This window comes from Euphorbia lathyris, chromosome 4 (genome assembly GCF_963576675.1).
Source record: "Euphorbia lathyris chromosome 4, ddEupLath1.1, whole genome shotgun sequence".
Lineage (NCBI taxonomy): Eukaryota > Viridiplantae > Streptophyta > Magnoliopsida > Malpighiales > Euphorbiaceae > Euphorbia > Euphorbia lathyris.
The window spans coordinates 42440237-42512325 of NC_088913.1; the positions used below are offsets into that span (position 1 = coordinate 42440237).

General features: G+C 38.0%; 2 protein-coding genes across 7 annotated transcripts; one reads left to right on the forward strand and one right to left on the reverse strand.

Annotated features, from left to right (window-relative positions):
• The first annotated feature begins 20160 nt into the window (after window positions 1-20160).
• On the forward strand, window positions 20161-38591 carry LOC136226314 (separase). 5 transcript variants are annotated; one of them, XM_066014718.1, is made up of 28 exons: window positions 20161-20944; window positions 22128-22305; window positions 22391-22498; window positions 23812-23946; window positions 24052-24503; window positions 24992-25097; window positions 25200-25325; window positions 26379-26678; window positions 26754-26870; window positions 27015-27236; window positions 27364-27465; window positions 28145-28270; window positions 28355-28723; window positions 28809-28898; window positions 29848-30111; window positions 30209-30332; window positions 30419-31201; window positions 31554-31791; window positions 32142-32244; window positions 33314-33511; window positions 34316-34371; window positions 34451-34680; window positions 34849-35095; window positions 35608-36010; window positions 37022-37261; window positions 37691-37778; window positions 37866-37979; window positions 38046-38591. In XM_066014718.1, the coding sequence occupies exons 1-28, from the start codon at window positions 20274-20276 to the stop codon at window positions 38381-38383; spliced, it is 6528 nt and encodes a 2175-aa protein (XP_065870790.1). In that variant the 5' UTR covers window positions 20161-20273; the 3' UTR covers window positions 38384-38591. The 5 variants fall into 5 exon arrangements, with proteins under 5 accessions (XP_065870790.1, XP_065870787.1, XP_065870789.1 ...); XM_066014715.1 differs by having other exon boundaries at window positions 37866-38591; XM_066014717.1 differs by having other exon boundaries at window positions 34858-35095; window positions 37866-38591.
• A 25368-nt stretch (window positions 38592-63959) lies between these two features.
• LOC136225538 (uncharacterized) lies at window positions 63960-71932 on the reverse strand. 2 transcript variants are annotated; one of them, XM_066013601.1, is made up of 3 exons: window positions 71703-71932; window positions 71152-71223; window positions 63960-65403 (listed from the first exon to the last, which is right to left on the reverse strand). In XM_066013601.1, the coding sequence occupies exon 3, from the start codon at window positions 65390-65392 to the stop codon at window positions 64334-64336; it is 1059 nt and encodes a 352-aa protein (XP_065869673.1). In that variant the 5' UTR covers window positions 65393-65403; window positions 71152-71223; window positions 71703-71932; the 3' UTR covers window positions 63960-64333. The 2 variants fall into 2 exon arrangements, with proteins under 2 accessions (XP_065869673.1, XP_065869672.1); XM_066013600.1 differs by lacking the exon at window positions 71152-71223 and having other exon boundaries at window positions 71703-71930.
• Window positions 71933-72089: the final 157 nt, after the last annotated feature.

The following is a 72089-nucleotide window of genomic DNA, read 5'->3' on the forward strand; positions in this document are numbered from 1 at the left end:
CGTCAGATGATGAGGAAATGGCTATGTTTACTAGAAAAATGAAAAGATTGTTCCGGAAGAATGATAAATATGGAAAGAAGCCATATCGGAAGTACGACAAGTACAAGACTGAGTACAACGACAACAAAGTCAGAAAGGAGAGCTCAAAACCGATTACTTGCTTTGAATGTCATCAACCTGGCCATATCAAGTCAAGCTGCCCTACTCTCAAGAAGGAGAAGAAAAATGGCAAAAAGGCAATGGTGGCAACCTAGAGTGACAATGATGAGTCATTGTCCTCTGAAGCTGGTGCCACTGAGTCAGCAAATATTTGCTTCATGGCTGATAGGCTTGCTGAGCCCTGTGCCTCTGAGCAGGCTGAACCCTCCTATGCATCAGACAACGATGAACAAGTCACTGAGGTAATATCTCTTCCCATGCTTAGGAGTGAAATGATAAATGCACTGAGTGATCTTTACTCACTGGTTAAAAAGTGTAACAAGAAAGTAAAGGCACTCAGTAGGAGGTGTGATGAGATCGAAAAAGTCAAACTCAGTGACCTTTGACATCTCCTCTGAGACAATACCAGGCAAGATGAAAATCTCAAAATCATGCAAGGTTGTATCAGCTTTTCCTCTGACATAATTTTTAGTCAGTAAGAAGCTTGTTAAGTGTTCATACTAAGCACGTGGTGCTTGTTTCAAGCCATACAGAGCCTTCTTGAGTTTATAAACATGGTTTGGGAACTTTGGATCCTCAAACCCTAAAGGTTGATTAACATATACCTCCTCATTTATAACTCCATTAAAAAAATGCACTTTTGACATCCATTTGGAATAATTTAAAGTTCATGAAACTAGCATATGCACATAATATTATAATTGCCTCTGACCTTGCCACTAGGGCAAAGGTCTCAGCGTAGTCAATACCTTCCTGCTGACTACATCCTTGAGCAACGAGTCTTGCTTTGTTCCTAACAACGTTTCCTTGCTCATCGAGTTTGTTGCGGAAGACCCATCTCAGTCCTATTGTCTTTTGACTTTGAGGATGTGGCACTAAATTCCAAACTTCATTCGTTCTGAATTGGTCAAGCTCTTTTTGCATTGCACCCATCCAGAATTCATCGTTCTCAGCTTTTGAAAAATTCTTTGGTTCCAAAACCGAGACGAAAGCTACGTTGTTGAGGTATCTTCTGAGTTGTTTTCTTGTCATGAGGTGATTCTCAGCAGCATCGAGAATATTGCTTTCAGAATGTCCTCTAAGGATTCTGATCTCTCTCAGTAGTGTAATGTCCTCAGCACTTTGTGTTTCAACAATGTCTGCAGTTGTAGATTGGTCAGTAAAGATGATTTCGGTTTCGTTTTTACCTTTAGTGAGTCCATGTGGGAATGACTCAGTAGGAGTGCTCAGCTCAACGGGTGCTTGGCTGGGATCATCTTCTGTTATCTGATTGACCTTCTCTGCAGGGTTAGTTTCATCGAACTCAATATGATCTGACTCTTCTAAGACTTGAGTTCGTTTGTTGAAAATTCTATATGCTTTGCTGTTTGTTGAGTAGCCTAGGATTTGAAGGAAAATAGACAAGCCTAGGCGTAGCAGAATAATAAAATTTTATCTATTTTATCTATTTCCCTTTTCCAAGATCTGTTAATTGTTATTTCATATAAAGAGGGATAGAGAGTAATACCTTCGGTGAAGAACTATCTACGGTTGCAAACGAAGTGCCAACAACTCTTAATTCGTGTATCACGAACAACAAAAGAAACAACATAGAAAAGAATAACTAATCAGTAATCAACCTTTAAAGTATAACAATCGCAATGATTGCCTCTAATAGAAATCGATACAAGATCAAAGAGGGAGTAAGAAATAAAGTAAATTAGCCGAGATGAAAGACGGAACGATTCCTCTCCTCCTTCTTGTGTTGGGCGAAATATGTAGGCTAGGGAGTCTATTTATAGACTTCTCAAAAGGGGTAATTACCTTAAGATATGCCACGTAGCAAAGGAAGCCGTCTGGCGGATCATCCTAGATCAGCTCTAAGAGGTCCGTCGGCGAATCTCTTAGGCGAATCTCTCCATTTACCTAGATAACGGCTGGCCGCCGTCTCGGCCATAAATGATTATTAAATGAATCATTAAATAGTCTCAAACCGCCAAATTAAGAGTAACTTGTAACCGCCATTAAATGAGCATTAATGGAGGCTTTCTAGTTACCTAGGGGTTACAAATTCCTCAACTATATATAGCCTACCTTTCCATGATATCAAGGTACACTTACTTTTATATTCTCTAAGCTTCGCCAATATAGTTTATTCTCCCTATATTCTACTGACTTTGGCATCAGAGTGTCCCCGGCTGATCCCAACGGCGCCTCACAGGGACGTGATCCGATCAGAAGTTTCTCTTGTGTTATCAATTGGTGCGGTGAACGTGGAATCCTTGATCAAATAAAGGATTTTTTCGTTCACAGTGAAACATCATGACCGATGAAGGACCAAATCCCTCCTCTGGGATTGAATCACCGATAATTACACCATCTAGTGCTGGACGCATAAGCACAACTGCTCCTACAATAAATATTGATGGAAATATGCCCACTGCCTCTTTCGTCGATATGTGTGTTCAGGATATTGAGGCACCATATAGACTTGAGATAGGGAACCGCCTACGGGCATCCATGACTATCCCTCCGCATTGGAGTACAATATCTACGACATCTGTCTCATCCTTACCTCCTTTAAACTTTGGTCTGGGACCGGGTGCCCATGGCTCTTCATTCCTTCAAGCTCATAATATTGATTCCATAATAACCACTACGGCACCAGGTGACGGACGACAGGTTAACAGGGAGTTATTTCCTGGCGAGGGAAGTCGAAGGAATGATACGGTCCCTCCTGGCGGATCGGGGGTTCCAAGGTTTAGTCTCGATGGACCAAATGTACCCAGGTGTCCGCGGACAAATTCGTCTCTTGGCGGATTCAAGGAGCCCATGCGTAAAAAGCATAAAAAGAATAAAAATAAGCGAGCAGGATCCCCACGCCGTGGCAGATCTCCTCCATCTACTGGTCGTAGAAGAAGTAAAAGGCCACAAATAACATCTCATATAGGTGGACCACCACCGCATCCATCTTCGGGAACTGTTGGACACACCTCGTCAGGAGGCCAGCAGGGAGGAAATGGTCCAACTCCACCAGGCAGAGGAGGTAGTGGAGGAGATGGGGGAGGAAGGGGAGGGAACGGACGTGGTAATGCAGGAAGACATTCGCCATCAGATCCATCGTCTGAGTCAAGTTCTTCTTCTTCTTCTTCTCCAAGTAGATCGCCACGAAGGGGTCGCCCCAGGGCGGATCCGAAGAATTTTGATGATAGGGTGAGGGCCCTAGTACTCCAAATGAACGAAGAAAATGCTAGGCATAATCCATTCGCCAATAGGGATTCGCCTTTTGCAGCCTGGATCGAGGCGGAGGAAACCGACAGAGCTTTCAAGATTCCCAACCTTGCGATATACACAGGCAAAGATAATCCGAAGGCTCATATTCGAAAATATCGAATCTTAGCCAGACTCAATAGAGCTACTGAACCCGTGCTTTGCAAAATGTTTGTCACCACACTAGGAGGTCCAGCTTATTTGTGGTTTCAATCTTTACCTCCAGGCTCAATAAACAGCTTTGATCAATTGAGCAGGGAATTTTGTGCAAAATTTGCTGGATGCATCCCTGCAGTGGTGAAATCCGGAAAGCTTTTCGAATTAAAGCAAAAGGCGAATGAGCCCCTCCGAGATTATGTGGACACTTTCAACCAGTTGTGTATACAAATAGTTGATGTCGATATCTCCGTAGCTGTGGAATGTTTCGTGAGAAACACTACATGTAAAAGTTTACAAGAGGACCTCATCCGCAAAAAGCCTACCAGCATGGCAGAGTTGATGGAGCGTTGCAAAGACTTTATAGAGGTTGATGATATTCGCCGAGGTTCTCCATCATCGCCAAAAAAAGACAAAGGCGAATCTCATCCCCGAGATCGGGACAGAGACAAACGTCAAGATTCTTCTTCTCGGAGCAAACGAAGGGATTCTAGGAACAAATCGACGTTTGTCACTTCCTTCACACCTCTCAATGCTTCTAAGAGCGAGGTTCTTATGTGGATCGAGAATAGTCAACACAAACGGAGCATTTCATACCCCGAGCCAAAAGGAGGGGAGTACACCAATAAAGGAAAGAATCCTAAAAATTATTGCAAGTATCACAGGAAAAATGGCCATGATACAGACGCTTGCTGGGAGTTAGCTCGAGAAATTGAGCGACTCATTGAAAGAGGAAAGTTGGATCGGTTCATCCAAACAGAAGGAAAGGAAGATGATAGATCCAAGGAGGACCTAAAGAAGAAAGGAAAGGGTACCATCAATGTCATAGCAGGCGGACCTGGCTATCAGCCAGCATTGAAAAAGGCGAAGACAACCACCCTTGATAGGACATCGCTAAACCGCCCCTTCTCGGATGCGGGTCCTGAGATTTTACCCCATGCGGACGCACTGGTCGTCACTATGACGGTCGAAGGTTGGGAGATGAAGAGGGTAATGATCGATACGGGAAGTTCATGTAATGTCATTACCCGAGGAGCATTCGCCAGACTCCGGATTGATCCCGTCCAGGTGGAGCCAATGGTGGTTGACATTTTGGGAGTGACAGGTCATACCATTCAGACGAAAGGCCAAGTAACTTTGGATTATGAGCTTGCTGATAATGATCAAGTTTGGAGAGGAGATTTGGAGTTCTCGATCTTGGATGGACAATTAGCTTATAACATTATCCTTGGACGACCTTTTATCTCCGAAGTTGCAGCTCTTATCTCTATTCGCCATTTGACACTTTACATTCCCACGGTCAAGGGAGGTGTGATGGTCAAAGGTTGTCAAAAGGTAGCCCAAGAAATATATACGGCATCCTTAACGATTCGCCCTCAATCTAAAGAAGAAGATGAGGAAGAGCGTGTCACAATGGCCCTAGGTGAAACCGAAATGTACTTTGTGGCAGAAGAGAAGCAGGTGCGAATAGCTAAGGGGCTACAGGGCAAGATCCGGGAAGCGATCACCAAAGTACTTTATGAAGCTGAAGATGTCTTTGCATGGAAGGACAAAGTTCTCCCGGGAATCAGCCCAGATGTGATCACCCACAAGCTTAACATCGATAAAGATGCAGTTCCTGTGGCTCAGACGCGGAGAAATCATGGTCCAGAAAGGCAAAAAGCGATAGAAGAAAAAATCGCCAAGCCCCAAAAGGCGGATGCCATTGAGGAAGTACTTTACACTCAGTGGTTGGCGAACGTAGTGCTAGTCAAGAAAGCTGGCGGATCTTACCGCATGTGCATTGACTTTACGGATCTCAATAAAGCTTGCCCTAAGGATAATTATCCTTTGCCATGCATAGACATGCTTGTAGATGGAACGGCTGGTCACGCAATGTATTCATTTACTGACGTAAAGTCAAGTTATCATCAAATCCCGATGGAGCCTTCAGATAGGATCAAGACCTCGTTCGTAACTCATCAAGCGACTTATTGTTTTAAAGTCATGCCCTTCGGGCTCAAAAACGCAGGAGCTACCTATCAGAGGATGATGAACAAGATATTTGCAGATAGTAAGACTGATAATTATTCTGTCTATGTAGATAACATGATCATTAAAAGTACAACTATGGAGAAGCATGTAGAGGATATAAGGGGGGTACTGGACGTACTTCGCCACCACAACATCAAGTTGAATCCAGAGAAATGCACTTTCGGGGCAACATATGGCAAATTTCTAGGGTTCATGATTAGCGAAAGAGGAATTAGCCCAAATCCTGACAAAGTCAAAGCAGTCTTAGAAATGCAACCTCCTAGGAATATCAGAGAAGTACAACACCTCAATGGGCGTATCATAGCCTTGGGCAGGTTTATCTCTTGCTCAGCTCGTAGATGTCAGCCTTTTTTCGAAGTTATCAAGGGACAAAAGGCGTTTAGGTGGAATGAAGATTGCCAAAATGCATTCGAAGGAATCAAGCGGTTCCTTACAGAGCCACCCATGATGAGTCGACCTTTGAAGGGGGAGGATCTATACATGTACGTGTCAGTTATGGATAAAGCCGTATGCACAGTCATGGTGCGAGAAGAAGATGGCTAACAATTCCCCATTTATTACGTGAGTAAGGTTTTGAAAGATGCTGAAACCAGATATTCGAAGTTGGACAAAATGGAAACTGGCTGTCGTAACCACGGCAATTCGCCTTAGGCCATACTTTCAGGCGCACACCGTGATAGTTCGAACCCATATACCGATGAGAAAGGTATTACAGAAGTCGGACACTTCGAGAAGGTTGATGGAATGGGCGATTCGCCTGGGCGAATTCGATGTAAGGTATGAAAGCAGGTCATCTTTGAAAAGTCAGGTCCTGGCGGACTTCGTGAATGAATTCACTGACGAGGGGATATCTCATCCCAAGCCTCCATTAGAAGAGTGGTCGATGTATACCGATGGAGCTTCCTCTGCAGATGGAGCTGGTGTAGGAGTTGTGATCAAAGGTCCCCACTATATAAGATTGCGATACGCAGCAAAGTTAAATTTCCATGCTACTAATAACGGTGCTGAGTACGAGGCTCTAATATTGGGCTTACGCCTACTTCAAGAAATCACCCCGGAACAAATCGTGATATACAGCGATTCTAAACTAATGGTCAACCAGGTGATCAAGAATTACGAGGTGAAGGATGAGGTTCTAGCCAAGTATGTAGCAGAAGTCAAAAAGATTCTAGATAACCTTGAAGCTAAAGAAACTAAGTGGGAATTGGTTCACATACCAAGGGAATCCAATACAGAGGCTGATCAATTGGCCAAAATGGCTTCTTGTGAAGTAAACTGGGCGGATCCAGATTGTCCCTTCGAGGTAAAAATGGCTCCAGCATTCGCTACTAAAGAAGTGTCCGTACTCACAACGGTGGAAGATGATTGGAGGACAGTCATCCGCCAATATCTACTAAATGGAACATTACCTGAAGACAAGGAAGAGGCGAAGAGGATTGTCAGGAGATCAGCTTACTTCTCCTTGATCAATGATGGTCTTTACAGAAAATCCTTTAGTCATCCTTGGCTAAAATGCATTCTACCAGAAGAAGGGCAGCAGATCCTCAAGGAGCTGCATGAAGGATCTTGTGGGTCGCATGAAGCATCCGCCACGATCTTGAGGAAATCCAGGATAGCAGGTTTCTACTGGCCCACAACTGATTTAGATGCCCAAAGTTTGGTGGAATCTTGTCACAGTTGTCAGATTCATGCGAATGAGTCACACACTATCAAGCACATTCAGAGACCAATTATTGAAGGCCGTCCGTTCGCCCTTTGGGGAATAGACATCGTTGGCCCGTTTCCTCCAACTCGTCGGCAAAAGAGGTATGTAATAGTAGCAGTGGACCATTTCACCAAATGGGTAGAAGCCGAGGCCGTTTCCTCTATTACAGCAGAACAGATAGTGGAGTTTGTCAAGGATAACATCGTAGGAAGATATGGCATTCCACATACCATCATCACTGACAACGGGACACAGTTTAACTGTGGCAAATTCAAAGCTTTTTGTGAGGGATTGGGCATCCTGAACAGATTTGCCTCCGTTTATTATCCCCAGTCCAATGGAATGACCGAAGTGACCAATCGAACGATTGTAAAAGGGATAAAAAAGAGGTTGGGTGAACACGACAAAAAATGGGCGGACCAGCTTACAAGTGTTTTGTGGGCCTATCGCACCACCCCAAGAACTGCTACGGGAGAAACGCCATTCGCCCTTTCTCATGGAGTGGAAGCCGTAATCCCCGTTGAAATACAAGTCCCCAGTGATCGAGTGGCCTTTTACTGTGAAAAAGACAACGATAAGCGATTAAGGGAGCGTCTGGATCAGGTTGAGGATCGCAGGAATCAATCCTACGTACGCATGGCAGCATATAAACAGCGGATTGCATCCTATCATGATAAAAATGCCAAACTTGTGGATCTAAAGATAGGAGATCTTGTGCTTCGCAAGGCTGATAAAGTCCAATCTCGAGAAGGCAAGGGCAAGTTGGGGATCAATTGGATAGGTCCATACCAGATAGTGGATAAGGTGGGACCAGCCACATTCAAAATACAAGATACAGAGGGCAACACCTTGCCATGCACCTGGAACCTCCAAAATCTCCGCAAATACTTTGTTAGAAAATAAAGTGTGGTCTTGAGTACTCTTTTTCCTTTAACAAGCTTTTTCCCATGGGGTTTTTCTTGTTAAAGGTTTTGACGAGGCTCATCTATAAAAGACCTGTCCGCTGTAATAAGGTGTTCATCCCATTAATAAATATCATTGGTTTTATTATTCATGTTCTTTTTATAATTTACTGCTGCAATATCAATATTCCAGTCTTAAAAAGAAAGGGGAGGCACCCAACGTTCTCCACATTCGCAATATATCGCTATCTTAAAGCACATAAGAGGATCAATCTTATGGGCGGATCCCAATCTTCAATAAGAGTTAAAACGATCCTTGGACGCAAGGTCTTTACACTCTCTTATCCTTTTCAAAAAGGAATTCACAAGTCCTACGGGCGGCTCACTTCACCTCAAAGATAGGTAGCAAGTTGAACCCCTGGGCAGCTTTACTTCCTCTAAAGAAGGAATAGAACAGCTCCAAACCTTCACAAAGGTTCATATAATGAAGTATGGCTGGCCACCTACTTCAAACAAAAATCCTAAACATACTCACATTAAAAAACACTGTCCTGCGCAAGGATAGAAGTAGCATAATGTTTATACATAGCAATGTTTGGAATTATGCTTGAAAAGTTTTTACAAAAACTTGTTAACTAAATGATAATAGGGGCATCTTCTTTTGTGCTTCCTTCGCCCCCAACGCTCACTTGAGGGTCTTTCTTCTCCACAGTCAGGGATCCGCCTTCAAGAGATACTTCCTTATCCCCTTTTTGTTCAGAATCAGCTTTGGACGGCATCTCCTGGAGATCATCCAGCACAACTGTGGTAGAAGGTTTGACGTCCGGCAGGGTTCCCTTCATCCATTTTCGCACATAGTTGCGAAGGTACTCCTTGGCATTGGGCATCTTCTTGAACCTTGCCACATCTTCCGGTTCGGGGACAGCGAACTCAGGATCTGTGAAATCAACTTCAGGATGGGATAAAGAGAAGTACGCCATAAGCATCTCTCCATAAAAGAAGGCTTGTTCGCCCGCTGTGTATTCCGCTTCCCCAAGAGCATCTTCATGGCTTTTAGCATCAGAAGCTATTTTTGCCTTCAGGTTTTGTATCTCCTCGTCTCGGAGGACTAAAGCAGCGGTAGCGGAGGCTAGGTTTGCGTTGGCAGTGGCAATAGTGGAATTGGCATTTGCTATCTCTTTCTCTAGCTTTTCAATAGTTGCCCTATTCGCCACATTCTGAAGAACTCCATTCTCCAGAGTGCGCAAACGAGCATACATCTGAGAAAAAACAAAAGGATTTAGCCTAAGAACGAAACAAATCATCACATTCTTTTAAAAACTCACCGAAAGAAGCCCAGACTTTCCCTTATGGACGTGGATCGATTCAGGAATTTGGTCATAATCCTTTTGTACTTCTCCCACCTGTCCTAAAGCTTCGTCCAGGTCATTTAAGAGAGATTCATTCTCAAAAGTTCCTTGAACCCCAAACTTGGCGGACCAATATCCGCCGATATCAGGCTTCGCCATCTGCTTAAACAGGAAAAATCATACGCCGCTTTAAAATCAGATGAGCAGGAAACAAAATCAAGAGACTAATTACCTGAGCCACTTTCTCAGTAGGTTTGGCGGATTTAATCGCGTCCGCCATTATCTTGGTACTCCCAACATTATCGGGCCGCCTCTTCTTGAGCGGCGGATCGATAACCATCTCCATAGGGCGTTTGCCCGTATCAGGTTGAGGGTTAGTCGCCTGATTTTTCTTGCGGGCTTGCTCTTCTTGAAACATCCTGCGCGTCTCTGCAAGAGCACGATTTGCCTTAGACACACCCCTGTCAAAGAAGATATCAGAATAATTAAAGCTCCTGAATTATACAAAGTACCTTGATCAAACTGAGTAATTTTTGAATAAATGAATTGATCCTCCACTCGGCGGATCAGAGGAATGTCACTCATCATGAAGGCTAAGGCATCCGCATACGTCCATGCATCCGCCTTAATTTGCTTCATGAGATCCGCCACCTTTTCATCACTGTGTGTTAAGATTCGCATATCGCTCGCCATGTGTAGCGGACGAGAATTCCAGACAGAAGGAAAACCTAACGGGTCATCCTCCTTTATCTTCACGTAGAAAAAACTCTCGTCCCAACTATGAACGTTGGACATTTTGTCGTAAAAGGGCGAATAAACACCAAATTTAGCAAATGTAAGATAAGACTCCGACTTCCTCCTGGAGGGTTTGTGAAAAGCTCTAAAGATTCGGCCATTATACACTACACCTAAATTTGACGCAAGATAACAATCTAACGCCATGTCAAGCCAGCCGTTGGGGTGTAGCTGGCTGACGATGATGTCAAAATACGAGAGGATATCCGCCAACATCTGAGGAAGAGGAAGGCGAAACCCTCTCTCAATATGACTACAAAATACAGTAAAGAAGCCCACCGGCGGATTGGAGGGGCGTTGATGAGAAGCTGGGAGTTGGGTTTCGTAATTTTTGATCCACGGAAAGCGATCCGATAGATTCGCCAAATCCGTGGCACTCATACGAGACGAAGTAGACTCCGCTCGAGGATTCTTTTTTCTAACAGGAACAGAAGAAGAGGCCATTAAACCCAGAAACCGGTTACGGGCACCGGCCGGGGTAAAACTGGAAAAGAAAGATGGGTTTCCGGTGGAACGAGTCTGGTAAGGGTTACGCGCCGAGTTATTGAACTCAGTTGAACCAGAATTAATCTCGCCGACAGAAGATTGGGAGTTTTCCGACGAGGATGTGGTCCAACTAAAATCTAGTTCAATCTTGGGAGAAGGCGTCGAATTAAAGAGCTCGGAAGTTGACCCAGAGGATGAAGATGAACTTCTAAACATTCAGAGTAAAAGAAAAAGCACTTACATAGAAATGTAGAAGCTTGAGTAGGATCTTTGAAGTTTCTGAGGAAAAGCTTCGAAAACGGGAGGAGACGGAAAATGAGAAAGGAAGAGAAACTCTGGAAGATGAAAGATGGTTTTTGAAACGTTCCTAGGGCCGTGTGCTATTACACGTGTCGATCATCAAAGGATGTTGAACAGAGTGCACATTAAATGCGGAAGCATAAGACGGCGCGCAGAAGTCCAAAAGCCCTAAAGGACTTTAAAGGCATTTTGGGGGGGGGGGCTTCTGATAACATTAGGATATTATCATAAGGACCAAAAGGGGTAATTACCTTAAGATATGCCACGTAGCAAAGGAAGCCGTCTGGCGGATCATCCTAGATCAGCTCTAAGAGGTCCGTCGGCGGATCTCTTAGGCGAATCTCTCCATTTACCTAGATAACGGCTGGCCGCCGTCTCGGCCATAAATGATTATTAAATGAATCATTAAATAGTCTCAAACCGCCAAATTAAGAGTAACTTGTAACCGCCATTAAATGAGCATTAATGGAGGCTTTCTAGTTACCTAGGGGTTACAAATTCCTCAACTATATATAGCCTACCTTTCCATGCTATCAAGGTACACTTACTTTTATATTCTCTAAGCTTCGTCAATATAGTTTATTCTCCCTATATTCTACTGACTTTGGCATTGGAGTGTCCCCGGCCGATCCCAACGGCGCCTCACAGGGACGTGATCCGATCAGAAGTTTCTCTTGTGTTATCATATAGCAATCGCAATGATTGCCTCTAATAGAAATCGATACAAGATCAAAGAGGGAGTAAGAAATAAAGTAAATTAGCCGAGACGAAAGACGGAACGATTCCTCTCCTCCTTCTTGTGTTGGGCGAAATATGTAGGCTAGGGAGTCTATTTATAGACTTCTCAAAACCCTAATCCTAGTTGTGTTAGGTAATTAATTAATTAGAATCTTATTTGGAATAGGATTACTAATTAGATAATTAAATAAACACTTTATTATTATCTAAATAATAACTAATTATATCTAGATAATATTATTAATCAAATTAATAATTTAATTATTGTTAGGGATAATTAATTAGAGTTTCAATCACATAAAAACTTATAATTAATATTATCAGATAATACTTTAATTTAATTCATAATCATAATCTAATTATAATTATTAAATAAAATTAATATCCCTATTAAATTAATGAATTTTGGCCCATATATTGTGTCTCACTAATTTACACTTTCGTCCTCCGATTCCAAGTCCCATATGCGACCCATTAGGTTCTTTATTGCCACTAGCCGTATATATCCTTTGAGATTATTAATCACGATTAATTCCAACATATATATAACGGAATACCATCGCGAACTGTTACTAACAGAACCTATGATATTCCCCCAGAGCAATTAAGAAGTCCGGTTGATAACTGACGTTAACCTTTCTGCATTAGGTACAATATAATACGATCCTTCATCAACTATATCCCGTCGGTCAATTCCTTATAACCATGGAACGTGTCAAGGTTACATATAACGAAGAATCCGGTTTTACTTGTACATGTTGAATTCACTCTGAAAGATAAGTTAAGTGAAATGTTCATTTCTACTTTTAACTCTATCACCTTGCAAGGATTTCAGTCAATTCACCACAAGCGGCCATTTGGATATATCTCCCACATATCGGGAGTGACGAATGCTCAATCTGAAATTAACTATTCTGCAATTACTTTGTGTGATACCCAATCCTGCTCTCACACACCCCAGGCTCTCACCTGTTGGATCGTGCTCGCACAGAATCAAAGTATCAGACTCCATAATCCAGAATCACTAATTAACGAATGTTTGAGTCTGAGGATTAATTATACCTACTAATACCAATGAGATGAACAATTGACACTTTTGGATAAATTAATCCATGCTGTTATCTCAAGTCGGGTCCCAATCTTAATGAACTCCTTCACTGGATCCATGTAACTGTCTAGATATCTGAATATCTAAAGCTTGTGAGATCAGGTTTCTGTCTCGACAGAAAACACTGTTACATGCAAGTCTCAACAGTAATATGCCAACCCCTATAACATATTACTTGACTTGGGTTGATTTTAAGTCTATTGGTCTATTGGTCTATTATAAAGTATAGTCTCACTTCATGCTTGTATGAACACTTTATAACTACTTAAATAAACATAGGATTACTTTCTTTATGAAAGATTTATGCCTTTATATATAGTTACATTTTAATGCTGTATATCTGATTAAACAAATGACTAAATAAACAATTTATTCAGTAATATTTATATCCTAAAACAATTGTCTTTAGGACACTAAACTCCAACAGGATTCTCCATTGCCTCTCGTTGTGTTCTATGTGGTAGGGATGCCGAGTCCATTAACCACTTATTCATTAGCTATTCTTTTGCAGATTCTCTTTGGAGGGCCATTGAGATTCATTTTGACTGCTCTTTGCCTCGTCATCTCCAATTCATCCACTTCTTCAGCACTCTTCATAACATTCATTTTGGCTCACAGGTGTCGATGATCTGGCGTGTTGCCGCTGTCACTTGCATTTGGCTAATCTGGCATTGCAGGAATGAAGCAATCTTTAAGGAAGTTTCTCCTTCTGTTCAGCACTCGAACATCACCCTCTTTCGATTGATTCGAGAGTCCTTTGCCACTTCTAATGGTTTTTGCTCTTCGCGGAGAGATGTTGTTATCTTATCCCATCTTCTGGCTTTTCCTAGGCCGCCTCCTGCTCCCAACATTATTCCGGTCCATTGGCTTAAACCTCCTCTGGGCTGGGTTAAAGTCAATGTGGACGGTTATGCTTTTGGCACTCCTGGCGAGGCATGGTCGGGATGTTGGAGTTTAGTGTCCTAAAGACAATTGTTTTAGGATATAAATATTAATGAATAAATTGTTTATTTAGTCATTTGTTTAATCAGATATATAGCATTAAAATGTAACTATATATAAAGGCACTAATCTTTCATAAAGGAAGTAATCCTAAGTTTGTTTAAGTAGTTATAAAGTGTTCATACAAGCGTGAAGTGATATTGTACTTTATAATAAGATCAATAAACTTAAAATCAACCCAAGTCAAGTAATATGTTATAGGGGTTGGCATATTACTATTGAGACTTGAATGTAACAGTGTTTTCTATCGAGACAGAGAGCTGATCTCACAAGCTTTAGTTATAGAGATATCTAGACAGTTACGTGGATCTGGTGAAGGAGTTCATTAGGATTGGGACCCGACTTCAGATAACAGTATGGATTGATTTATCTAATGTGTCAACTATTCATCTCATTAGTATTAGTAGGTATAACTAATCCTCAGACTCAAACATTCATTAATTAGTGATTCTGGATTATGGAGTGTGATACTTTGATTCTGTGCGAGCACGATCCACTACAGGTGAGTGCCTGGGGTGTGTGAGAGCAGGGTTGGGTATCACATAAAGTAATTGCAGAATAGTTAATGTCAGATTGAGCATTCGTCACTCCTGATAAGTGGGAGATATATCCAAATGGCCGTTTGGGGTGAATTAACTGAAATCCTTGCAAGGTGATAGAGTTAAGAGTAGAAATAGAAATTTCACTTAACTTATCTTTCAGGTTGAATTCAACCTGTACAAGTAAAACGGACTCTTCGTTATATGTAACATTGACACGTTCCATGGTTATAAGGAATTGACCAAAAGGATATAATTGATGAATGATCGTATTATACTGTATCTAATGCAGAAAGGTTAACGTCAGTTATCAACATGACTTATTAATTGCTCTGGGGAATATCACAGGTTCTGCTAGTAACAGCTCGCGACGGTATTCCGTTATATATATATATTGGAATTAATCAGGATGAATTAATTTCAAAGGATATATACGGCTAGTGGAAATAAATGACCTAATGGGTCGCATATGGGACTTGGAACTAGAGGACGAAAATGTAATTAGTGTAACACTATATATGGGCCGAAATTTATTAGTTAATAGGGATAAATTAATTTGATTTAATAATTATATTTAGATTATGATTGTAAATTAAATTAAAAGATTATCTAATAATATTAATTAGAGGTTTTAATGTGATTGAAACTCTAATTTTTTTTTTGTATGAACATGAAAAGAAAAGAAAAAAAAACAAAACCAAAAAACCTAGCTTGGGATTAGCCTAAGGAAGCTAACCCCCACCACATCTTCCAAAAGAAGAGAAGAAAGATAATCAGGAGGATAAGAAAAGGTTGTGACGCCCAACATCCTCTCATGCCCAGCAGCCGCCAGACGATCCGCTACCCGATTCTGTTCTCTAAAGATATGGCTGAAGTTTATGAAATCAAAGGAAGAGCAAAACCTTCTAATTCCTTTGATTAGATTTTGGCTATTTTAACAAATAGCATTTTTTTTTATCGGAAATCATTTTGATAGCCTCAAGGTTGTCAGATTCTACAATCAATTTCTTCAAACCCAGACTCTTGGCAAGTTTAAGGCCAGAAAAAATCCCCCAAAGCTCAGCCGAAAAAGACGAACCCAATCCCAGATTCTGAGCAAACCCAGACAACCAGGCACCCCCATCATCTCTCAGAACACCTCTTGCATCAATCTTACCGTCCTTGATTGAAACTCTAATTAATTATCCATAACAATAATTAAATAACTAATTGGATTAGTATTATTATCTAAATATAATTGGTTATTATTTAGATAATAATAAGTGTTTATTTAATTATCTAATTAGTAATTTTATTCCGAATAAAATTCTAATTAATTAATTAATTAATTAACTAATACAACTAGGGTTAGGGTTTTGAGAAGTCTATAAATAGACTCCCTATACCCCAAATTTCGACACGCTCAATACAAGGGCTAGAGGAATCATTCCGAAACTGTCTCGACTAATTTACATAGCCCATAAATCTTGTCAAATATGCTCATATCACCTCCCAACTTGGAAAAGGTGATATGGTCCTCAATATTATGCCTCGTTAGTGTATGGAGAGATCAGAAGACACACGGGGCTAATGTAACCCTAGATTCACCACCAAGTACGAATCACAAATAAGATTTAACCATCCGTTGGGATGGAGTTCGCAAATGGGAACCCCAAAAAACTCTACTACGTCCCTAATGACCTTAGGGACTGGAAAAGTAATGCCCCTCTCCACATGGCTCTGATACAAAGTAAAATAGCCTTTTAGAGGCATAGTGGGTCGACGTGATGGCTCAGGAACCAAATACTCAACCGCCTCCAACCAAGGATACAAAGACTTCAGCGAAACCAATTTGCCAAAGTTTACCTTTGAAGAAGTAACCTCCATCTTGGGGCCTTTCTCCTTCATATTGGGGGTCGAAGAACTAACTTCATCCCCATCACCGGAAACTGGGTTCGACACCACCATCGTGACAACTGGAGTTATCAAAACAGGAGGCACTTTGGTTTTTAAATCTACAGGTTTTGATTGTACAACTTTTGGGATTGTTGAAGTTTCTAGCCTAGGTTCTACTTCTAAATATATAGTTCTCTCAGACGTGCTAGAACTAGAACCTACAATATGAGAACTAGAACCCATACAGATGAAGAACAGCAAGGGACAAAGACGAAGAAAATCAAAATGTAAGGAAGTTAATGGAAAACGGAACTTATATGGACAAATCGGAGACGAGAAAGAATACTGAAACCTTGGATTGCAGAAACTTGCTGAAGAAGATGAAGTGCATAGGAAAATATTAGAAGCAACGGGTAAAGAAACCCGCGAAAGAGAGAAATATGGCTTTTATAGGTCGCGTGACGTCATCACATAGGGGTCTAAGCTTTCAAGAGACACCTGTCACTATTCCTATGGCCTGGATAAGTGGACTTGTCGGAAGCCATCTAATTGATACTTTGGGGGGGGCTTCTGATAACATCCAAATATTATATAGGGGAAAATCTATAAAGATCCTCATAATCAAAGGACCAAAGAGAATTTAAACCTCATCGTTAGCTGAGGTCCGCCGGCTAGATAACGTGTGAATGAAGCCATATGCCTCGAAAAGACCTTAACATACAGATACGTCTCGTAAAAGCCAAATGCCTTTATGAGGTCCACAACCGTAAAAAATGGAAGATCCGCCATCCAGCCTTGATCAGCTTAAGGATGCCAACGCCGATTTCTAAAGGGAATTTGACATCATTAATGACTAGAACAACTCAATAAATGAGCTAACAACCAGACATAAATAATGTAACAATCTTACATTAAAGGAGCATTAAATAAAGGGCTTTCTAGTTACTAATTCGATGGTTCAATAATCCCAGTATAAGTAGCCACACCTCGAGGCATTGAGTTACATTATTCTAAAACTATACTTCGTGCTTATTATTTATTCGCTCTAAGAATACTACTTACTTTGGCATCGGAGTGTCCCCGCCCGATCACAAGGACGCCTCACAAGGACGCTTTCCGACGAAGGAAAATTTGCAAGATATCAATATAAGTAAACAAATTAAAAATATTATTTTCTTAATCTGTAAAAAAGGAGAAAATGACACCTCAGGTCCATTGTTACTATTTTTATAATATGTAAGGTTAATTTAGAAAAAAACCTGTGGTTTCACGTTTACGCAAATCGGTACCTATGAGTTTTTTTGCCCCAAAACAAATCATTTAGTTTACGTCGTTAGCAGAATCAAGGAAAATGTCTTGACACCGTTAAAAGAGTGACATGCCACATAGTATTTTTCACTTTGAAAAGTCAACTTCTTCAAAGAAGAAGAAGAAGAAGAAGTTAGAGTAGGTAAAATGGAGTATATGGTTGGAGATTGTATTACCTTGCTGATTAAAAATCAATTACACCAAATCGAAATGGAAATTCAAGAGAAAAATAAGGAAAAAATTAACAACAAAAAAGAATCAGACATTCTCTGAATTTGTAGATAAGAAAAAAGAAAAAAAAAAAAACGGAGAAGAAAATGGCAGTGAATGGAAAGAGTTTAATTTGATTTGATGAGATTAAAAAGAGTACATGATAAAGAGGGATGCATAGATTTCACGAGAGAGACTATCGATAAGATTCATTGATAGATTTTTTTTAATTAAAAGTATAAAAGAAAATGTAATTAAAAATATTATTTTTTTAATGTGTAAAAGAAGGAGATGTAACATCTTAATTTAATTGTTACTGTTTTATAATATATGTAGATATTAAAAGTAAATGTAATTAAAAAATATTATTTTTAATTTGTAAAAAAAAGAGGAAATGACATTACAACTCCATTATTACGTATATAGTTAAAAACTAGCAGTATACCCGTGCTTTGCACGAAAAGCTTTTTTATTTTATTTTATGGGGGAAGCAAGTATTTACTAAATCAATTATGCAAATTTTTATTTAAAATTTTTGAAAAAAATGTTTGATATAATGGAATATAAAGATAAGAAATTAAATTGAAATCTTACAGGCCATGAAATAGGAAGGAGAAGAGAGAAGCCCATGAGAGAAGTAAACTGAACATAAGAAAGGAGAAAACATCTGTAATATTTAAATTTGTTAAATGTCAGAGTAGCATATGCACATACAAAGGAGGTTAGATAATGCAAAACCACATATAATAAACCGTAAATTGAGTGGAGAGAGAAGTTGGAGAGAGATGAGCAGTAAAAAAAAAACTCAAAGATAATATGATTTCCCTGCATTTGACACATCAGCAAACATATACTTTAGAAGTGACACATGGAAAATCTGTCTACAGATTTAGTATATTGTATAGATCACCCGTCTCAGAAAGAGATTAGAGGAAATTGTAAAAGGGGAATATATTGCAACACATAAGCACAAAAAATAAGCAAAAACATACATACAATTAAAACCCATGTAGAATAGCAAAAGAATAACAAAATTAATTACATATTAATGCAACAAAGCTAAAGATAAGAAATTAAATTGGAATCTTGCAGGCCATGAAATAGGAAGGAGAAGAGAGAAGCCCACGAGAGAAGTAAACTGAACATAAGAAAGGAGAAAGCATCTGCAATATTTAAATTTGTTAAATGTGAGAGTAGCATATGCATATACAAAGGAGGTTAGATAATGCAAAACCATATATAATAAACCGTAAATTGAGTGGAGAGAGATGAGCAATTAAAAAAAACTCAAAGATAATATGATTTCCCTGCATTTGCCATATCCGCAAACATATAAGTGACACATGAAAAATCTGTCTACAAATTTAGTATATTGTATAGATAGATGACATTACTTTGTTAATTGGAAAATAAATACACCAAATTGAAATAGAAATCCAACAGAAAAATAGGAACATGATGAGAAATAATTAATAATAAAAGAAAACCGGACATTCGCTTGAATTAGTAGAGAAGAAAGAAGGGAGAAAACGGAGAAAAAATTGAAGAGAATGAATTAAATTTGATTTAATAAGATTAAGCATACCTCAAAATAAAGGGTTAAAATGTAAAAATACCATAACATTTTGTGTCATGAGTAATTTTATCTTTAACGTTGATAATTTGAGTCAATTTTATCCATATTATAAAACACAGATATTTTAGTTCACTATTCTGCACAAATTGTGTATCAATTCGTTCTAAAAAAAGATTTTATGTTTTTTATATTTTAATAATAGAATTGTAGATTAATATTTATAAATTCGGTGAATTTTTTGATTTTTTTTGTCCAATTCGTACAAAACAATATATTTTTTTTATTTTTTTTACATCTCAACATATGTTTGTAATTTGTTACTGATAAAATGTCGCACGTGTCAAAGTGTAGATGACAAGATTCATGACCGAGAAGACGGTTTGATGAATTATTTCTCAAATTGATTCAATTTATCAATATTAGGGGTAAAATTGCTCTTGGCTTCTAACATTAGGATAAAATTACAACATTTTAGACGTTAGAGGTAAAATTGCTCATAACCCAAAACATTATGGTATTTTTGCACTTTAACCGCAAAATAAATGGAGGACTGAAAAATCTATAAATATATAATATTAAAAAAAAAAAAAAAGAAAATCTCAACTCAACTCCATTGTATTGTTTTGGTGAATTGTTATTGTTGAAAAGTCGATACGTAATTCACTTCACACAGCTTTGAAAAAATCCCTAACCGGGCTTCTTCCCGCCTTAAAGAAAAGAAAGAGCAAACAAACTTCACTCGCTGATTTCCATTTCTCTCTCTCTCTCTCTGATTTTCTTTCATGGCTTCCCTCACTGAACCCGATCTAATTTCTAAACTCGAAACATCCACCTCCACGCCCATCTTCTCCATCTTCTCCGATTACCTAATTCTCTTCGCCGACCTTAGAAATCCCAATAAACCCAAACCCCTAAACCAAACTCAAATACAGACCCTGAAACGGTCTCTGGCTAAACAGTTCCTTCCCTTTCTCAATCGCTCCCTTTCTATCATACCAAAACGCCTATCTGATCTTTCGAAATTACACTGCCATGAAAGCAAGGCAACTCCGACACTTGCTGTACAACTCTTTGATACGTATAGACTCTGTATAGAATGTTTGGAACTGGTAGCTTCAGAGCTCTCCTGTGAACTCTACAAGATGAGTTTGCATAGGTTGAGGTTGATTTATTGCTTGGAGGCTTGGGGATTGTATAAGGAAGCAGAAAATGAGGGGTTTGGGGTTTTGGAGAGGCTCAGGGATTTTGATATGGGAGAAAAGGAGAGAAAGAAAAAAGGGATTTTTGGAGACTTTTTACCGGGCCCACTCAAGATTGGGGATACTGAGTTTGCAAAGTTTTTGGTAGAGGTGGTGGTGGCCATAGTGAAGTGTGTTGCATTGGGGAACAGCAAGGAAGGCAGCGATTATAGGAGAGTTCTTGCGCTGGTAGAGGAGGTTAAACAATGGTTCAGGTGTGTGGAATTCATCTCTCATGTTGCGTGCGGGGACGGGGACGGGGACGGGGACGGGGACAACAAAAATAGGAAAGGGAATTTGATTTCTAAATTATATAATTTTGGGATAGTGAGCAATATAGAACGGCGTGTAGTTCTAACTGCCTGGACTTTGCTATAAGATTTCGTATTCTTTGTGGTTTATAACTGGAAAGTTCGTTAAGCAGACTATTTCTAGGAGTGTAGACTCCCATAGATTCCCTTACTATTCAAATAGGACTAAGCTTCCAGCAACTCTTCCAATTTCAAAAAATACTTCATTCCCACATCATCAAAGCTCTAATCCTGCAAATTCCAGTTAGTTTTTCCATAGCTGCTTTTGTTTTCCTCAAAATACAAAGAAATTTAAAGATCCTAAACCCAAAAAATCTCTTTAAATCGACAGCCGAACTCCCCAATAGGAAATAGAAAATAAAAAATAAAAAATGAGCCTGATACCGTTTTTATTTGTAGGAGTGTAGACTCCCATAGATTCCCTTATTTTGAATTGAAAATGGAAGAAAAACAATGAACTACTGAAACACACAAACATGATACTGACCTGAAATTAAAACGGTATCACGCTTATTTTTTTATTTTTTTTTATTTCCTATTGGGGAGTTCAGCTGTTGATTCAAAAAGATTTTTTGGGTTTGGGATCTTTAAATTTCTTTGCGAACTAACTGAAATTTGCAGGATTAGAGCTTTGATGATGTGGGAATGAAGTATTTTCTGAAATTGGAAGAGTTACTGGAAGCTTAGTCCTATGTGAATGATAAATACAGAAAACAATTCCTTGCTTCAAATAAGAAAACTAAATTGCGGAATTCAAAATCTTAGTACTTCCTTTTCTGAATTTTTCCTTTTCACTTTCCCTTCCACCAAGTATAACATTAGTACTTTAACAAATGCAATGCTTGTTTTGCTCATCGTTTTATTGAAGATTTACTGTTTTAGAAATAAATATAGCAATTGATATTATGTTTTGTGTAATTCTTCTCATTGCACCTCAAAGGTTTTAAAATACCTTCCATGCCTGTTAGATTTTGATTGAATAAATCGATGAACAAATCCACCTTTTTATCTGTATGAGGTTGCATAGTAAGTTGGACTTGGAATATTAAGTTTATTGATAGTATATTTCTTTCTAAATATATTTTAGGGTGTTAGATGCAAATGTGTATGAGAAGTTGCATAGAGTGCTCCTGACATACCTGCGAAAGAGCACTCTATTTTTGGTTGGAGAGCTAATCAATTGCAATGGAGATTTAGTGCATGCTTTCTGTGAGATCTCATTGAAGGAGTATGCCGAGTCATCTTTGAAAGATCAAATGTACAAGGTAATTTCTTTGGGACTTTTAAAGTTAAAGGGCAAGGGTCTTTTTTATTTTTTCAGTCTTTTTTTAATTTGTGCTTTGATTGCAGTTTGCCCACCAGATATGTTCCACTTTGTTCTTGCTTCATGATGGCAGACTTTCATATATTATAGGTATATTAAAATGCGTCTTGGACTTCCTGGCCTCCAAGTGCAAGGTAAATCAACAGATCTATCATGAAGACCCTAGATAATGACTTCTTCTTCCTTATCGTTTGTGAAACTATTGGCTATGAACTGATTAACCTTTGGAGCAATTTGAAAGTGTGTTTCAATTTAACTAATGTTGTAAGAGAAAGTGCATGAACATCTGAAAACTGTTACATGTTGTGCAGAGGATCCTCTTGTAGTTGTGAATACCTAAATGACAAACTGTTTTAAGTAAGGTTGCAAATGACTTAATTATGCGAACCTTGATATTTGTGGCTTACATAGCAGGACTTCGATACTCTTGTTGGGAAAATGCTATTATAAGAAATAAGAACTGCAATATTCTTATTTACAGTCATTTTCCTCGGTAACAATGAGATTCCACCATAAAGTTTCTGTTCAAAGTTATGTTACTCGGCTTGCAGTGTAAGTCTTAGATGTTAGTATGCATTGAAGTTAAGTTGTAGGTTCCAACTGTTTATTGTTTTCTAATTTTTGGGATTTTCTTTTGTTGAATCTAAGTGTCAAATTTCATTCTCATTCAGAGTACTATCTTTAGCATTCTTATCCTTGAATTTGTATTTTAGTGGAGATTGAATTACTGATGCAACTATATTCAAATCATGTAAGGATAAGGATGAATTGGTACCTTGCCCTTCAAGTTTTGCTGCTGCTGTGTTGTTGTTGTTGTAAGCATTTTTGCTTTTTGGGAAAGATGTTTACTATTACACTGTACTTCCACCTTTTATCTTGCTGGCTCTAGAAATAAACTCAAAATTATCACATGATTAACCTTTTCAAATTTTTTAGTTAAAATATTTAAAAACACCTGAAAGAAAACATTATACTTTAGACCTAGATTATATGCTTTTCTTAGTAAAGGTCAAAGTACTGAAGCAACTAAATTACACTTAAGAATGTGGATACGCCGGTGCCTTGCCCTTCAAGTGGCTGCTGCTATTTTCTTCTTTGCCATTTAAACATTTTTTGTTCTTGGTTAAGATGAGTAGCTTTCATCACGACATTATGCTTTCACCTTATTCGTTGCTGTATCTAGAATAAAAGTCAAATTCTCAATTGATTGACATTTTTTAGAGTTCTTTTCAGTTAAAATATCAGAAAAGATGTTGCAGAAAGCTTCTTTCTTTAGACATTGATGATGCTCTTATGGAGCTGATCACCTGATCCACTAGAAAATCTTGATTAATTACTGTGAAAGTTCAAATAGAAAATTTGTTACTTTTGACCTTAAATATATCCTCTTTAGTAGTTATTCCAAAAGCAAACATGTGCTCTGTTTGAAACAAAATTTCTGTGGCAGGTTAAAGAACAAAATCAGGGAATAGAATTTATTCAACTTGTATCTTATTGTGCCAACAAATGTCAAACAGAAAGCTCAATTCTCTGTAGCAGTGTTGCTGAACATTTAAATGATTTGGCTTTTGGCTTTTATCAGGTATCATCTTTGAATCATTTGCATAGGTACTTTTTTTTTTATATATGTATAGTTAATTAAATGAAGACACCTATCTGTTTTATTTTAAATCAATTTGTTTTGCAGGCTATGGAACCATTGAATATGATTCTCAGGCTTTATGCCATTGGGTTGGCTTTTACTGATTGTACTGTTAAGTCCAGAACAGGGGATTTCACATCCTCTAGAAGTGCAAAGGATGAGCCTGCAGCTAGTTTTTTGCTTTCCGATGGAGTTATAGTAGGCAATTTAGCACCTCTGCTTGGTTCATTAAAAAGTTACTTTTTTGATGTATGCAAGGACAACTGCTTGTCATGCAGAGTTGAAACCCCATTGGCTTGCACGCAGAAGAGTAGAAGGGTTTATTTGCTGGTATATTTTAATGCATTGAAGTTCTTGTGTCAGCCCCTCTCTGAACTAGTAAACTTAGAGAAAAAACAAATTGCTTCTGCAAATGGTGTTGCTTCTACTTCTGCCTTATTTTTTAGCATCAGAGAAGTGTTTGATCAGTTTCTTGATGTTTTCCTATTTTTGTACAGGTAAATTGACTATACTATTTCATTGCTTCTTTGTTTACGCATGATTATATAGCTTCAGCTGCTTATCTATCAAGTAAATTCTAGTGCTGTGCTGTGCTTTATTTAATTTACTAAATGCCATGTCAACCTTTTTTTTTAATTTTTTTTTTGTTGGAGTGTGCATAATGTTCATGCATAAAACCCTGAAGTCTGAAACAATAAATATTGACATGTGATATAAATAAGATTTGGAAGTGTGTTTACTGCTTAATTCTGACTTACAAATATCTTTAAAAAAAAATCTTGCTTCCATTTTAAAGCATAAATGCTTGATGGTTTGTCCCAAAAAGTGATTCTGAGCTGTAATTATTGATTTCTTAACTATAATTCGTAGGTGCAATGAGTTTGTTATCAGGCTTACTCATGTTTGCAGCTGGAAATTGATTTGACACATATCATTAACCTGTGCTATCAAGCATGTTTTGAAATTTTCGTGTATAAGCGTGCAGCACAGCATCTGAAAGGGAGGGGAGTGAATTTGTTGAAAGCAACATGGTTATTAGTATAGCTGTTGCTGCCTTCACTTTATTCATCAGGACAAAGCTTCAATTGCAGGTTGCCTGTCTTGGTCTATAATTTTGTGGAGTCCAGTGTAAAGTTATCCACATGGTTTTAAATGTTAAACATAGTTAATTGGTTTAACATTTTTCTTTTCAGAAGAGCATTCATCTAATAAAGCACATTATTTCCAGTGAATGGATTCAGCCCCAGGGGCTGAAGTATATACTTTCCTCTCTTTACAAGCTTGGTGTTTATTTGTACAGAGATAATCAAATAAGTGAGGTACCCTTTTATTTGAAAGGAACTTTTTTTTATCAGCGTTTGATTCCTTTGTATGTCATACTTCTTTTTCCTTGATCATGATTTCGTCATAACTGCAACAATTTATCATATGAAATGCTTCAGGTCTGAATCTAATTTAACATTCCTCTGTGAAGAACATTTAGGACGGACAATGTGATCATATTAGCTTCCATGTATTATGAAAATAAAGTTTTTGAAAAGCCATGCATAGGGATTCGTAAGAAATGGAATTATGACTCATAAAAATGACAGTTAACTACCTTAAAATGGAAAACTACCACATTTACTATGAAATCAATTTTTTTTATTTCCCAAGATCATAATTTTCGGAGCTTTCTCTCTCTAAACATTCATTTTCTCTCTCCTCACAAAACAACACCTAAATGACCTCAAAATTAAAAAATTGAAGAATTAAAGTTGCTTAGGATATCATCAAGTCTTTGAATTTTTCAATTTTGAAGTCGTCAACACTCATTTTGATTTTGAGGTCCTTGATTTTAGTAGGCGAAAAACCTCAGTCATCTCCTGGATGCAACCAAAACCGGAGTCACCTTTTGGACAAAAGTTTCTTTTACAAGTACCAGTTTGACAAAAAGTGAAAGCATAAGGGTCTTTATTTTTGGACTTTAACCAAGATTATATTAATTATTCATATTAGGGTGAAGGTTTTTTTCTTATTGTTATTATTTTAAGTTATGCAAATTTATGGATACTTTACACTTACTGATTACCCCTTTCTGTAATGTCACTGTTAAAATAATATTAATGTACTGTTTTATGCTTTTAGAGGGCGAGCCTTGGCGCAACGGTAAACGTTGTTGTCGTGTGACCAAGAGGTCACGGGTTCGAGTCTTAGGAGCGGCCTCTTGCCAAATAAATTGGCAGGGGAAGGCTTGCCCCCAGTACACCCTTGTGGTGGGACCCCTCCCCGGACCCTCGCTCAGCGGGGATGCGTAGTGCGACCGGGCCGCCCTTTACTGTTTTATGCTTTTGCAATAAAGCCTTCTTTTGTTGGTTATTTATATTTTTCAGGCTTCAAAGGCATTAAAGTTATCTTGCAGAGCATCCTGGACTTGCACTGTGCTTCTTTGTCAAATGTTTATGAACAAGTCCAATGGGCTAACCAGTGATGTTACAGAAAATGGTATTCTAGATTTTGTTATGGAAACATGTACAAGGACTGCTTTTCTTTTGGATGTGCATGTGCTCTCTAAGTGTAGCAGTCTCAAGCTGGAAAAGATAATTGTAAGAAGTCTTGAGAATTGGTCAATTGCTGAGGATTTATTTAGAAGGCTTCCAGGTCCTGTGCCACTTGTGAAGCAGTGGGTAAAGGTAGTACTTGAGCATCTTCAACTTCCTTCCAGAGGATTTGCTCCTTTTGGAGTCTAATTGTTTATTTATTTGCAGATAGAATGCAAACGTCATAAGAACTTGGAAGTGGAAGATAAAGTTCCAGGCTTGTATCATTTGTTGACATCTTCTCAGAAATTGTCGAAGAGGACAATCAGCAAAATTTTACAGCAGGTTTTGGCCTTTTGTGAAGGCTTTCTTTTGATGTTATTCATTTTCACCCTCTTTTTCTTTTCAAATACACGAGTTTTCCTCTGCGTCGTCACTGTCACTTTGATTCTTTCTTTTCCCTAACTTTTCTTTTTCAAACTGTTATAGGAGCTTCTTGCTTATGAGGAAATGGAAAATAGGTTCCCTGAATTATGCCGGAGAATGCAAATTGAAATAATAGATGTCCTTTTACGAGATGCATATGTTACCCCAAATTGTCACATAGAGAGATCAAGAATCTTACTAAAGAAAGGACAGGCCTTGAGGGCCTGTGGATTTGATGGTTTGGTAGACTGCATTCAGTGTCTGTCAGAAGTAATATCTATAATTGTGAGTTTATTCAGGACTTTTGAAGTTTCTTTGTCAAATCTTTTGCTTGTCTCTTCAAACAAAGAACACTTCACTCTCGGCAGAGTTAGAAAGATATTTGTCTTACATGAGATAGTCATTGAAACAGAATGGTGAGAAATGTAATGGTGGAAGTCCAACTTGTCAACAATTGGCTGTGGCATATGGCTTACGTGCATTGTGCACCCAAGAAAGTGAACCGAACTCAAAGGTTGTTGATTATATAAGGCTGTCTCTGTGATTAACTAAATTTTCAAGGTTATTGTGCCATTTACTTGAAACCTAGGAAGCACTGACACGGGCACTTGTACCTGTGCGGGTGCGGCAAGCGACATTTTTAAATAATGTGAGACACGGTTACAGTGGGCACACCCGAAATTTGTGTGTGTGTAATATATACAGTAGATCATAAATAACATTCATAACAAGTCATTGTTTCATCTAAAAAAACATTTAATATTTCAAACTATTTAAACTACCAAAAAAGGGGCGGTTGCTTCTTTAGATTTTGATTTATTTTTTTATTGGGGTTTTATTTTTATTTTTATATATATCAACCCCTCTTTTTTTTGTAAAATTGTTAAAAAAAAAACCCTATGTTCTACTTAATTAACTCAGAAGCCGTGTTCCCATACAACAACAACAACAAAGCCTTAGTCCCGAAATGATTCGGGGGAAGCCGTGTTCCCATATTAAAAAAAAAAGAAAGAGGGGACACTTATTTTGGAGTGTCGGGTGCGTGTCCTTGGAGTTTCAGAGTGTCAGGAGTGTACGACACTCGTATGTTAACCTCCTAGAAGTGGCGGTGCTTCCTAGCTTGAAATATTTATATGAGAATGAAAATGAAGTATTAAGTGTTTCCTATTGTCTTTATTGTTTTCTGCAAGCAGCAAATTCTTCAAGACATTAAAGCTTCCGTGAATTTATGGTTGAGCATTCTAGTTTCAAATGATGACAGCATACCAGAAACTACTGTGTCATTCCTGTATAATATAGTTGATTTATTAGCAGTAAAGGTAACATCATCATCTAGTTGTGTTATCTTGGCCATCATCAGTGACATTTTTGTAGCTTGTTCCCTCATTATTGTATCTATTCAGGGTTCTATGGAGTTCCATTATGAAATATACAAAGTGATTACTATAATATACAAAAGAAAAAGTTTGCCGGTGGAGAAGTTCTTATCCATCTTGTGGGAGAGTAGAAGGCTTAGTCACGCACTGTGTATTGCACCTGTGTATGATGAGTTACTGAATAACTTTGCAAATGAATTTGGTGAACAAGTCAAGTCCACTGATTTTTGGATGCAGTGTTTAAATGTATCCCTGCCTTCATTGGTTGGGTTTCAACAGAACTTTTCATATTTATTTACAAGTATTCCATCTGGCTCTTGCAATCATGGAAATTCTTTTCCATTGGATATCACAGTTGATGATGTTAAACGCATCGCTTCTGAACTCATCTCAAAGGTAAGATCTTTCTTAGAACCCTCCTCATCAATCTATTAATCCTATATTTGGCGTGAAATCATTGGTCCATCTTTATTGTTTTTAGGCACCCTTGACCAGTGATTCTGTATTCTTTGCTGGATGCCTTTACTATGATTTGAGTGAAAAACTCATTGCAACTGGATATCTATTTGAGGTAACCTGCATGAAAACTCTTCATTTCTTTTTAAATATTAGTTAAATTTTGACTTCTTTTTCATGATGATAATTTGATCCTTTGAAGAATATACTCATTAAATTTGGATAATTCGCTTAATATATATTTTGCAGAAGTATCGTAGAACTAGTCGAGGGCGAGCCTTGGCGCAACGGTAAACGTTGTTGTCGTGTGACCAAGAGGTCACGGGTTCGAGTCTTAGGAGCGGCCTCTTGCCAAATAAATTGGCAGGGGAAGGCTTGCCCGCAGTACACCCTTGTGGTGGGACCCCTCCCCGGACCCTCGCTCAGCGGGGACACGTAGTGCACCGGGCCGCCCTTTTTATCGTAGAACCAGTCCTTTTTCTATACGGATAAAATTGGCTATATATTAGCATTTTCTTCTAGTTAGAAATTTTTATTCTTGCTCCCAGTACACCCTTGTGGTGGGACCCCTCCCCGGACCCTCGCTCAGCGGGGACGCGTAGTGCGACCGGGCCGCCCTTTTTTTTTTTACTATTATTAGAAGCTCTTGAAAGCTTGATGCAACGAACCGACAATTCCAACACAGTACAAACATCTGTTTCTACAATATATTTCAAATGATAAAAAGATTCCACAACCATAATCTTCACGGCAGACCAAATCACCAGTCTGACTATAGTTTTTTTCTCTTTCCACTTTAAATCGAGTCACATAGTTTTCCGTGTGATGAATCTGCAAGTCAATAGGGAATGGAACTGGATTTTATACTTTTGTGATGTAGAAGTGATTGATGCCACCTTGACTTTGGTTAGTCTGCATTAATTTCCATTGCTTTTTCCTAGTTTTGATGTATACATGGTCATCATGGATATGGGATGTCAATTCCTTTAGCTTTATCTGAATGTATGCATGTCTTTCTGCTAGCTTTGGATATCTGAGTTTCCAATTAAGTTTATCCTTTACAGGCTCTTTCTTACGCGAAAGAAGCCCATCGATTGCGTACTAAACTGCTTCAAGAGAAATTTACATATTCTGTTAAGCAACGAATTGGACAGCACGTTGAATCTGAGGATCCTACAGAAAAGCTTACATCTGGTCTTCACAATCTACTAGTAAATAAATCAATTGCTCGTGAACTGTGGTGCTCTAATGGAAATTCATTTGATGGGGAAGTCTGTTATCTTAGTCCATGGAAAGTACTCCAATGTTACCTTGAGAGCACTCTGCAGGTTGTGTTACCTTTGACTAGTAAGCTTCTGATCTAAAATTTCATATGTACTCTATATGGCTTATGAATAAGTTTTTGGTATGCTCATGCATATGCAGGTGGGAGTTATTCATGAAATAATCGGAAACGGAGGCGAGGCCGAAACTTTCTTAATTTGGGGAAAAGACTTATCCTGCCAACAAAGCTTGTCACCATTTATAGTTGCTTTCTCTACTGTTTTAGGTATAAAATCCAGTTTGCTGGTGCCTGCCTTCATAATCTATTACTTGGATGGAAATGATTTGAAGCTGACTTGTGTTATAATGTAGGAAAACTATATCGTAAGAAAAGGTCATGGGATCTATCAGAAAAAGAACTTCAAAAGGCCAAACAGATACTAGCAGACAGCATTACCACTTTTTCTTGCCTAAAGTGCAGACTGATGCTGGAAGTCAATGTTGATATGCAACTTGCTGATTTATATCGAAATCGTATTTTTCTTGAAACAAGGAATGTTTCAATGCAGAGATTATCTCCTGCTGAAAGTTTGTATAAATCATCACTTTACAAGCTGATTCTTCCTGAATGGAGAAACTCTGTAAGTTGTCCTCAAGAAGTTGAGGATAGAAAAAATTGTGCATGTTCTGCCTCAACTCAACCAGATATTGTCGCTTTTGTTCCCACAAAGCCTGAGGCAAATGCAAGAATGAAAGACAGAAAATGCAGACAGACTAAGAATGCTGCGAGATGTTTATTAAAGGAGCAAACTTCAATAACCGAGTGTAACACGAGATTAACTCGTTCTAGATATCGTTCTTCTCAAAGCCAAAGTGCAAACAGTTTTGATGAGGTGCAACTTGGCCTCTCAAAACATTTAAATGGCAATCATGAGTATGGTTCATCTGATACTATCAACAGGGGGAAGTCTGTCTCAGAGATGAGAAGCAAAACAGTCAATCTTGGGTCTGGAGTTGCATGTATTTGCAACAACATGAAGTGCTGGTTTTGTCTCGCTGGGGAAGTTAAACAGTCTGGATCACTTATCAATTTCATACATATGAAATGGGAGCTTCTCAGAAGGCAGCTGTGCCTGAGGGTTTTAAGTGGCAGAGGTATTGCTGCAACTGAATCTTTAACTGCTGTAAATGCTACATTCCATTCTACCTTTGTAAATCTTCTTTTTGGCTTGGTCAGTTTGAGAGGACTAATTTGTGATACCCTATAAAAATTTATATATTTTACTCTTTCCAATTTGACTCACCTGTTAAGCCTTGTTTCTGCCAGTTGATTCTGCTGACATCTGAACTGCACAAAACAATTAGGCATAGGAAAAAATAAAGTAACTTACTGATTGGATTGAAGTTCAATATCTCAATTTAAAAGAAATTAGCACTTATTTGTATGTATACTTGCAGCTTAGCTTCCATTTTAATTCTGTTCAAAATTTTATGATGTAATTTTCAGGGAAATGTCTCGAACTTCATGGTCAGATCCACGAAGCACATGAAAATATTCTGCACAGTGTCTCTGTTTTAGTCAGCCGGAACCCATTCACTCAAACTGATTCTCCTGTTTCATTCACCTTCTTGCTTGATTTGGTTGGGAGGGAGTTTGCTGGGGATGTATTTGCCATTGAGCGTGCGACTTTACTTTACAATATTTGCTGGTTCTCTTTGAAGAATTACCAGTCCAAAGACAACAGGTATTCTCCCACCATTGACATGCCTGTTAAATCTAGTCTGCATGTTTGTCTTTCATTGCACACAATTCTAGGTCTCTAACGGATTACATGTAGAATTGTAATGGAAACTAATATGTCTAAAAAAAAGGGCGGCCCGGTCGCACTACGCGTCCCCGCTGAGCGAGGGTCCGGGGAGGGGTCCCACCACAAGGGTGTACTGGGGGCAAGCCTTCCTTTACCAATTTATTTGGCAAGAGGCCGCTCCTAAGAATTGACTATGTTTTCTTTCATGAGAAAATATATACATAGCAATAATTGAATTATCTCATAAGAATTGACTATGTTTTCTTTCATGATTTGTTCTGCACCAGGACCACCTGCTGTGATCTGTCCAGTGTGCAATTAGAAAAAATAGTCTCGTGGTTGATGTTAGCCTTTGTTCTTTGCCGCGAGATTCCTGTACTTTTCCAGAAGGTTAAACTTTTCTTTCTTTCCTATAGGACGATATTTCTTTGTAATTAGTTCTACTGTTCTAGTATTTCCCAGCACATATCTTGATTTCATATGTTTTATATATATACACACACATATACATTCATTGTGATTTTAGATTCCTTGCAAAGAATTTGGTGACTTTATGCGGTGCACTTTACTGAATGCTTAATGTGTTTTAATGAACTTGATGTTGAGATTGTTGTACCTTTAGAGATTGTTCTTTTGATTGATTTGTTGAACAATTCATGTATAGGTTAATTGAAGTTGGTTTTAACATGATAGCTCAATTCCTATTTGGGGTATAAACAGTTTCTTTTGTTTTCATAGAAATTAAAATTAAAACAGATCAATTGAAAGTAGTTTAAGAATATTTTCATTTACTTAGCTGAAATTAGTGAAAAAACAATGAACCAAGTCAAAAAGAAATCCTTTTCATTGGATTGTTAGGGCTAGGCAGGTAGTTGTTTTATATCAATGTAGACTGTCAAAACTTATTAGCGCTTTGATATCTCCAACAATGGAAACAGAATCCTTGGAAATTGATGATATGGATTTGCATTACTGGTGCAGCACGATATGGATACACTGAATTGCTATGACAAATTGCTCCTTCCAAATGGTTCATGAAGTCTGGATTCGGAAACTCATGAGGGTTTAATTGATTTGCTGGATTTATTGGGGGAATTAAATGTAGTTTTACGATCATATTTTAGTCTATCAAAGTATCCCTTTAAACAATTATGATGTATGAGCGTTGAGCATTTCCATACTTGGTTGTGAACTAGATCTTATTGCATTTTGATCTGAAGTGTACTCGCATAAAGTTGTGTTGGATATGATGTTGGGGATGCTGATACAGCTGCGCATTCAGTGTTGAGCTCTTGGCCTTCGGGATAAACTTCAAATATTTGCATGGATTCATGTAGATCTGATTGTGCATCTTGTAGACTCAAAAATCTGTCTCAACTGAATATAGAATTGAATTTCTTGTTTTCTCGAACCTGGCATTTGGATTTTTGATATTTTCTTTTAATCGTCAAATCAACAGGTTTCCAGATTAATTTCTGTTATTTATACTCTTTCTTCCTCAAGTGAGCTTTTTTCTTTGCCATCTCACTGCAAAGTTCTCTCTGAAGGCCACTGGGCTTCATATTTTCATCAGGCTTCCCTTGGTACTCATCTTACATACCAGTTCTTTTCAAGTGCCACTGGAAAATGTAAAGCTGAACACCTTACCGTCGATCAGGTATATTTCGCTTTTTGTTGTTTCACCCTCTTTGGTTTTATGCTCTCTAAAGTAAACAATAGATCTTGGTAGATCTTTCAGGGTGACAGGTAATTATAATTTTGATTGAATATGATTTATTTTTCATTATTTTTTGGGTTAATTTTGAGATATTATTGCTTCATTCCATGTCTTTTTAAAAAAACAGAGCTGGTATAGCTCAATGAAATTTCAAATCAGTTTAATGTATTGTTATTTCAAGAAAAAAGATTTATGCAACGGTAATGAGTGGAGCAAAGTCAATAGTGGTTTCCTTTGTTGTCTAGAGATGGGGAAACATTGTGAGACAGTTAAGAACAAGGTACGAGGTACTTTTATAGGATGCATTGTACCTTTTGTGTTAGTTTTCCACCAATATATGTAACTCTATTAAAGGGTTGCAGATGGGGGGAAGGTAAAAAGTAGGTTGTATTGTTGAGGAGGGAGATAATATTATAGGCTACTTATTCAAGATTTTGTTCTTTCTTTCTTAGGTATTTTTGTTCTCATATGTGAAAAATTTTAGCTTCCACTTCTGCTTTCATGAAGCTTATTCACGTTCAGTATCTGTAAATTTGTCAACAGTACTCAGTATGCTTTTTTAGAAAGAACTTGATATTTTTTCTTTCTTTTCTGGGTTATATTCATTCAGTTTCTTGGAGGTGGGAATTACATAATTTTTAAAAGGAAGTCTGAAGCATATTCTTTTACATTATCATGTTAAAACAATTATATCTTCATATCAACGGAACACTGTCCTTTCATAGTTTAAGGTTGTACTTTCAGGGCTCAAAGTTGACGAGCTCAACATTGAAAGGTGCAGAATCATGCAGCTTGCCAAGGTTTCAGCCGCCACGTTTTCCTACTCTGAGTTTCTATGATGTAAAACACCTTTTCATTTTCTTTCTTTTTCTGATGCAGGCTTGCACCCAAGTCTGTCGAAGATCTGGAACATTTTGTGACAGAATTTTTTTCCAATATTCCTTGCACCACAATCATATGCATAAGTTTGATTGGAGGTTCCTGTGCGGCTTTACTGCAAGAACTACTGTCATATCCTTCACCTGTTCATGCGTGGATGCTGTTATCACGTTTGAGCTTTAAGAGCCAACCTCTTGTGATACTTCTGCCACTGGATTTAATTTCAGAAGGTACTTTGCATAAGATATTAAGTGTTGGAATTACAAGTTTTATATGTCCACTTTATATATATATATATATATATATATATATATATATATATATATATATATGTATTTGATGGAGTCCACTTTATATTTTTATACATAAGCTATGTCGTACTTGATTCAAATTCTCAGAAGTTTCAGAGGAAGAGGCAGCAAACTATGGCTCTGGAGAATTTCCAGAGGGCAATGTGTTGGGTAAAAGTTGGCACTGTCCTTGGAGTTCCGCTTTCATTGATGAAGTTGCTCCTATGTTTAGATTTATACTGGAGGAGAATTACTCATCTTCATCAATCTCTCCTTTGGAGGACACAAAAGAAAATAGAACTTTATGGTGGCTGAGGAGAAAGACTCTGGATTCTCAACTTGGTTATCTGCTGAGGTGGTTGTCTTGACTCAACATAACTTATTGAATGCTTAATATGATACTAAGGTTTCTGTTGAATATCCACATCGGTATATGAGAGAGCTATATGGCTCTTTATAGACGGGAGGCAATCCTTCCCCTGTAAGGTACCTTTCAGGGTGAGTTAGGCCTTTGTTTAGTTTCTAAACACCTCCTAATTTTCATATATATATATATATATATATATATATATATTTCTATGAGTTATACAAGCTCTTGCCATGATAATGGATAGCATGCTACTATTAACCACACGTCACCATTCGTACTTCAGACCTCATGTCTTGTTCTAAATAATTAAGCTCTTCTAAAGTTTAATATGCTCTTTATTTGTTCTGCTTGTATTCATGGCTCTTAAGCCTGCTATAGCAGGCTAAATATGACATCTTGATACATTTATGTACCTTGATGCTAGCTAGATATGAGATACCTGGTTTTGAGATCTGATTTGCTTGGTGCTTAAGAGATATCATCCCTTCATGATCCAGGAAATTAGAAGACGTGTGGTTCGGTCCTTGGAGGTATGTACTTCTAGGAGAATTATCCAACTTTAAGCATCTAGACTCTGTACAGAAGAAGTTGGTGAGCAATCTGAAATCTAAATGTAAACTGGATGTAAGTGAAAGTATTCTCAAGGTTATTCTTGGAGGAGGAAGGTATGCATTAGATGGAGAAGCATTTATTTTTGACTTACTATTGTCAAGAAAAGGTTGCTTCATTGGTAAAGGTGCATATTCTGAAGAAGAAATGTGTGAGACATTAGTTAAAGAAACTGGAGCTCAAAAACTTTCCGACTTGGCCATCCAACTGATATACGAAGCTGTGAATGAACTTGAAGAGGACTTTGTAAATAGAGAACCTTTAATTCTGGTGCTGGATAGTGAGGTGCAGGTATGCTTCTCCCGAATTTTCTCTTCTATCCTTAATCATATTTGAAAACTTCAACTATTTTGGTTCATATTCTGAGACTTATCTGCTTTTGGTTCAATCGCTCAATATTTTACCTGATTTAGTATAATGTTGTAGATTTCATGTTTAGCAAAGGATAGAGGCTGGAATTGGTTTAGTTGTTTTTTCCCGAAAAGAAAAGAAAAAGAAAAAAACCAATCTTAGCATGGTGGATAAGCTTTGAAGTAGGCAGAACTATACTCAGTAGGTGGAATTTCAAATTTTCCATCCTAAACAAACTTAACCATTAACATAGGAAAGGTTTCGCTCAGGATAGGTGGGTTCTCAACGGTTTAGTATGTTGAGGAAAGGTGGATCTGAACAAACTTTGGTTAATAAAGGGAATAGGTGATTCTGAATTTGTGTTTCCTGATGAAGTTTCTCATTCGAAATCTTCTACCTTTTGACCATAAAAGCATTGACTAACAGAATGTTGGATATAAGACTACAGAGTTGTTTTTTTTTTTTTTAAAAGTTGCGCAATGCGCTTACATTAAAGAAGAAAGAAAAATCCCCACCAGACCCGGATGTGATTCGAACCCATGACCTCCCAAGGCATAGGTAAGCTCTCAACCACTAGGCTAAGAGCTTCACCACAACTACAGAGTTGATTAACAAAACCCAAGGATTCAAAAATGTATTTTTGAAAATAGAGAGATTAAGTAGTGTAATAATTCACACAATCCTAGGGAGTAATAAATTATTTACCCTATATAGAGTAACAGGAAACGACCGGTCAGAAGACAAAAGTCAGTAAACAATCTCCCAGACAAGGACTTTAAGCAGATAAATTAGAGGAAAGGAGCCCTGAATTCTGGAATTGTGCTATTGTTGCAACTTGCAAGAGAAATAAGTCTTGTGTTTTTTTTGGAAAGGCAGGATTAGATTTGCCATTCATTTTCCTCCCAATAATTTAGTGTCATCTGAGCTGACCAAACCAATGTCTATATGCAGATGATTCCATGGGAGAATTTGCCTGTACTCAGAAATCAGGAGGTCTATCGAATGCCTTCTGTTGGCAGCATCTTCCTGACACTTGATAGAAGCTGCAAACATCAAGATCAAGTCGGAAACATAGTTGCCGCCTTTCCTCTCATAGATCCCCTAGATGCATTCTACTTGTTAAATCCAAGTGGTGATCTAAGCAGCACGCAAGTTGAGTTCGAGAACTGGTTCAGAGATCAAAACCTTGAGGTAAGTTATCCCTTTTCACCCTTTTGGGCAGGAAAAAGATGACACGTTTTGATGCAAGTACCAAGTATTATGGTAGTTTCTCTTTCCTTTTCTTTTGAGATTCTGGAGGACTTTTAATTGGATTAAAGCATCTTGAGGCTTTTGAATTTTGCTGTTTTCACACATTGAATCCGCTGATATTTAATTTTGTATTGATCTTGTGATCATTTATAAATGTATAGGTTTATGATCCAGGGGTTAATGTGTATGTTTATAAATGAATGATTAAGGGCTCTCTATGTAAAAATAAAGATGAGGGATTAAATGTGTAAAAACCAGGAAAGTTTTGGAACCTTAGGCTATAAGTTTCTTTGCAATAAGTATATGTGGTGTTAGATCACTTTCATTTACATGTTCTTTGAAATGATAAATTTTTTTTTATTGATACAGGGGAAAGCTGGATCTGCTCCCACAGCTGAAGAACTGTCTTTAGCCTTAAAAAGCCATGACCTTTTCTTATATTTTGGCCATGGAAGTGGTAAACTATGATTGTTTTTTATTTTCGTATAAATGATATCGGTTTCCAATATTTCGTTGAGATGATATTGGTCACTTGTTTGCACAGGAGCACAATACATTTCACAGCAAGAAATCCAGAAACTGGAAAACTGTGCTGCTACTCTTCTAATGGGATGCAGTAGTGGTGCCCTGACATTAAATGGAAGTTATATTCCACAAGGTACTCCCCTTTCCTACCTTCTTGCTGGTTCTCCAATCATAATTGCAAACCTTTGGGAGGTGACAGACAAGGATATTGACCGATTCGGGAAGGCAATGCTGGATGCCTGGTTAAAAGAACGATCTTGTGCTTCCATAGATTGCGCTCAATGCAATTCACTAGCAAAAGAATTCGAGGCCATGAACTTGAGGGACCGGAAAGGTAAAAGCAAGAAGAAAGTTGAAAAGAAGAAAGAAGCTGAAAACTGTGCAAGTAGTGATTCGTTAATGAATTTCTGTAATCACAAACCAAAGATTGGATCGTTCATGAGTCGAGCTCGTGAAGCTTGTAGACTTCCCTATTTGATTGGAGCTTCTCCAGTGTGCTATGGAGTTCCCACAGGCATAAGAAAGAAGGATTTGTAGTATTATTCTATTCAAACCCCCAAAATTGGCTTGGAGGTGGCGGGATCCTTCATCAACAGCTTTAATCTATCACATTACTTAGTTAGGCTGCAAGAAAGTTGCAATTCTCTGATATAAATTTTCATTTTTGTAAATGCACATTGATATTTTGTACTTCTAACGGAACTTGTTACAACTCGATTGCACAATCCATTTAATTATTACAGATATTTAGCTATTCACTTCTCTTTGATTTTTGGTCATTCGACTTCTTAAACTAAAACTTCAAAATCAATTAGCATCTTAGACTATCAAAATCATTAATTAGGTCCTTGAACTAACCAAAAATTATAAATGAAGTCCTCATTCTAAACAAAAATCATCAATTGAGGTTTCATCGAAAATCAATTGTTTGAACAGTTTCAGACTCTCTTTCCCAAACCCAGTTTGAACCAATATAGAGATCACAGTTTCTAATTTTAGAATAGGATAGAGAATTAATTGATGATTTTTACTCAATTTAGGGACTTGATTGATGATTTTGATAGTTTAGGGTATTGATTGTGAAGTTTTAGTTTGGGGACCCAAATGAATATAATGCTTTGATTTTTCATTTAAATTTGTTTTCTTAAAAAGTGGAGAAATTTTGAAATTGCAGTCGGTTTTGTATTAATCTGAAATTCAACCATCAATAAATTGTAGGGTTAATTATAAAAAAAAATACCATGTGGTTTGACCGATTTGCGATGTGGTACATGTGGTACATGTGGTATTTTCTTTTGCAAACACAACCTCGAGGTTGTCACCGTTACCAAATTCGTGGAAGTGGCAGGAATTCCGTCAAGGGTCATGACGTGGCCAAAGGTAGTTTTGTCATTACAAAAATTGAAAATATAAAAGGCAGAAAATCGAATTAAAACCCCTAATAAGCCTTGACCTTTGATCTTCTAACTCCTCTTCATCTTCTTCGTGAAACCAGCCAACACTACGTAACTTCAACCCTATTATAGACATGATTTAGTTCATGTTTCTTATGTAAATTACTATGAGCAAGTAATAGAGTATCAGGACGAAGGATTTACACCGGAGTTTCGCATTACAGAGCATGGTCTTAGCTTCATTTCTGCTTCGCAAGTAGGGAAGTGCAGTGGGCTTACTTGGGTTGACGTGTCAGACAAGGTATGAAAAATCTTCCATGTACAAGTTATCGTTCTGGATTTTGTTGATCGGTTTAGGGTTTTTGTTACTGTTGGTGGATAAATTTCTCGTATTTGTTGATTTGTTGAGCAGCGATTTAAGTTTTTTTTCTCCCTTTTAATTGTTTGCATGTCATGTATGCATGTTATGCTTTTGTGTTTGGATGCTTGGTATCTTTACTGAATTTCTGTACATTTGATTTGTATCAGATTATGACTGATCTTATAACCCTGTTACTTCATTTCGGGGGAAAATGGTTATCGTATGACGATTCTATGGAGTATCTTGGAGGGGATGTGGTAGAGGTTGATGTGGATAAAGACTTGTTGTCGTATTTTCAGCTCTTAGGGTATTATAAAGATCTGGGGTGTAGACATGGATGTCGTATATGGTATCATGTGATTGGTTTGAGTGGCGAGGTCTCTTGTGAAGAGATAATGGATGATAATAATGTAGCCTTCTTATGTGTAGCAAACAATGATCATCCCGAATGAGATATTTATTTTGAAGCCTTTAACCCACCACTTAGTGTGGACATGATTGATGCGGCACCACATGTGAGGTTGTTGTTAGTGATGATAGTACTGATGAGAAAGGGCATAATATAAGTGCTGATAAGGAAGGTGTTGATGATGAGGAAACGGCTAATGAGGAAGGGGCTGATATGATACATGATAATGTAGGGGGTGATGAGGAAGGGTTTATATGATGCATGATAATAGATCAGTTAGTGATGCTGGTGGAGATGATTATGTGAGTGATGATATGTATATGGGATTCACATGGGACTTTGGAGAAGATTTTGAGGAGGATAATGACAGTGATTATATGGAAGGTTGAGAAGACGATGTAGTTACTGTAGGTGATGACGTGTCACTTTACTTTGAAGACTGCTCGTTGTTTGCTGAAGTTGATCCACAATCTGTGCCACACTACGAGCCACAATCTGTGCCACAAACTGATGAACAAGTTGAGTCACAATCTACACCATTGAATGAGCCACAACCTGTACCATTGAATGTGCCACGATCTATTCCATTGAACGAGCCACAATCTACACCAGTGACTGAGCCAGTTACAGAAGAATAACCTCAATCAGGTAATGGATCAACACATTATAGACCTGGAGAAGAGCTGGACGAAGAGCAGCTAAGAGAATTCAATGAACCAGCTCCTAATTTGGATGACGAATTGGAAAGTCTTTATGACTCAGACAATAGGCCTGAGCCAAATGCTCAATATAGGGAGAACAAGAATGTTGAATTAAGTCTCGGTATGAGATTTGTTTCTGCTGATCAGTTAAGGAAAGCTTTAAGATCATGTGCTGTTATTAGAGGGTATTCATATTACTACAAGAAGAACTGCAAAGATGTTGTCGTTGTTGGATGCAAGTTTCCAACTTGTGAATTTTACATTAGGGCATCTAAGGTTGGTGATAGCCTTACCTTTAGGATAAAGGCATTTAAACCAATTCACAGTTGCCCAAGGGAGTATGATAACCACCTGATCACAAGCAAATTCATTGTTGAGAAATATCTAGAGAATTTTAGGGATGATGAAGAATGGAAAGTTAATGTTGTTTAGAGGAAGATTAAAAAAGATTTGGGTTTCAATGTGTCTAAGGACAAGTGTTACAAAGCAAAGAAGGTAGCAAGTGATATTATCCGGGGTAAGGTCAAAGAACAATATCTTCGCCTATACGATTATGCACAGACAATCAAATCAACCAACCCATACATCATAGTGGTTCTTAGGACAGACTTGACACTGGTTCAAGATGAGAATAGAGAAGCTAATGATATCAGTAGCATTCCAAGAGAAATAGTGGTGTTCAAGTACATATACTATAGGCTGACTGCACAAAAGCAATGGTATTTTGCAGGGCTTAGACCATTGATTTGCTTGGATGGTTGTCACTTAAAAAGTTGTATGGGAGGCCACATACTATCTGCAATTTCAAGGGATGGGAATGAAAACATGTTCCCTCTTGCAATTGCTGTGGTTGACTCAGAATGCAAGGAATCATGGTCATGGTTCCTACAAGCATTAGAGGATGATTTTGGGAGTGTGGCAGAAACTGGATGGGTGTTTATGTCTTTCAGCAAAAGGTTAGTATAATTGATAATGTTATTTTGATATGCATCTGTTATTGAAATGTGTTTGTGATTGTGGTTATTATTGTGAATGTGATTGTGGTTATTATTGTGAATGTGGTTGTTATTGGTATGCTATTTTGAGTTGAGTATAAATGTGGTTGCTATTGGTATGCATTTGTAGGGACTAGTTGAATCATTCAGTGAGCTTATGCCCAATGTGGAGCATATGTTTTGTCTTAAACATATGCACAAAAACATGAAATTGCGCTTCAAAGGGTAGAGTACAAAGTGTTGAAACACCTTTCCACATGATTTTGATTTGACAAAATTATTTAACAAGAATTAAATCTCCATGATAAAAATATTCCAACACATTAAATTTAAATGTTTTGATTTATTCATACTAACGTGTTTGTTCAATGTTGAGTTATTCAATTCATAAGACATTAAGTTGAACGGCCCAAAGTCCCACAAGAGAAAGTCAAGCCCAAGTCAACGGATCAAAGCCTCACAACCCAAGTAGATCAAAACGCAGTTCGTACTGAGTAAAACACAAGCCCAGCAATGAGAAGGATCGAGAAGCCTTCGACCAAAAGCTTCAAGACGAAGCTGCTGAGTTGAGCGACAAAAAGTCAGGTCAGCGGCTGGCCTGAATAAACTTGAAGACAAAGTATTTCTACTTTGGGTAAAGTTCAGAAGACGCAGAAAGCTGTCTGGAAGACTTTACCATAAATGTGGAGACATTCTGTTTCGTCTGACGAAAAGCTGCTGAGCACTGCCGAAGACAGAAGATACAAGAATTTGATTGGCCAAGGACGCTAAGCACGTACTGAGTGAAAGCGACAGGAAGCCGTTTCCCTCTAACGGTTATTTCGAAATTCGAAATTACCGGTGCATCAAGTGTCACTATAAATAGGCCACTCAAACGCTTCATTCGATGCAGATCTTCAATCAAGTCGAAACGCTGACCAAATTGATATTCGAAGTTCTGTGAGAAAAGCAAAGCAAAATCTTACACCAATTCCAATTCTGTGTAAAAGTCTAGAGTGATCTAAATCATCTAAAGTGTCTTAACAATTGTTGTTTAGGACAAGAAAACACTTATCATTTCTAGAAGTATAGAAAGGAGAAGCTGAGTACTCGGTCATAGTACTTAGCGGTAGAAATAGGAGTGAGTAGAGGAATAGAGGAAGGTACTCTTGTATACTCAGCTTGCTATTGTAAAAGGTTTGTGCTCTACCTTTAAAGAGCTCAGTAGAGGATTCTAAAAAGCTCGGAAGGAATTCCGGGGACTGGACGTAGGCGGAGAGGCCGAACCAGGATACGTCTGCTGAGTAATATCTTTCTAACCCTTATCTCCTTAAATTATTGCTTGCTATAACACTGCCTAGTTAAACGCTAAAAAGAACATAAGCTGAGTTGAGTGAACTGAGAAGCCGAGTTCAGGAATAGACTTAAGTGCTATTTCCTGACTCAAGGATAGATTTAGACTTAGTCACCTGTTGACTAAGCTTGTATCTAAAACTTACTCAGTTCCACTGTGCTAAAAGACTTCGAGAAAGTCTAAGTTAAAAATTAATAGTCAGCCTTACGTGAATTTTTTTAAATAGTTCCTACCCCCCCTTGGAACTAATATTATCACGTTACACAAGACCAACACAAAGATCTATTATGGGAAGCAGTTGGGGCTGGCACAGTTAAGCTTTGGGAATATCACATGAAGAAGTTGAAGGACTTTGATTAAAATGCATATAATTGGGTGATGGGACATGATCCAAAAACGTGGGCTAGATGCCATTTCAGCACAAAAACCAAATCTGATGTCCTCCAGAACAACATGTGTGAATCCTTCAATGCATTTATCAAAGGAGCTAGGTGTCTGCCTATAGTGTCATGTTTGGAAACCATTAGAAAGGCATGTATGAGTAGACATTACATCAAATTGACAGGAACGTTGAGATAAAAAAGAGAAATTTGTCCAAAATATCAAGAACTGTTGGAGAAACTGAAAGTTGAAAGTAGAAATTGCTTCTGCAATACTGCTGGTGATAGATTGTATGAGGTGACTTCTTTTGATAGTACAGTTGCTGTTGATTTGAATCTTCGTACGTGTACTTGTAGAAGACAGGAATTGTCTGGTATTCCATGTCAGCACGCTATTGCTGCCATTTATATGCACAGGGAGCAACCAGAGAAATATATGGATAGATATTTCTTAAAATCAACATATATAGAAGTGTACAGTCATCCTTTCAGGCCAGCTCCATCAAATGAAGAATGGGATAGGACCAATTACCCTGATATCCATCCATGGATCATGCAAAAACCACCTGGGAGGCCTAAAAAGAGAAGAATTAGAAAGGTTAATGAGCCAAGAAATCCATATAAGGTGTCTAGAGCTGGAGGTGTTGTTAAGTGTGGTAAATGTGACCAAGTGGGGCATAATGCTAGAGGTTGTAAAGCAGGTGTAACTGGTGAGAGTCCATGGTAGAGAAGCATGCGTAGAGCAAATGCTAGAAGAACTGGAGCACATGTAAATGTTGTATTTTGATTTGTTATGTTTCCCAAGATGATGTGTTTACTTATATACATTGTTTGTTACAGTTGAGTCCAGAGTGAAGGAGTGGCATTAGCAGACAGAGGATGGCACAGAGTGGAAGTACTAGTCAACCAACCCCACATGAGCAGGTGATTTCAGATGTTGGATCAAGACTTGCACAAAGTCAGTCGGTCTTAGGAAGAGGCAGTGGTAGGGGGTGAGGTACAAGTAGGGGTCGTGGTAAAGGAAGGACAAATCATGCACATGTTGGTACCACATGAGTGCCTACATAACAATTCAAACCACCAAGAACAAGAAGTTATGCTGCACCAACCGTGTCATCCACACAAAGTAGTGATTCTGAATAGGCAGGGCCAAGCAAGATTATGCGCTCAAGGACGACATCACGTCTAGAAGGAATGGCAACAAGATTGGGTGCTGGGGGACCAGTTAGTGACAAGTGACATGTTTTAGTGTCCTGTAAACGGTGATATGTTTTTTGTGTCATGTAAATGTTTGACAAGTATTTGGGTCATGTAAATGGTGGACATGTTTTTGTGATTGTCAAAATTGGACATGTTTTTGTGTCATGTAAATGCTTGACAGGTTTTTGTGCCCTTCAATGTCGGACAAGTTTTTGTGTCCTGTAATGTTGGGAAAGATTTTTGTGTCTGTTTCATGTTCCTCAGCAGCAGTTTGTAATGTTGGACAACATTTTGTGTAATTATCAGGTACATGAATGACAAAATGGTTTACAAATCTTATTGACTTTTATGATTATATCTGTGGCAATTAGAGGCACAAACTGATACACAACTGCTTAGTGGCAATTAACACAAACTGATTAGTGGCAATTAACACAAATTGATCATATTAAAACACAAACTAATCAAAATCAAGTGGCAATTAACACAAAACGAACACAAAAAACATCCATTTTCATTCATTCAAACAACAATTACATATGACTAGATCATCAGTGACAGTGTACGGTCATCCATTTGGGCAACAATTACATCAAGGCATCAACCCAAACTTGGCTAGATCATCATTTTCCCTAACACTTATGAAACTAAACAACAACACAACAACGAAACATAATGTCAACTACTACACACCCCTTTGTCAAATGGTATTCGGTGTTATGGTACTGGTCCACAATGCCTTGTAGGTAGACCATTTCTGCCGACCTGCAAGCATTAAGCTCCTCCGACTCCCTATTTTTCTATGTTAAATTTCTAATTTCGTATTGCAGTTCAATCTCACAAGAACGGCATTGCTCGATTTCATCCTCGCATTTGTTGATTGTCTGTTTCATCTCTTTCATAATGTCTCTTCCTCTGACACATACAAGTGGATCAATCCAGTCGAAAAAACGACACATATCTTCATTGGGGTATTTAGAACAACCTATTTACCTCTTCCCCATGTTAATCAAAGACCAAGTCGTTCTTCTCCATACTCTATGTCCGCAATAACAGTGAACTCCATTCCAGTGCGTGTTCGATGTGTTTAAGCTCGAGGAAGAAGATGCTGAACTCATGGAATCCTAAACCGATCTTACCCTGTTTCCCATAATTTTAGACGGTCGCAAACTTCTTCTTAGGCTACAAATGGCGATGAAGAACAACCCAGGTGACTGAATTTCACTGGTTTGAAGATTTTTACGATTTAGATTTAAGGATCGTTTGATTTTTTATCAAAATCAAGGATTAGGTTTCGAATGGATTTTGGGTTTTTGCTGACTCCACTGATGGTGACTCATCTGATGATGAAGAAATGGCCATGTTCACAAGAAAGATGAAGAAGCTGTTCCGCAAGAATGACAAGTACAGCAGAAAGCCATTCAAGAAATATGACAAATACAAAGCTGAGTCAAGCGACAACAAATACAAGAAGGAAAGCTCAAAGCTTATCACATGCTTTGAATGTCATCAAACTGGCCATATCAAGTCAAACTGTCCTACTCTGAAGAAGGACAAGAAAAGTGGGAGAAAAGAAATGGTGGCCACATGGAGCGATAGCGATGAATCATCCTCATCTGGAGATAAAGCCACTGAGTCAGCAAACATCTGTTTCATGGTAGATGAGGCTGCTGACCTCTGTCCTTCTGACTCATTATGTGCATCCGACAATGAAGAACAACCAACTGAGGTAACAACTCTACCTTTGCTCAAAAATGAAATGATTAATGCCCTGAGTGACCTTTATACACTTGTCAAAAAGTGTAACAAGAAAGTACGAGCACTCAGTCGGCGATGTGATGAGATTGAAGAGATCAAACTCAGTGATCTCCGTCATCTTCTCCAGGACAATACTAGGCAAGATGAGAACTTACAAATCATGCATAAGTATGTCACTGAGGTCCAATCAGATTCTAAGAAACTGAGAAAGGACATCACATCTATTCAGAACCAACTAAAGGTTCCAAACAAGAAGAGTTTCCATCATTACGCTGAGTACTCAAGTACTAGTAAGCGGAAATGGACTCCCCAACGAAATGTCCAATGTGACTTTTGTGGGAAGAAAGGCCACACTACTAAGGTATGTTGGCATGCTCAGCACAATGGTGCTGACCCGCCAATAAGGCGTCCATAAAGAAAGGTCCATTGTGACTTCTGTGGTAAGACTGGCCACACCATCGATGTGTGCCGTCATAAAATGAAATATGATGTATCACCTGCTGTTTCTAACAAACGAGGACCCAAAACGACTTGGGTACCTAAAGATAACTAGTTATATTGCAGGTCGGCCTGAGGTGTGCAGAGAAGTCAAAGTTGTGGTACATTGACAGTGCATGCTCAAGGCATATGACGGGTGATGAAACTCAGTTCATCACACTTGAGCTTAAACGAGGAGGAAGCGTAAGTTTTGGAGACAACAAGAAGGGTAAGATAGTAGGGTCAGGAACCGTTGGTGGTAATCCTACTATTGAGTCAGTCTCCTTAGTTAGAGGACTTGAATATAACCTACTGAGCGTAGCTCAGCTATGTGATAGCGGTAGAAAGGTTATATTCGATGCCACTAGTTGTAAAATACTCGAGGGGAAAACAATTGAATTAATTTTAACCGCCCCTCGCGTTGACAATGTCTTTATGCTGAATTTGGAAAAGAAATTTTCAAAAATATATATGCTTAGTATCAAAGGAAGAAAATTCTTGGCTATGGCATAGGAGACTTGGTCATGTAAGCATGGACCTCCTGGCCAAATTAGCAAGAAAGCAATTAGTTGAGGGACTGCCCGAACTTAAGTTCGAAAAGGATCAATTTTGCAATGCTTGTCAGCAAGGAAAACAAACCAAAAAATCTTTTCATAGTAATAACATCGTCTCAACTAAGCGTCCACTAGAGTTGCTACACTTGGATCTCTTCGGACCAGTCCAGCCGCTGAGCTTGGGTGGTAGGAGATTTTCCTTGGTCATTGTAGATGACTTTTCTCGGTACACGTGGATCATCTTGTTGAGTAGCAAGGATGAAACCTTTGAGACATTTTCAACATTGGTTAGAAAACTTGAAAATGATAAAGACCTAAAACTAGCTCACATCCGAAGTGATAATGGTGGAGAATTCAAAAACCAATAGTTTGTTGAGTTCTGTGAAGCCAGCGGCATTGACCATAACTTCTCTGCTCCTAGAACTCCTCAACAGAATGGGGTAGTTGAAAGAAAGAATAGAACCCTGGTTGAAATAGCCAGGACGATGCTGAGTGAGAATAGGCTTCCAAAGTACTTTTGGGGTGAAGCTGTCAACACAGCCTGTTATATACTCAATAGGGCTCTAGTCAGACCCATATTGAAGAAAACTCCCTACGAACTTTGGAATGGACGAAAACCCAACATTGGATACTTTCGTGCCTTTGGTTGTAAATGTTTTATTTTAAATACTAAAGACAACCTTGCTAAGTTTGATTCAAAAGCTGATGAAGCTGTCTTTTTAGGCTACTCAACAAACAGCAAAGCATATAGGGTTTTCAATAAACGAACTCAGGTCTTAGAAGAATCAGTACATATTGAGTTCGATGAAACTAACCCTGCAGGGAAGGTCAGTCAACCGACTAAGGATGATCCACAGTCAGCAGATGCTGACCAAAGTGGAGACGCTGAGTCACCACTTCAAGGGCTGACCAAAGGTAAAAACGACACTCAAATTGTTTTCACTGACTAACCCATACCTGCAGAGATTGTTGAAACACAACCAGCTAAAGACATCACATTACCGAAAGAAATCAGAATCCCAAGAGGACACTCTGAAAGCACCATTCTCGATGCTGCTGAGAAAACCTTGATGACAAGGAATCAACTCAGAAGATACCTTGGCAATGTAGCTTTTGTCTCAGTTTTGGAACCAAAGAAATTTTCAGAAGCTGAGAACGATGAGTTCTGGATGGGTGCAATGCAAGAAGAGCTTGATCAGTTTAAAAGAAATGAAGTTTGGGACTTGGTCCCAAATCCGAGAAGCCAGAAGACCATAGGAACAAGATGGGTCTTCCGCAACAAACTGGATGAACAAGGGAATGTAGTCAGAAACAAAGCAAGATTTGTAGCTTAAGGCTACAGTCAGCAGGAAGGTATTGACTATGGTGAGACCTTCGCCCCAGTGGCAAGGCTTGAAGCAATTAGAATATTGTGCGCTTATGCCAGTTTCATGAATTTTAAATTGTTTCAAATGGATGTTAAGAGCTCATTTCTTAATGGAGTTATAAATGAGGAAGTCTATGTTAATCAGCCTCCAGGGTTTGAGGATCCTAAATTCCTAAACCATGTTTATAAACTCAAAAAGGCTATGTACGGCCTCAAGCAAGCACCACGTGCTTGGTATGAGAGGATGACCAGTTTCCTGCTGATTAGAAATTATGTCAGAGGCAAAGCTGATACAACCTTATTCATTAAGAGAAAGGGTAAAGACACCCTGCTGGCTCAAATATATGTTGATGACATCATTTTTGGTGCTGCTAACGAATCTATGTGCAAGGAGTTTAGTAAGCAGATGCATACTGAGTTTGAAATGTCAATGATGGGAGAACTCAACTTCTTCCTTGGACTTCAAATCAAACAAGGATAGAATGACATCTTCATCAGTCAAACAAAGTATGCTAAAGAGATATTGAAGAAATATGAACTTGAAAACTGTAAGCCAATATCTACTCCAATATGCACTGACACTGTCCTCTGTGCTGATGAAAGTGGTAAGTCAGTAGATAGCAAATTATATCGAGGTATGATTGGCTCTTTACTTTACTTAACAGCTGATAGGGGCATTTCGTCCCTATCTTTTAGCGTGATTTACGGTTTAATTTTAGATGAAATAAATAAGTTTAATTACAAAAATAGAATGTTTTAATAAAATAACGAAATAAAAATAAAATCCGTACTTTCGGTTAATTATCTTTATTTTTTATTAATTTAGAAAATAAAACGTCAAGCTAACTCGGCTCTCGAGAATTGTATTTCAAGTACGAGTAAGGAGCGTATCACCCTCTACGTGGGGCGTGGAACACCAAGTCAGAAATGATTGCTCAATCCGCAGGCACCACGTGGGATTTACCCACTGTCACGCGGGGCGTCCTACCTTACACGCGGGGCGTATAAACAATGATAAGCTCAATCATAAATGTCAGACTGCATGGTCTTCCAAGTCAACTGCTCTCACGCGGGGCGTCCCAACCTACACGCGGGGCATATATGGGAAGTTCTTCAATCTAAAGTTCCAGGGACTCATATACGCGAGACATCCGCTAGGCCACGCGAGGCGTAAAAGACTCATTCCAAGCCATTAAATCTCAGGAGCTCAACCACGCGGGGCATACCCCAGTCTACGCAGGGCGTGGTTGAGACAACAAGATCTGAATTTGGTCCACATGCGGGAGATTTCTGATGGAATGGGTCAATACGCGGGGCGTCCTCTACCATACGCGGGGCGTATCATGGGAATTCTGCAGAAATAATGTATCTCCATGCTTGTATCTTGTGAATTTACAGTTCTACCCCTAGCTTGATGTGTATAAATTAGAGTGACTAGCACTCATTTTGACAATCTACAATCCATAATTTTATATATTGAGCTCTTGCTACATAGTTTTAGATTTTACATAGCAAAACTCTATCACCTTGAGAGCTTGTTCGTTGATTCCGGCATTCCGTCAAAGTTTCGTTCCATCTCCGTTCACCAAGCTCGAGAGTTCCACCTCCAAGTCCTAAGAGACGGCCTTGAGTCCAGTTAGCTAGTTCCGAGGGTGGATTCTTCCCTTTTCACTTGCTAATTAGCTTGTACTCTTCCTATGTACTAGGCTTGGTTGTATTCCATATTTACATTTTCCATATTTATAATCTATGATTCATAATCTCTTTTTCTATATATGTGTTGATGTTTGTTACTTGTTTTGATATTCGTAATTGATTATTGTGTAGGGGAACGCGATTTCCGACGCCATTCGGGCTATCTTTAGGGATTCATATAGGTGTTGCCTTACCGGAAGTGACGCTCCGGAAATCGTAGGAATTGACAAGCCACGGAACTTACGGGCCCTAATTTCTAATCCCAAGCATTAGACACTCCTTGACTAGGAATCACGTAGTCTAAGTACTTCACGGGTCGGTCACACTACACGTAGTCATCATTGCAAGAGTAAATCATTAACCGTATATATTGGGAGTCATTGTTTATCGTATTTATAACTTATCACCATCCATATCACTTCGTAGAGTTTTAGTTATATAAATTTGTCTCACCCGTAGTTAGGAGTAGTTTGTAGTTGTTCCCCGAATCAACTCAAAGTATTCACCGCTTAGATAACGTATAAAACCGAGTCGTTTAATACTTGTAGTTATAAATCCCGTGGATTCGATACCCGGTCTTAACCGGATTATTACTTGATACGATGGGGTACACTTGCCCCTAAGTAGTAGCGTCTAGTAGAGATAGAGCATTTAGGAAGATCACATCCATAGTCATAACAAACTTATCATAATATATATTTCATAAGCTCTACCTAGGCGCCACGCCCAGCAACAGCTAGTAGACCAGACATTCAGTTCTCAGTATGTTATTGCGCTAGATATCAATCTAATCCTAAGGAATCTCACTACATAGCTGTAAAAAGAATCCTTAGATATTTGCAAGGCTCAGTGAATGCAGGTCTATGGTATCCCAACACTCATGATTTTACACTTCTCGGATACACTGAAGCTGACTATGGACGATACAAGCTGGAGCGAAAAAGCACTTCAGGAGGATGTCATTTCCTTGGAAGTTGTCTTGTGTCTTGGTTCAGTAAGAAGCAGTCGTCAGTAGCCTTGTCAACCACCGAAGCTGAGTACATTGCTGCTGGAAGCTGTGTTGCCCAAGTCCTTTGGATCAAACAATAGCTAGAAGATTATGGTGTTCAGACCACAATGATTGAAGTCAAATGTGATAACAAAAGTGCCATTGAGTTATCAAAGAACCCAATCCAGCACAGCAGGATGAAGCATGTCAGCATAAGGCATCACTTCATCAGAGACCACGTACTCAAAGGTGAGATCAAGCTGACCTATGTCCCAATGGATGAGCAGCTTGCTGATATCTTCACCAAGCCGCTGACTCGTGAGCAATTCAACATACTTAGAGAAGTTATCGGTATGTTTAATCGTCTTCAATAAATTCTAAGTATAATTCATGCTGAGTGATTTGTTACATGTTGAACTGTTATGCATGCTGAGTGCTTTTACCATACAAAGTTATAAAACTGACTTATACACTTAGCACTTGAACTGCTGAGTAACTACGTTGCTGAGTAAAGCAACTTGCACAATTAGGGTTTGCACGCGTATTTAAGTAGCCTCTAGGATGACGTAAGCGTCATCATTAGTAAAACCACGCGCCGTTTCTTGCAATTAATGACTGACTATCGATGGTTCAAATTCCCACCGTTCTCCCCGACCTATCAAATCAACACCTACCGGCTATAAATAGTGAAAGATTTCTCACTATTCACTTTCTACGCTTGATTTTCGCACTCGATCTCTCTCTCTCTCTCTCTCAAATCTCAAAACTCTTCGACAAATTCCTAAGAACTCTTCAAGAACATCATGTCTGATTCCCAGAACCTCTCCGATGATCAATACGAAGACAACCGATCAGATGTCAACCCTAGCTCTCCTCCTCAGCAGGAGTATGTCGAAACCTCAAAAGAAGAGGCTCAGACGGGTCATGGTCAGCACGACAAACCCATGGATGAAGTTAGCATCCTTGGCATTGACCCAAGGACCGAACACTCAACTCCTTCAAAAAAGAGGAAGGACAAGGGTAAGAAACTTAAGGAGAGAACCTTTATGTCAGTGTTCTCAGACGTTGAGGGCCTCGACGTCATTCCCTCACGATGGTTCTCCAAGAGCTTCGTCGAAGCTGAGAAACCCTACAGCGACTGGATATCCAAGAACGGGTGGACCAAACTCTTCTCTCTAAACGGTCTAACTTATCCACGACTGGTAACTGAGTTCTACTCAAACTTACTCATTGCAAAAGATGATGTTGATTTCATGGTCACATATGTAAACAAGAAACAAATCATCATCGACCCTTCATACCTGTCCATTCTCTTAGACCTAAAGACGGAAGGGGCTGAGCTAAGAAAAAACCAATGACTATAAACGGGTCAAGTACACTGCTACGTTCTGTAAGCCAGAAGGGCATGTTGATGAAGTCTCATGCACCTCACTTAGTCAGCATCAAAGACACGCCCACTATCTCCTGACCAACTACTTGTTCCCAAAGGTTAACTCCACATCCTCTACATCCAACTTCGAGCAGTGTTTTCTATGTCACATGCTGAATTACAAACCCCTAAATATGCATGTGTTTTTAATTAGGGCAATTAATCGAAGCACTAGAGCTCTTCGAATGAGATCACTCATCACCGTGGTTCTCAAGGATCACACGATCAGCATTAAGAATGAAGAAAGTGTAGTAGGAACGGGAATCACTGTTGAAATCCTTGTTGGACTCGCACACAACCTTCCCTTTAAATCAAAGAAGGGAAAGGAAAATGTGATAGAAGATGAAGAGGAAGTTGAGCTGCCCAGTAAAGAGAAAAAGAGAAAAGCAGACACGTCAGCTGCACAGAAAGCTCAGCCGGCAATACAGACTGCCAAAAGAATTAAAGTGGTGCTGGCCAAACCCTCTCACCCTGAGTCGGCTAAGAAGAAAGCTGAGCCTGCTAAAGCTGCCCAAAAACGACATGTTGTCCAAGAAATTAAGGATGAACAAGAGGATAATGAGCCACCCCTAAAGAGGAAGAAGGTTTCTGGAGTAACACCATTGAATGCAACTCCTCTGGATTTTGCTATTCCAGATGACTCCTTCTTCCTGCGAGCTCAGGAACCTGATAAAAGCACACAAAATCCAAGTTGTCAACAGAAAATGTTTGTCTCTGCTGAGTAGACAGAAGAATGCACCGAGTAACTCAACTGCCAAAGAACCGGCTACTGAGCCTGAAACTGAATCCCCAACTGTTGACACTAAGTTACCAACAACTGTTGAAGCTGAGGACGTCCATCTTGAGTCCACAAACACAACTTCTCCTGACCAACTCCCTTTTCCAAACCTATCCAAAGAAGGGAGTGAGAAAAGTTTCAAAAGGAAGTCACGCAAACCACTCGTGTTTGACATTCTGGATGACTCTCCACTGCGTAACCCTATTGTCAACTTGACTGCTTTGGATTTCAACTTATTTTCAAAACCAATTGCCAAGCCCAGTCCAGTCAAGGAAAAACAAGCCTCTGTTTCTCACAGTCAAGAACATGCCGAAGCTGACACTCCTCAAGGTCAGAAGTCTGCCGACACCACTGCTCATGCATCAACTCAGCAAGTGATCGAAGAACCTACTGTTCAATTACATGAACAAGTAAGTGAGAAAACTCCTGCTCAGGACAATCTAGAGCTGACTCCTCCACAAGTCCATACTCAGCTCCAGAATGACACTGAGCAGGTAGATAATGCTACTGCACCACTCAATCCTCCTACTGAGCAGCTAGCAAATCAGTCAGTACCTGCTGCTGGTCTCCACACTGAGTCTGCCTCTCCCATTGCTCAACCTTCACTTATTCAAGAGGGCACCTCCTTTCCTGGTGAGCAATCAAATGTCCAAACACATGCTGCCAACCAGAGTTCAGTTCCTGAAAATTCATCAGCTGATCCCTTGAGTTTCCTGACTTCTTCCCACTCTGGGAAAAGAATCCTACAAGCTGCTCAAGAACTGATCGCAGACATACAACGCACTCATTCCTCTGATGCTGAGTGTCCTTCTGCTGAGCCTACTCAACTGAGCACCATAATGCAACTTCTAACTGAACTAAAAAGTCTTAAGGAGCTTCTGTGTGTGCTAACTGATATGGTCGCTCAGCAGCCAAAGCATGAGTTTGCTACAAAGATGGCTAACCTTCATCTACACATGGTGCATCACATGGATACAATCAAAGGAAAATTGAATGCCTTATCTGCCGTAAACTCCGGTGTAGCTCAGTCAGCTCAAGTAGCTCAAGTCTTTACCGAGCTGACTGCCACTAGAGACTTGGTCTCCTCTTCCTCTCAATGCACAATAGAGCAAATCGCTGAAGCCATTCGCATGCTAAGCTTATCCAAAGAAGATATGCAAACTGACTAGGCGAAGTCATCTAAAATCTTCAAACTCGCCAAGACTACTTATGAGCACGTCACACATCAATCTCATGTGCGCCACCATTATGATGCTGCACTGCTCAGGATGTACCATCAATCCTATGCCAAAATGACGGACTCTATCACTTGGATGGGCAAGTCACTTGAGTTTATACTCAGCGTCATCAGCTCTCATATGGAAATTCCGGCGTCCAACATGGCTGGTGGTATCAAAGTTTTTGAGGGACTTAAGCACAGTACGGGTCAACTCCAACAATATTCAGCCTTACTCACTCATGCTGTTGATCAAGGGAATGTTGCTGTCCCTCAACCTATTGATGCTGGAAAAAAGGGGGAGAAAGACAAACACCCAGCAGGAACTCAAACGAAGAAACATCCTTGCTCCACTTCTGCTGTCCTTCCCGGCACTCAACCTCAGCAACAAGATACAACAAAGTCAAGTCAGCAGACCAAGCCCAAATCTAACCAAGTTTCTGTCAACATTATGCGATAGATATTTTTAAACTTGTGTATTTGCTGCTGACATGTTGTGTGCTTTGTTGAGTTAAATATTAACGTATCTTCTTCTGAAACAACTGTGTTATCTGTTTATCACTTTATGCTTATCTGCTGTGTTAATCTAGATTCATGACCTTACTCTGAAAACTGACTTTAGACTTACTTGATTAAACCTTGAAATGTTTAAAATAAAACTAAGTCAGTAGTTCAACCCTTACGGGGGAGAATCTTAAGAAGTTAAGAAAAGGTCAACCATCATAGGGGAGCTCAACACTGAGTTCCTTATTGAATATTTTTTCCAACATCAAAATGGGGGAGTTTGTTGAAACACCTTTCCACATTATTTTGATTTGACAAAATTATTTAACAAGAATTAAATCTCCATGATAAAAATATTCCAACACATTAAATTTAAATGTTTTGATTTATTCATACTAATGTGTTTGTTCAATGTTGAGTTATTCAATTCATAAGACATTAAGTTGAAAGGCCCAAAGGCCCACAAGAGAAAGTCAAGCCCAAGTCAACGAATCAAAGCCTCACAGCCCAAGTAGATCAAAACGCAGTTCGTACTGAGTAAAACGCAAGCCCATCAATGAGACGGATCGAGAAGCCTTCGACCAAAAGCTTCAAGACGAAGCTGCTGAGTTGAGCGACAAAAGGTCAGGTCAGCGGCTGACCTGAATAAAACTTGAAGACAAAGTATTTCTACTTTGGGCAAAGTTCAGAAGACGCAGAAAGCTGTCTAGAAGACTTTACCATAAATGTGGAGACATTCTGTTTCGTCTGATGAAAAGCTGCTGAGCACTGCCGAAGACAGAAGATACACGAATTTGATTGGCTAAGGACGCTGAGCACGTACTGAGTGAAAGCGAAAGGAAGCCGTTTCCCTCTAACGGTTATTTCGAAATTCGAAATTACCGGTGCATCAAGTGTCACTATAAATAGGCCACTCAAACGCTTCATTCGATGCAGATCTTCAATCAAGTCGAAACGCTGACCAAATTGATATTCGAAGTTCTGTGAGAAAAGCAAAGCAAAATCTTACACCAATTCCAATTCTGTAGAGGATTCTAAAAAGCTCGGAAGGAATTCCAGGGACTGGACGTAGGCGGAGAGGCCGAACCAGGATACGTATGCTGAGTAATATCTTTCTAACCCTTATCTCCTTAAATTATTGCTTGCTATAACACTGCCTAGTTAAACGGTAAAAAGAACATAAGCTAAGTTGAGTGAACTGAGAAGCTGAGTTCAGGAATAGACTTAAGTGTTATTTCCTGACTCAAGGATAGATTCAGACTTAGTCACCTGTTGACTAAGCTTGTATCTAAAACTTACTCAGTTCCACTATGCTAAAAGACTTCGAGAAAGTCTAAGTTAAAAATTAATAGTCAGCCTTACGTGAAATTTTTTAAATAGTTCCTAACCCCCCCCCCCCCCCTTAGAACTAATATTATCACGTTACACGGGACCAACACAAAGATCTATTATGGGAAGCAGTTGGGGCTGGCACAGTTAAGCTGTGGGAATATCACATGAAGAAGTTGAAGGACTTTGATTAAAATACATATAATTGGGTGATGGGACATGATCCAAAAACGTGGGCTAGATGCCATTTCAGCACAAAAACCAAATCTGATGTCCTCCAGAACAACATGTGTGAATCCTTCAATGCATTTATCAAAGGAGCTAGGTGTCTGCCTATAGTGTCATGTTTGGAAACCATTAGAAAGGCATGTATGAGTAGACATTACATCAAATTGACAGGAATGCTGAGATATAAAAGAGAAATTTGTCCAAAATATCAAGAACTGTTGGAGAAACTGAAAGTTGCAAGTAGAAATTGCTTCTGCAATACTGCTGGTGATAGATTGTATGAGGTGACTTCTTTTGATAGTACAGTTGCTGTTGATTTGAATCTTCGTACATGTACTTGTAGAAGACGGGAATTGTCTGGTATTCCATGTCAGCACGCTATTGCTGCCATTTATATGCACAAGGAGCAACCAGAGAAATATATGGATAGATATTTCTTAAAATCAACATATATAGAAGTGTACAGTCATCCTTTCAGGCCAGCTCCATCAAATGAAGAATGGGATAGGACCAATTACCCTGATATCCATCCATGGATCTTGCAAAAACCACCTGGCAGGCCTAAAAAGAGAAGAATTAGAAGGGTTAATGAGCCAAGAAATCCATATAAGGTGTCTAGAGGTGGAGGTGTTGTTAAGTGTGGTAAATGTAACCAAGTGGGGCATAATGCTAGAGGTTGTAAAGCAGGTGTAACTGGTGAGAGTCCATGGTAGAGAAGCATGCGTAGAGCAAATGCTAGAAGAACTGGAGCACATGTAAATGTTGTATTTTGATTTGTTATCTTTCCCAAGATGATGTGTTTACTTATATACATTGTTTGTTACAGTTGAGTCCAGAGTGAAAGAGTGGCATTAGCAGACAGAGGATGGCACAAAGTGGAAGTACTAGTCAACCAACCCCACATGAGCAGGTGATTTCAGATGTTGGATCAAGACTTGCACAAAGTCAGTCGGTCTTAGGAAGAGGCAGTGGTAGGGGGTGAGGTACAAGTAGGGGTCGTGGTAAAGGAAGGACAAATCATACACATGTTGGTACCACATGAGTGCCTACATAACAATTCAAACCACCAAGAACAAGAAGTTATGCTGCACCCACCGTGTCATCCACACAAAGTAATGATTCTGAATAGGCAGGGCCAAGCAAGATTATGCGCTCAAGGAGGACATCATGTCTAGAAGGAATCGCAACAAGATTGGGTGCTGGGGGACTAGTTAGTGACAAGTGACATGTTTTAGTGTCCTGTAAACGGTGATATGTTTTTTGTGTCATGTAAATGTTTGACAAGTATTTGGGTCATGTAAATGGTGGACATGTTTTTGTGATTGTCAAAATTGGACATGTTTTTGTGTCATGTAAATGCTTGACAGGTTTTTGTGTCCTTCAATGTTGGACAAGTTTTTGTGTCCTGTAATGTTAGGCAAGATTTTTGTGTCTGTTTCATGTTCCTCAGCAGCAGTTTGTAATGTTGGACAACATTTTGTGTAATTATCAGGTACATGAATGACAAAATGGTTTACAAATCTTATTGACTTTTATGATTATATCTGTGGCAATTAGAGGCACAAACTGATACACAACTGCTCAGTGGAAATTAACACAAACTGATTAGTGGCAATTAACACAAATTGATCATATTAAAACACAAACTAATCAAAATCAAGTGGCAATTAACACAAAATGAACACAAAAAACATCCATTTTCATTCATTCAAACAATAATTACACATGACTAGATCATCAGTGATAGTGTACGGTCATCCATTTGGGCAACAATTACATCAAGGCATCAACCCAAACTTGGCTAGATCATCATTTTCCCTAACACTTATGAAACTAAACAACAACACAACAACGAAACATAATGTCAACTACTACACACCCCTTTGTCAAATGGTATTCGGTGTTATGGTACTGGTCCATAATGCCTTGTAGGTAGACCATTTCTGCAGACTTGCAAGCATTAAGCTCCTCCGACTCCCTATTCTTCTATGTTAAATTTCTAATTTCGTATTGCAGTTCAATCTCACAAGAACGGAATTGCTCGATTTCATCCTCATATTTGTTGATTGTCTGTTTCATCTCTTTCATAATGTCTTTTCCTCTAACACATACAAGTGGATCAATCCAGTCGAAAAAACGACACATATCTTCATTGGGGTATCTAGAACAACCTATTTACCTCTTGCCCATGTTAATCAAAGACCAAGTCGTTCTTCTCCATACTCTATGTCTGCAATAACAGTGAACTCCATTCCAGTGCGTGTTCGATGTGTTTAAGCTCGAGGAAGAAGATGTTGAACTCATGGAATCCTAAACCGATCTTACCCTGTTTCCCACAATTTTAGACGGTCGCAAACTTCTTCTTAGGCTGCAAATGGTGATGAAGAACAACCCAGGTGACTGAATTTCACTGGTTTGAAGATTTTTGCGATTTAGGTTTAAGGATCGTATGATTTTTATCAAAAGCAAGGATTAGGTTTCGAATGGATTTTAGGTATTTGCCGAGTTAGGGATTTTAATCCGATTTTCTGCCTTTTATATTTTCAATTTTTTTAATGACAAAACTACCCTTGGCCACGTCATCACCCTAGACGGAATTCCTGCTGTTTCCACGAATTTGGTAACGGTGACAACCTCTAGTTTGCCAAAAAAAAAATAGCAAAGGTACCATATCGCAAATCGGCCAAACCACATGATACTTTTTTATAATTAACCCTAAATTGTAATCTATACTATATATAATAACGGAAGCAGAGAGAATTTACAAGAAGTGTTTTATAGCATTTTTAGCTTAGTTGGCATCGTAGGAATAAAAAGAATAAATAAATTTTTTTTAAAAAAAGAATAAATGAGTTAATGACCTTTTTATTATCTCTATATCATAAGTACTATATTAACACATTATTTATTATCAATTATTAGCCCATTAACTAAAGTAATAAAAGAAAGTATGAGTTATAAGAAGATGAAAAAACACTGAGCGAAAGGAATCTAAAAGTCACAAGTAGACCTATATATAAAGCATGATATATAGTAGGGAAAAGTACAAAAATAAACCTTGTGGTTACACCTGTTTTCGAACAACACCCGTGTGGTTTAAAAGTTTGCAAAATGGTACCTTGAGGTTCATTCCGTTAGCAAACACATACCAAATTGACTAACGGTGTTAAAAGTCAAAGGAAAAAGAGTTAATTTAATCCTTATATTTATTTATTTTATAAATTAATTCCCCTAATTATTTAATTATCATAAACAAACCCCAAAATAAAAAATAAAATTCAAATACACCATCTTCTCCATCTCTATTTAATTTCTTATTTTTCTCTCCTTTCTGTTTATTCCTCTCTCTAAAATCAATCTCTTCTAGCAATTGTATATTCAGATTTGTGTTATTTCATTCTTTCATCAACAGTAATAAAGCAACAACAAACAATTGCCAAAATCAATCCATCTAACCCTAACTAGTGTCGATTTCCCCCAATTTTTTATGTTGAAAAGTTTTGAAGTTTTCTTATATACTTAACAGCAGTGATAGCAAACGATAAACCTTGTGAAGCTGAATGCCTCTAACAACAGATAAAGGAATTAGGGTATAAGCAAAGTGCATTAACCCTGTAACGCCCAAGATGAAGAGAATCACACCTGTGCAAATTCCAGCCGCCATTATCTCTAGGATACCGAATTCATTATCCACTCAAAAAAAAAAAGAAATAAGGATACCGAATTCATTATCAGTAGCGTTGGATATTGCGACGGCTGCAATTGATTTCATGGACTAAACTGGCATTGGAACACCGTAGATAGCACCGGTGATTGTGTTGTAAATGCTTGTGAAGATCAATGTTGTGCCCAAGTTAAGACGAGTAACGAGAGTTAATGCCAGTACTATTGGTATATAAGTTCCTAAATCTCCCATCGCGCCATTCACTTCTCCCCATTTTGATTTGAACCGAAGATTCTTTCTTACTTTACGAGCTATGGAGGTTGCAATTTTGAAATAACACAAATATGAATATACAATTGTTAGAAGAGATGAAAAGTCAATTGATCTTAGAGCGAGAAATAAAGGAGAGAGAGAAATAAGAAGAAAAATAAGAAATTAAATAAAGACAGAGAAGATGGTGTATTTGAATTTTATTTTTTTATTTTGGGTTTGTTTGTCATAATTAGATAATGTTAATTTATAAAATAAATAAATATAAAGATTAAATTAACTCTTTTCCTTTTGACTTTTAACACCGTTAGTCAATTTGGTATGTGTTTGCTAACGGAATGAACCTCAATGTACCATTTTGCAAACTTTTAAACCACACGGGTGTTGTTCGAAAACAGATGTAACCACAAAGTTTATTTTTGTACTTTTCCCTATATAGTATTCTATCATTATATCCATTGGCCACCGAAAATCAAAGACCTCCTCTAATTTTGATTATGTATTAGTTTTGTTCTTAATCTTATAATTTTGTTCTTACTTCAAATAATATAGTCTTGTAATTTTGTTCTTAGTTCATTAAGAGATTCAGATTTATTTAAGAGCGGTTTCCATTGATAAACTGTATTAATAGCATTTTTTTCAAGAATTAGGAGAATTTAGACTTTGATATCTCCAATTGAAGAAATCATATGGAAATAGAAGAAGCATAGACAACTGAACTCGGAAAAAGCAAATGTCCCAGAAATTACAGAAAATCGTTATGTTTCCGAAGGTAATTATTCGTTTTTTTAATGTGTAGTATTTATTTTGTTCCCAATTGTGTTGTTTCACGCCTCTCGATGCCTCATCTATGTTTTCTTTTTTATTTGTCTTTTTTTTTCCAAAATGACTAAATAAAGATTTGTATATTCTCATTTCGTTTTGATTGTTAACTCTAACTAAAATATGGATTTTCTGCTTTATATGAACTCAATTGTTAGGTTTAATTGGAGTTGTATTAATTTTCCAAATTCAGAACCTGATGAAGTCCGCTGATTTTTTTAATTTGGATTCATCTAACTCGTGTGGATTGAATTTTTTTATTTTTATGCATTTTTGGTACAAACAGATATAAAATTTCACACAATAGTTGTTTACTAAAGTTGGAGACATATTGAAGAAAATAATTAAAGATGTATTGAAATATTATACTTATAATGAAATTTATTTCAATTATAAATGGTGTTTTGTCATAATTACCATTCTAAATTTCTTTGTCAGTTCCAGTGATAGATTCTATATCTATATTTTATTTCATATAATAATGATACCAGAGAGAAATAAGGATCCATTCAAATTTCTTTTATTTAACTTTAATAAATAGCATTAATTAGAAGAGTTTTAGAGGCCTTTTTGATTAATTGTCAAAAAAGTAATAAAGGAAAGTAATAAAGGGTGGCACCGTTTATGGGTTGAGAGCGATTCCGTTTATGTCGTGCAGCTTCTTCAGTCCCGCTCCGGATCGGTTCCTTGGTCTCTCCGAATGGATTGGCTAAAATGTCTTCAACATCTTTCCTCGATGTTAGTGTTCATTTCTCACATCTACAGGGAGGGGAACCAGGTTGCGGATCGCCTTGCAAACTTCGATCGCACGGCTCCTGATTTGGTTTGGTGGGATAGTATCCCTGCTTTTTGTGTTTCGGATTACTTCTGTAATTTAAGCGGACGGCCTGTTTACCGTTTCGCGTAGCTTTCTCACATTCTTTTACATTCCTTGTAACTATTTTTTATTCTTTCCTCTTTTATATTAATGGTTCTGGGTTTCGGGTTCCGGACGGGGGTGCCAGCCTAGCTGGGATGTCTGTCCAACTCTTTTCCCACACACCAAGATTTCAATTAAAAATAAAAGAAAATTATAAATATTATATCTACCTAATATATATTTAATAGATATATAAAATAACTTACAAAATATCCCAATGAAAAAAATTATATGACAATAAAAAAGTATGTAAGGATCCGTTCAAATTCCATTCATTTTACTTTAATAAATAACATTAAAACCAATATTACTGAAAAAAAATTATATTTATATTTAATAGATATAATAAAATAACTTACAAAATATCATAAAAAAATAAAAAAAATAACGATAAAAAATATGTAAGGATCCATTCAAATTCACTTTATTTAACTTTAATAAATAGCATTAAAACCAATATAACTGAATTTTTTATAACGCACTGACAAAAAATTTGTAAAATCCATTCAAATTTCATTCATTTAACTTTAATAAATAACATTAAAACCAAAATAATTGAAAAAAATTATTTTTATATTTAATAGATATAATAAAAATAACTTACAAAATATCCCAATGAAAACAAATTATATAACGATAAGAAAATATATAAGGATCCATTCAAATTTCATTCATTTAACTTTAATAAATAACATTAAAACCAATAGAACTAAAAGAATTTTATAACATATTTAATTCTTCGTTGTAATAATTAACACAATATTTAAACCTCTAAACTACTATATAAACCAAATAAATTTTTTAAAGAAAAGACATGCTTATTTCAAATTCATGGATTTATCAAAGATTTTCGAAAGCATGAGAAATTTTTTTTAGGAGGACTAGAATTTGATTGAAAAAACATCGCATAAATATTTTAAAATTGCAATGTTAGATAGAATAAGTATTATACAAGAACGGAAAAGAAAGACCCTTGCAAACATGGCCAATAGATTATGTCTTCAATAACTTCCAAAACCTATTATCAAGCAATTATAAAGATATGTACGTTAATTTATTTACAATTTATAAATTTAAATTATTTTAAAACAAAATACTAATATCACTACATATAAATGATATAAATTTACATAATAACTAGAATCTGGAAGAAAATAATAACCAGAATGATATAAATTTACAAAATATTGTATAAAAATATTATCCACCCGCGCAACGCGCGGACACAATACTAGTAGAGCTAACTTTCGAGCTCAAAAGAAAAAATTGTGGCAACATTGATCACATTTCAGTAAAAGAATGTGTAGACATGATATAAACTTAATCAATGTTAAACAACACAATAAAAGAAAATACAATTCAATTGGGATGATTGAAGAAAAGAAAATACATGTTTTACAGAGGTTATTTGCAAATGTCTGACTGACATGACATACAGAAGAGAAGAAAGATAGGAGGCAATTGGGGAACTAAATCTAAGATAGTATATAACATCAAATTAAAAAGGGTGAGCCATTCGATTCCTTCCCATATCAATTTCCCCCGCCAATCTATCACAGAAACCATGCAATGCAATATAAATAAATACGCCAATACACGGGGAATTTTAAAGTCAATCCTTTGTGTTTTTTTTTTTTTTTTTATGTCCTTCCTAAAACTATGTACCTACTGAATGTTTCTCCTGAAGAACCATTTGAGAGATCATCTCTGACCTTCACTACCTCGTTTCTCTATGCCTGCGCCTCCTTCCCGATCGTCCCAAAAGTACTCGGCCATGTCGGCGAAGGCGGCTAACTAGTGATAACCCACCATCATTATTATCGTTATCACTGTTTTCATCATCTGAAGAAGTCAAACCATCAACAGAAGTGTGGACACTAACCGCACTTGCATCTGCTGCCCAGTGGTTGGACGACCTCTCAGGCTGCCTCAGCCGTCTACCGATACCATCTCCAGACGGCCCAAATGCATGCAACAGCAGGAACACATTCACAAGGTTTCGATCAAAACCCACATCCAAACCTTCATTCCTTTCTGCAGCATCTGCATCAAGACCTCCATTTTCTTCATCTGAATCAAAACCATAGTTATTCCCCTCTATCACATAATCACCGAAAACCATTGCTCCAGGCATCGTGGACCTTATTGTACTAATTACATCATCATGTTCGCGCTCCCTCTCAAGCCTTCTCCATTTCTGCTCAAGAGCAGGATCAACTTCGCGTGGCCTTGCAGAGGGGTGGGCTGTCTTCATGTGCTTCCTTAGCTCCCTGTAAGTTCCAACAAACGAGCAATCATCCTGCATACAGTTTCGCCTTTTTGAATTTAGATATTCCCGTGCAGGATCCACAACTGTCCAACCTTTCACCTGGCCTCTGCAAAGGGGGCATGCAAGCTCAGTGCCTTCACACTTGTCCACAGGCCAACCAGAATCTGACACCAGAATTGGGTTATCAGATGTACCAGTTGGAGAGCTAGCTTTAGTGTAAGCCTTTTTGTACTGATCAAGGCAATTAGAATACCGGAAGCTAGTTCCACACATATAGGGGCGACAACCCTTGTCGTGAGAGGAGCAGAGTAGAAGAACAGCATTGTGTGGACACTCCATGCACACGGAACAAGTTACATCTTCCCACTCTTTCTTATCCAGTCCATTTGAGGATTTTTTCATGTACAAGTTCTCTGAAACATCATGGTTACAAGATGGCAGTGGGTATGGAGCTAGTCTGCACTGTCGGGAAGCAATCCTTCGTCGCCCCTTGCTACCTTTTGCCATTTCAACTAAACCTGAAAATACGTACTTAGAACTCATAGTAGCTTCTAAATGCATTGCCAAAAAAAATAAAAGCATCAGCCAAGAAACATGAAAAGTTAACCACAAAACAGACCACCGAAATTTCAGACTTCAGTTATAGTTAGACAGCTATCCTTGGACTGTGGGAAATGTTTCTTCTACTGGTTGAGGGAGCCCAGAGCTCCATCATCAAAACTTACATATCTGATAATTTTGGTTCTTAAAATTCAAAAAAGCACAGGAACTAAAAATGCATTCTCATTTTCTTATAACCATGAAATAAGAGTATCGAAGTAAACAAAAACATAATCATAACCCTAACCCTAACAAAGCTTCTGTCTAGGAACCTCTGTCCACTATATTGCACATCTAACAAGAATGAAGTGTCAAATTTCACCATTTTACACAACGGAACTCCTCTTCCGTCCACCACAAAATTATTTATAGTAATAGAAAAATAGAATAAGTGGGCGATGAAGTTCCAGAATTAATTTTTATGATTTGGTATAAACCAATTTTCACTATAATTCAGACAGGAGAAAGTTTCAAACAAATTTAGCTCATGGAGTAGGTAAACGCTTTCTTATTTCCACAAAGGATGGCAAAAGATGAATGCTTTATCAGTAGTGAGTTGCTAAAAAACAATATAAGCAACTTGAAGATTCACAAAAAGTTCACAAAATGAACGACTACCTCAGTCAAACTAAATTAACAAATGTGAAGCTAAGCAATATAGAAAAAACTCAGCAAGCTCATGACTGGCCTGTACTAACTCACCTGACTATGAAAAGCGGCATGAAGATTTCTAAATGTCAATATATATGGATAGCAATAAGGTTATCCACACAATAGTCAACTGTTCACCAGCCACAACATTTCAAAACCTCCAAACAACCATGCCGACCAAGGTGTATAGCACTTAGCTTCTATATCTGAATGCAAATTTTGTGTTTTGAAATAGAAAACTATGACAACAACATTATAAGGACAAGCACATTTCCACATCTGTTGCTTGAATAGAGGCCTAGACACTCAATTTGAGCCCTAATATTTACTGAAGGAATTTCTTCCCCAGTATATATGCAGTAAACGTTGTTGTCGTGTGACCAAGAGGTCACGGGTTCGAGTCTTAGGAGCGGCCTCTTGCCAAATAAATTGGCAGGGTAAGGCTTGCCCCCAGTACACCCTTGTGGTGGGACCCCTCCCCGGACCCTCGCTCAGCGGGGACGCGTAGTGCGACCGGGCCGCCCCTTTATATATGCAGTAAACCACAGGTTAAAAAAACACACAAAAAAAAGACCAATAACTGCACAGGTATGGCCTTAGCTGATTTTGAGATTAAACCATAATCATATGACCAGATGACAATCTTCTGATATTCATTGCACAATAGGAAGCTGGATGAAAGGATTCACTGAAAGCCCAAATGTCTTCATCAGTACCCATAGAATGTTCATAAAAATAACTCACCATTCTCATTTAAATTTTAAATTTATAATCAAAACATTATATTTGTATTAATATATTACATCTAAAATAGCCTTTGAAACATTAACGTTAAACACACTTCCACCATAGGATTTAGTAAGGCACTTATGCCCCTTAAACTGCAAAATGGGAAAATGTCAGGGCCTTGAGCTGTAGTACAAATCCTATGTGCAACTTTTTACTACAATTGGAAACCCGTAATGATATTATGTTTCATAAGAGGAAGATTGTAAGGTTGAAAAGAACAGAAACACGGTGTTTTGAACTAGATCCAGCAAGAGGATATGAAGTTGTCAAATATGAAAAATGGACAAGAGTTAAATCCTGCCATATCAAAGAAGTTTGAAAAGAAAAACTAGATTTACATAAAATAGTCAGAAGCACAAAAGAACCACATATTTAACACATTGATAGCAAGCATGTCATTGATCATTCTTGCCCAATATCACACTATTGCATCAAGAATCACAATGGATATGCATTGTTCCAAAAAGCTTCATGGATCACAATGCAATCTCAACATGCATGAAGAGTTTAGACAATTTCAAGTTTTAGACCTCCAAATTCTATAGTTCAAGAATGGAATTTTACACATCTACAAGTTGGTAACCTGGAAGAACTATCCATTGCAAAACGAAAACCACATGCTTTGTTTTAAAGTTAAAACATAGTTGTGAAAGGCGATCGCGTGGGTCGCCTCAGGCGAGAAGCGACCCAGGCGTTCCTCCCCCGCCTTCTTCACGGGAAGGCGGGGGTTATTCAGAAGGCGACCGCCTGGCTGCCGCAGGCGAGAGGCAGCCGGAGGCGAGAGGCGGTCGCCTTCTGACCTTAGGCAGTTACTTACTGTTTTAAAAGAAAATAATGAGAAAGAAAGAAATATAAGAAGTAAAATAGCCACAACAGCAGAACAGCACCGATCGACCCACACAGAAACTTCCTCTCCACCCACCAGTACCGGACATAAAACTTCCTTTCCTCCACCCAATAGCACCGATATACAGGTACCGTCTCTTTTCTCCTTTTATTTTTGTTTCTAATACTCTTCTCTGTTCTCATTTCTTTTATTTTTCTTTCTATAATCTTCTCCTTTCTTCTATTTTTCTTTTCTTCATCTTCATCCTACTGTTATGCTGCCCAAATTTCTACTTATTATGACTTATGCAAGTGTTATGCTGCCCAAATTTTGTGATTTGTGTTATTATTACTAATTTATGTAAGTTCATATGAAGTGTATAAAAGTGTGTGAAAGTTTATGCAACTGATATGCAAGTGTGTGAACTGATAATGTGTGAAAGTGTTTGAAACTGTATGAAAGTTTGTGAAAATGTATGAAAGTGCATGAACCAGTAGCTCACAAGTGTCTAATTTTCCAAATTTTGCAGGCTTTTGGACATGAGCATTAGGATCTTAGTATTAGACTAGAAGTTTTATTTTGGTTTTATTTTTGTGTTTTTCTGATTTGTTTGTCGCATCTCGCCTCGAGGCGATATTTTGCCCTTATTGCCTCACCTTGCGACTTTCATAACGGACATGGAACCATTTGAACTAAAAGCTCGAGCTGATAATTAAAGGTCTGCTTCATATTAATATATGACACACCCCCACATGCAAATGCCCATTGGGCTTGAAGCGTGTTACCATATTACCATGTCCTGCAATTAAATCAACAAATGGGGCTGCCAGGAATCGAACCCTAGACCACTTGGTCAAACTGGCTCTGATACCATGTCATGGAACCAATTGAACTAAAAGCTCAAGCTGATAGTTAAAGGTCCACTTCATATTAATATATGACAATAACTATGGTTAAAACCACATTTAAAACCCATATTTGCCCCTGGAGTATCCAAAATTTTGTCATTTGCCCGTTGTGGTATCATTTGGTAACATTTGCCCCTTAAAGTATTCATAGATGACATTTAACCCATTTTGGATGGAAAAATAACAGATTTGTTAAAAAAATTGCCACTTCACACAATTTTTGACACGTGACACATACACATGGCAATTGATTTAAGTTCTTTTCCATATAGATTTAATATGTGGATAAATAAGGAATTAATTTTTTTCTTATTTATCTACATATTAAGTCTATATACAAAAAAACTACAAGAATTGTTATATTTACATGTCAGGTGTCAAAAATTGTGTCATGTGGTAAAAAATTTAACAAATCGGTTAGTTTTTCATCCAAAATTGGTTAAATGTCACTTATGGGAATATTTGAGGGCGCAAATATTATCAAATAATACCACATGGGCCAAATGACAAAATTTTGGATACCACGGAGGCCAAGTAGGGGTTTTATCGAAGAAAAAGAACTGAAGGAAATTGTCAAAACTAATGACTCGAAGTGAAGAATTACTTGAAATCTGACCAAAATCCATATACCTAGAACATATGAATTTCTCTTTCTTGCAAACTAAATATTGGTCAATACAATGCATGGAAGAAACAAGCACATTCACCTAGAAAGAATCTAACCAATAACTAGTTTCATTGCCTCTCCACCACTCTCATGACAACCTGATCTTTTTCGTGGGTTAACTACCCAAAGAAATGGAAATTACCAAAGTGCTAAATAGTCCACATGCTTTCTACATCCCATAATGACGAAGCATGACATATATCGGTGGAATATGACACTATAGATACAAATAGTACTAGTTGACTACAAAGCTTCCACACATCAAAATGACAGAATCACATGTATTTCAGAAATAGTAATTGGTGCATTCCTACAAAAGGTAAAACTAAAATTCAAGTAGAAGGTCATGACAGCAACCATGAGAGAATCAAGAAGTCAAGGGTCCTAGATCTTTGGTTATACAAGGCTCTCCCACATCTCAATTTATGTTCAAACTTAAACTTTGAATCAACTAAAATTTGTCACGCCGCTAGAGAGAGAAGGTCCCCCTTCTCTCTAGATCTCCAGCTCTCCCTCAATCACCGCCTCCCACCTCCACCTCCTCCGCCTTCTGTTTCCTTCTTCTCCCCCACCCCTCCTAAACCACCGACTCTCCTCTTGTTTGCCTTCCTTTTGCTGCTGTCCACCGTTTTTGTTTTTCTGTTTTCGTAGTTATTTTCTTTTTGTTTGTGTCAATTTTTAGTTGGATCCTATATATTTCATCGTGCCTCTGAATCCGTTTGAACTGCGCCTGTTGGTTAAACTCTCTATTTTTGTAACCTTTTCTAGTTTAGCAAGGACAAAAACGGTAGATCTTATCCGTAGATCAATGCATCTACGTGGTTGCGAAAGAAAGGACTTAGATCCGAAGGTTCAGAATGGTTCAAATGGTGAAGATTGGACTACAGTTGCTTTGCGGCGAATTTGGAGTTACGATCTATATATGTTTCCAATGTTGTTTATGTTTAATGTACCTTTAATGACTTTTCTTGCTTTTAATAGTCATTTTTTTGCTTTTAATAGTCATTTTCTTGCCCTAGTGGACTATGTATTAGGCTTAGCCTATATGTATGTGAGGTTTTATTCCTTACTGGTTTCATTTGTACTTGAAATTTTATGATTTAATGAAATATTAGCATTACTATCAAAAAAAAAAAAATAAAAAACTTTGAATCAACTACATGGTAGATCCTAAACACAGGAATATCTGTATAACAAGAAGAAAAGCAAAGGAGGATGAAAACATCATTATATTATATATTTAGCACCAGAATCATACATCAGAAGAAAAGATAATCGGAAGTGAATGCATGCCATTAAAAGAAACAAAAATTACAATTTGACTAGAGGAATAATATAGGCAGACAATAAGTTATTGCTACTTTGTCCACCTACTTAGAGCTAAAAAGAAGTGGATAGTTTGACATCAGAAATGGTTGAGATGTTAGAGCTTTCTGTAGAAACTAGAGTTTCCCAATGCAAGACATGAAAGATCAAAATATCAAATCCAATTCAGCAAGATGGCTACTTGGAATTAATCAGACTGGGAAAACGTTAAAGAAAGTAGTGCATTTCAGTAAACCAAGACTCCATTCCACAAATCTCTTCTACATTGCATCATAGGATGCAAGAGTAAACATGCATTCAAACTTGAAAGAGGCGAGCCAATAATAAAACGAAATAAATATGCTAATTATAAGAACTCACAACCACAAGCAAACAAAAAGACCGCACTTAGAGATCTCCGCATTAACAGAGAAATGCATGTTCTATGAAACAGAACGATTTCAGAGAATTCATCCAAAATGGGTATAAAAATTTGAAAATTTTCTACCAGACCACGTACCTCTACTGTAATTCGCGTAATTCAAACAAACCCAGATCGGTACGATAGAATAAGAAAGACACCAAATGGCATCTGATACGTATAAGCATACACCAGCGAGACAAATAGCAACAAGATCAGAGATTCACATATATAGATAATTGATCAAAATTCTACATACTAGGCAACGTGGTTAGTTAAGGAATCACGATAAACTGACAAGTTGGGCATCAATAAAATAATAAAAAAATGAAAATATAATATTATAGCCACATGATTCCTGCCCTCTTTATCCATCTTAGATCCAAATTATATATTATAATGCACCTTTTCTTACAAAAGGAAGAAACCCCAAATGTTTAAAGTTTAAAGCTAATCAAAATCATTTCTGAAGCACACAATTTTCCAATAGGAAAAACCATGGAAATATTTCGTTATCAATGAAGTAAAGAAGAACACAATTCATTTAAAATGTTTATTTTGAAAACAAAAAGTAAAATTTCACATCCTTCCTTTCCAGTATCAAAAATCACATCTGCACACATGCAACTAAGAAAAAACGAGATACATACCCGAAAATCGAAGGAAAATTAGAGGAATAAGGAAGCCAGATGGGGAGAAATGGAATTAGGGTTGGTAAATCTTTGTACAGAAATTAAATCAAAAGCGAAGGCGATGAGATCGAGACAGTGGAACGGAGGGAATTATGGGCGGGAGTGAAATTTCTATCTCATATATTCATTTTCCGGCCTTTACCACTTTTTAGATACACAAATGGGGAAAAAAAATAAAATTCAATCGGATTCGTCGAGTCGTTTCCACGCTATGTAAATTTTCTTTTCTGTTTTCCCCTACTCTGACTCATTTCCACACGCGCGAAGAAGGAATTGGAATCACGCGTCGCACTAACTTCAAGAGAAAAATGTACGAGATTATTTTCGGCCAAAAAGCATCCTACG

Excerpts from the sequence above, each read along its gene's own strand:
- LOC136226314 (XM_066014715.1), top strand. The coding sequence starts at position 20,274 with ATGGCTTCCCTCACTGAACCCGATCTAATTTCTAAACTCGAAACATCC. Across the intron at positions 33,512-34,315 it reads AACACCTTACCGTCGATCAG|GGCTCAAAGTTGACGAGCTC; the intron begins GTATATTTCGCT and ends TTGTACTTTCAG. Across the intron at positions 36,011-37,021 it reads TGCTGGATAGTGAGGTGCAG|ATGATTCCATGGGAGAATTT; the intron begins GTATGCTTCTCC and ends GTCTATATGCAG.
- LOC136225538 (XM_066013601.1), bottom strand. The coding sequence starts at position 65,392 with ATGGCAAAAGGTAGCAAGGGGCGACGAAGGATTGCTTCCCGACAGTGC.